Genomic DNA, 64,729 nt, shown 5'->3' with positions numbered 1-64,729 from the left:
AGATTTTAGTTTTTCTTGAACATGACGAGTAAGGCATTATTGCTAAAATTTCGTGGTTTTACTTGCTTTTATGTTTCTTGTATTTTTTCCTTTATTTTTTTTCGCTTTTAATGAAAATTATGTTTGTATATGCGCATACATAACCTTTATATTTTTTAATCTGATTAGATAATTTGTTAATTCAAAATTATAAATGTAATACAATACATTTTTTTAACAATTTTTGCGATTATGTCAATATTAGCAAAATATTTTTTAGAGTTTTTTTTTTTAGAGTGAGAGAGAGAGAGAAAGAGAGAGAGAGAGAGAGAGAGAGAGAGAGAGAGAGAGAGAGAGAAAGAGAGAGAGAGAGAAAAAGAGAGAGAGCGCAGAATTCGTTATTTAAAATAATGTGCACGACGTACACATACGCTGCTTTTATAACTTGAATAAAAACAAGATCTACTTTGCTGGTTGATCGCGTTCGATGCATAAATGCAAAAGTAGACCTATTTGACCTACAGCTGGTTGCTTTATCAGCGCTGATATCAGTCTTTCCGGCACACATCTAAAATCTGCAAAGGACTATTTGTGTCCTCTGACATTCTGGAACTTTGTTCGCCAGACACTGTAACTTTTTAAACTTATATTCCTGATTTACAACAGATAACATAAAATAGCATGGTTTTTACCATGTAATTTTACTTCAGACTTGCTTTACAAATGTCCAAAATTAGATTGAAAAATAGTTAATGTTATCTCTCCTTGAAAACACAAATTCTTAAACTACACAAACTACACAAATTCTTAAATCAATGTGTAAATATGTATTATAAAATCGATTAACACCTTGTTTTACTTTATCCGATTATGTAATAAGTAAGTTCGAGTTTTTACAATAAATCTATTTTATTTGTCCAGTAAAAGTTGCATTAATATATAAATTAAATATTTGTTTGTCCAAGATATAATCAAATTTTGCCCGTATCACAATTTTTAAACATGCTGCATAGAAAATACAATAACATCATCTAGAACAAAATTTGAAATTACTTATTACACGATTCAACACGTTTTATAGATTTTACGATGAATCCGAGATTTATCGGAGCTTATTTTATCGCCAAGTTGCGTATCGGGTCGACAAGAATTTAAATCAGACACGCACTTGTATCACATTAAAAATTACAAAATTAATGGTATCAGAATTGACACCTGTATTATAGTCGCACGGTGGCCATTTAATTTCGCTGCAATATAGCGAAATTAAATGGCCACCGCATGCGCAATCACAGGATGCGCCGAAATAACGGGCGTGCGACCTATATTTATCCTGAATCGGGATCAGGCCAAGAATTACACCGGTATTACGTAAATTTCCGTGCGCAGACTAACGTCGGTGCGATGCAACGAGACGACATTCGAACGCCTCGATCGAAGGATCGAGATCTTCGCGATGGTTCATGAATTCACGAGTCGCATAAGAGAAGAGGCGCTGTCGGAAGGTAAAGGAGGATGGAACAAAACCATTTCGAGTGGCATAATTTTTCCATTTAGCCGCTGCTCGATCCGGTACATGAGTCCGATCGTGAGATTGTTGATTTCTGTCGGATTCGGTCGACATACGTATATAAACAAACGTGTACTAATGCGAACTAATGTGCCACCGGTTGTAAACTAATGACCCGCATAAAACGTCGCCGTTAGTTTTCTTCTGTAGATCACGTCAACGATCTGTCAGTCCGCAACATTCTTACAGCCCTAGACATCGACCATGATATTGTCGATATCACGAACGGTTTGTTTCATCTTGAACACCAGGGCTTATTAATATCCTCAGATCAATGAATCTCCTTCACATTATGTACATGCAAAGATCATCTGCAGATAATAATTTATCCGTTGATCAAGGGTAAAACATTTAAAATAATAGGTGTGGCACCGTGATTTTAGAAAACACTTTTTTATGTTTCAACAGTAGCGGAATATTAATGGAAGTAATATAACTCTCTGTCGTGCACGTATTTGAAAAACGTATATCATTATTTTGATCTATCCTATATCGCACGATAAAAACATAGAAAAATATGTAAACCCCTAAAATTAAAATTATAATTTATTTTTTCTACCTTTTCTTTACTTTTTATTATTTGACTATTAACTTGAAAAAAATAATATTTCTCTATTTTATCATATTGCCTTTAGATAAAAAAATAAACATTTTTATGTGAAATAGCTAAAAAGTTTACCTTTATTGATAAATTTTTGCAGAGTTGATGTATTAAATTAGTACGATGTACAGAAGAAAGTTTCAAGCTCTCTCAAATCATGCAAGCGTTACCGTCTCCGTCTAATCGATACGTCTCATCAACACGTGTATCTCCGAAAAACCAAATTGTATGTAACGATAAGATCGATTTAGCGATCGAGAGAACTTATCTCACTAGCATACCTGTCTACGATTCATCGATCGTACGAGCCCGCGTTGGACGACGTTGACGATTTTACATATCTTTCGAACCACATCAATATCGTTGATCGTTACCCGTCGGAGAAATGTCGGTGGAACCGATTTCAGATATTGCGCGAGCTATTTCTCACCGTTTTTATTAATACCCCGAACGCGTTCCCGTGCCCCGAAGAAGAACGCTGACCCGGCAAATTAGGGGCGAGACGTCGCTCCACTCGTGAATCTCCTCGACCCTTTGTGAAAGAGGAGATGACTATCGTTTTGTTCTCGAAGGACTACCGTTGCTACCGGTGTGTTCTACCGACGTAAACTCATGAATTCACTGCTAATTTATCGTCGAGCACCGGCACTTCCCGCTTTTCCTCCAGTCAGCGCACCCATGCATCCGGGATGACTCTTCTTTTCAATCTCAAAGTCACGTCGACACTCGTTTACCAAATTTGCGTCGACTGTGTTTCTAAGTAGCACCAATATTTCCGAATTATAATAACGATCGTATAAATAATCAATTGTGCACAAATGTGTACGCCTGATGCATCGCGTTGTATCTACTTAACATTCTTCATTAATTCCGCGCTCCACTCCGGAAACTGTCATTCACGGCGGATTTTAAATGGCAGATGATTCTCACACAGGCAAGACCAGAGAGAGAGAGAGAGAGAGAGAGAGAGAGAGAGAGAGAGAGAGAGAGAGAGAGCAAGAAGAAGAGAAACCGAGTGGAAACGAAGGAGAACCGGCGGCGCGGCGCTTCATGACGCGCTCGTGATTTTCTTTAGGCCCAAACTATGGAGCATCCGCGATCCGGCGCAGCATCAGACAAACACATAGACGCGCGCGCGCGCACACACACACACATACACGTAGAAGGATAATAACCAATTATTTTCGAGTATATAATTAGAAAATTACGGAGTCAGCTCCGACACAACGCAAGAGACCTGATCGGACCGCGTCGCTCTCTCCGCCTCGTCCTTTTCCTTTCTTTTCTTTCCCCTAGCTTCCTCTCTCGGCCTCCCTCATTCTGTCTCTCTTCGTCCTGCGCTCGCCGTCTTCGTATGTCGTTAGAATTGAGATACAGATACCACGACGCAAAGTATAGACCGTGTAAGCTCGAGTCGCATGTGGACGATCCCTTCGTTTTTTTCCTTCTCTCTTTCTTCCACGCTTACTTCGCTGTTTCCTCTCCGTCTTCTTCTTCGGCTGCTACTACTTCTTATTCTTCCTTCTCCTCCTTCACCTCCTGAGCGCGTGTAGGTGAGGCAGTAGAGGAGGGCCGACCTTATGGCCCTGGGCTACTGGGCTTCGTATCTACGCTGGTCCACGTATACGGGGTGTCCTGTATTGAAAAATGTGATTGCACGCACAGATAATTTCTCCAGAACATTTAATCAATATCATGATAATTGCTCCCATGGATTTTCGTTATCTAATCTCGACAGTTTCATGCAATTAATTTTCTGAAATAACATCGCCGATTCAAAATTAAATTAAGGTACTAATTAATTGTAGCATGTTGTATATAATTTTTATTTTAAAAATTTTCATATTTAATTCGATAATTTATTTGATTTGACACGACTTTGTTTGACGAATAAGTTCATATAATTAGAGCGGGATAATTTTGAAGAGATAGTTTTTATTACATTCTGTCGACAATTTTTAACGTTAAAGATATAACGTTGAAGATGGTCTAAAAAACAGCGATAATTTTTAACGCCCTGTATATACGCAAGCATCCAGCCACTTACCCTGCACCTCGCGACTAAATTATTAATCCTAAATTCTTCAGCCACCATAACTCTCGCCGAGCGATTCGTTTTGAATTAGTTCCTATTAGGCAGTCGATCAGATTAATTTTCGGATGGTCTTACGTGCTCGCCGATGCACCTGTAATTTAGAATCGAGTTGTTGTCGCTGTTGTCGTCGCAAGTGGTCTCAGCACGACCAGTCGTGAGTAACAAAACAGGTTATTAGACGCGTTTTGTAACGAAGAATCATCGCTGCGATACGATTAGAGAAGAGAAGTGGCTTGTTATCGACAGATAATCGACTGATGCTTGATTACGTCCTACCGTCTTACTTCCGATTTCTCAGACACAAATTGTGTTGACCTCTTGTAATCCATGATCTGTGTTTGATATAAATTGTACAATGATCGTCCGTAAAACTCTGGTAACGCAGTTGTATTGTAGATTTATCGCGATATCTTGTAATATGATTTAAAACGATTCCACAAACGTAATTTGTGCTAGTAATAATGAAAATGGGCTAAATAAAAATCTAGAAAAATTAAATATATCACTTATTTTATGTTATATCGAGCTACATTATAATAATGTGGAGTAATTTTTGAAAAATAATTGAAAATTGAACCGCTTAATGATGTTGGTAATTGTGTCGTTAAACAGAACAGTGTCGTTCATGTTTATTTTGACAGTAGTTAAATCAATTGTTCTTTGATAAACTTCTATTTATAACTTTTGCTTCATAAACAGGAAAATACTTATTCTTCTTTTATGTTATCAAATAGCAATTTAGATAAATGAATTTTATATAATATAATAAAATGATATATATTACGAATATATTTTTTAAAGCTCTCGAGACTTCAGAATTTGGAAATTCTACTATAGGAAAAGGAAAAGAAAACTAAAATATTGATTAAAACGAATTAAAAAATTTTATAATTATACAGTGTAAACGAATATACTTGTTTTTTTACTTATTTTTTAATAAACTTCAATATTTTATCTTGTTATTTTTTTGTTTTTTTATTTTTAAGATTTATCATTATCAAAAAACATATTTTCTTATAAACTAGTCATAAAATTTTACAAGAAAATTTCAATTACAATTTTACAGAAAGAATTTATATTATAAAAGTGTTTCTCGAAACAAAAATACATAACGAATAGTTTCAGTATGAAAATAAATTATTCACACAATAACCGCGATGGCTCGATAGCCATTATTTTATTATATTCAATATTGTTACAAGCCTCTTTCTCTCAGAGAAATTTATTTATTATTTAGAAATACATGACTTATTGTTAGTTTATTTTTATAATTAGCGACTCAAATCCTGGTAGATTCAAAGTGAAGTGAATTTAACAATGTGTTTGTTAAGAAAGTAAAAAAAGTAAAATTTGTATTTCTTATAAATAATTTTTTATAGATAACCCGATATTCAACGTACTTCTCGACATTTCTCACGAGTCATTGAAAGAAGAATGAGTTTGACGAATCTTTTAATATTTCTCATGCACAATATTTTACGAAAGTATACGGCACGATTTATTCCACGATGGGTTACACACCCGGTACAGGAGCTTCGCCACCCACTCGGCCAGCAGGACCAGCCCCGACGGATCGTGATACCCCGCGGACTAATGCCGATAATTGCATTTTGCAGTTCGTGAATTTCTGCTTTCCTTTCTCGTCTGTTCCGCTCCTGCCCTCCCCCCCCCCGGCTTTGCTGATTCTCGGGTCCTTCGGAGAGAAACTGGCTACCGACTGCCATCGCGTTACTTTTTCAAGACACAATAAAAGAACATACATCCAATCCCTTTCACTCTTACATCCAATCCGTACACTCTTGCATATCCGTTAATTATAATTGAAGTCCATTTTATTTACCGGCGACTTTATTAAAACAACTTTTGTGCGTGAAAGAGAACTTGGAGCTGCTTTCAGCATAGTTTGAATATTAGTCAGTTTATCTCCACCTTGGTTCGGTTAGTATGTTCCTTTTGATAATTCCCGCTTGCATGCCTTTTATAATCGCGTAATTTCCATATCAAAGCCAGCGATCTCGGCTAATCCCCGATGACTTACTCTGCGCGAACACGGACGGCACAGTTCCACGATCATACTTCCCTGTCGCCGACTATCGATTCGTTTCTATGTCATTATTAATCTCTTACGCGGAAGGCGCTATAAATAAATTGTGTACAAACGAGTGCAAGACGTTGCGCAAGAACGATTCCATGTTAACGAACCGCGTTAACGTTGATGGCACGGTGCCTAGATTAAAATCTTGTGATCCTCGAGATTGCTCTCAAATTATCGGGACGTAATGTACTTTAACTTGTGAATATGATAAGCGCCGCGCTGTGCTCATATGAATAATTACTTCCTTCCTGCGTATCGATTGCATAAAATATTATCTTCCAATTCTAGTTTCCTTTATTTTACATTTATCAGAGAATAATAATTTATCATAGAATCTACAAGTGCATATTTGTAAATGCAAAATAATTCTATCATTGTTACACTTTAATGACAGATTTTTATTTGCAAGTATATACATAGATACAATTAGCAATAGTTTATACATTCGCTACAAAAGTTAAATACACTGCTGAAAAGCATACGTCCGATTACTTCAAAATCTTATCATTTCTTATCAAATGATTGATCAGATCTGCGTGATGATCGGACCTTCGTAAAACAAATCATATCGTCGTTATTCCTGGGGGGCAAACCAAACGACGAAAAGAATCGGCGTCTTCAAGTCGTCGAGGAATCCGAATTGTAATAACCCGCTTTCGTTCGCTGGAATTTATCGGGGTCCGCTCGCCGATTAATTATCACGGTCGAGGCGAGCATTTTATTGGCGCGCTACCGACGACGACAGGAATAATCGCGAATAATGATAACTAGCGATAACGACACGCAGGACCGAAAGAATGAAGAGATGTAACTTACAATTATGTTGAGAAATAGATCATAACTAGAAAATTTGAAGACATTACAAGCCGAGAATTTAATGACTTTTCATATTGCTTGGATATTTTTAAATTTAAATTTATAATCTACATAACATACTTTACGACAAAAAATTAACAGAAGACTATGAAAACCGAAACGTTGATATCAGGACGCAACAAAATTTTTACTATCAATTAGTACAAATATTTTATTCAATTAATATAATACTGAATAAAGATAGACATAATTTTATAAGAAAGAAAGAAATATGATTTTTCTTTCGGAGACGTTAAAATAAAAAAATGAAGAAATATGTATAAATAAAAGATTATATTTTTGCGGAATGTCTAAGCGGGAGCTTAAATTTCATTATTTTGGACCCGCCCCTGGCTGGGTCCGGCGGGAGCTTTGGGGCCAACTCGCGGTTTCGTAGAGTACGTAGCATTCAAGGGGATGAAGACGAAAGAGACGAGGGCAAAATAGAGGGCGGATAAGAGGAGGGAACGATGGAGAGAAAGAAAGAAAGTATTCCCGTTCGTGTATGTGCGTGACGTCAATATGTCGAGAGTAATAAGATGGCCGGCGATAAAGTGGTGGGTGTAGATACAAGATAACAATCAGCTGCAGTAGCTCCTGGCAATCTCGTGATTACAGGCTTAGCCTCCAGTCCCTCTTTTTCCCTCGCTCTCTCGCGCTCTCTTCCGCTCGTTTTGTCTTGAAGCTACTACCTTCCTGACCGTGCTCCCTCGAAATCGCGTCTCTCTACCCACTTTTTCTCCCTCTTCCACCCCTCCCCCATCACTCTCACAAAGCTTTACGATATATTTCATAAGCGGTATAGATCGCCTGCCCACGAGGGCACACCAATATTCTCCTTTCCTCCTCCTCTTTCCTTTCCGCAGGACGATCCTCGAGTTCTATTCGTTCCTCTTTCCTTCCATCCTCTCTCTCTCTCTCTCTCTCTCTCTCTCTCTCTCTCTCTCTCTCTCTCTCTCTCTCTCTCTCTCTCTCTCTCTCTCTCTCTCTCTCTCTCTCTCTCTCTCTCTCTCTCTCTCTCTCTCTCTCTCTCTCTCTCTCTCTCTCTCTCTCTCTCTCTCTCTCTCTCTCTCTCTCTCTCTCTCTCTCTCTCTCTCTCTCTCTCTCTCTCTCTCTCTCTCTCTCTCTCTCTCTCTCTCTCTCTCTCTCTCTCTCTCTCTCTCTCTCTCTCTCTCTCTCTCTCTCTCTCTCTCTCTCTCTCTCTCTCTCTCTCTCTCTCTCTCTCTCTCTCTCTCTCTCTCTCTCTCTCTCTCTCTCTCTCTCTCTCTCTCTCTCTCTCTCTCTCTCTCTCTCTCTCTCTCTCTCTCTCTCTCTCTCTCTCTCTCTCTCTCTCTCTCTCTCTCTCTCTCTCTCTCTCTCTCTCTCTCTCTCTCTCTCTCTCTCTCTCTCTCTCTCTCTCTCTCTCTCTCTCTCTCTCTCTCTCTCTCTCTCTCTCTCTCTCTCTCTCTCTCTCTCTCTCTCTCTCTCTCTCTCTCTCTCTCTCTCTCTCTCTCTCTCTCTCTCTCTCTCTCTCTCTCTCTCTCTCTCTCTCTCTCTCTCTCTCTCTCTCTCTCTCTCTCTCTCTCCCTCTCTCTCTCTCTCTCTCCCCCTCTCCCTCTCCCTCTCCCTCTCCCTCTCTCTCTCTCTCTCTCTTTCTCTCTCTCTCTCTCTCTCCCTCTCTCCCTCTCCCTCTCCCTCTCCCCCTCTCTCTCTCTCTCTCTCTCCACTTCCATCCTTCTTCCTCTCTTCTGACTTTCCGATTTTCGCACATCGAATATTATAGGCTGATGGTGCAAAAGGAGCAGGAGCCAGGTTTCTGTACGTCGACAGCGGCGCAGGGGTACCGAGGGGCCCGAGTACCCGGGACTCCATTCCTCGGGCTTCCTCGGCTACAGGTACCTCTTAATAATAATTTCGATCGGTAAATTGGCGTGGTGCATATTTCAGTCTTCGATCGTTATCTCTCGCGAGAATGTCGGCTGCCTGAGCTCTCGCCGCGGTTCCGTTTTTCGTGGGAGATAGAAGGACGACGCGCAGCCTCGGGGCTGCGCACGGACGAAGGACGAATCGTTCTCGCAATTCCTACCGCGCTTAGAGCCGAGAAATCCGCTATTATGTTTTGGTAACTTTCCGTGCGCTGCAAACACGATAAAAGGCATCTCTTGTTACATTTACGCATTTATTTTTTTTCTATAAAAAATTTTTATTCTGAAATTGAGAATTGATGGAATCAACGTATTCTTATTATAGTTTTTACTGTTTTTTATTATTATTTTATCAAATAATAATATCTTTACTACCTAAACATTTTACTAATCATTATAATATAATTTTTAAGATTGTCTATATATTTGGTGCAGATTTTCGATGTAAATTTGTATCAAGATCTTGTATTTGTTCTCTAATTTTTTCGCCGAGTTAGTGGAATTAAGCATAAAAGATGGTCGTAGCAAATTGTCTCGTATCATTGTTACATCGTTTGATCAAGGAAACAGTAGCGACGAACGAACACGCGCTAACTTTCAGCGGTAACATTGCACTGCTAGCTCGCTGCATTAAGCAAGAGCTTGAGCGCGGCGCTTATCGTCTTCTTAATCAACTATACCCAGAGCGTCGAAGTTTCCGCCGCAGTTAGCGAGTCCTTAGAGTGCAAGGATCAAATAGTCCACGTCTGAGAGAGCGTTGAGTGTCGAGCGACAAAAGCCCCTTTCCTCCTTCCCATCGTTCTCGATTTCAAACGCAAATTCACGTACAGCGTGAGGTCTGCCAGACCGGCGAATCCCGCGCGAGTTTCGTTCGCTCCTGCCAAGGATCCGCGGTCGACGAAGTTAGCCGAGAAGGATTCGCCGGCGATTATAATCGAATCCAAGACGCCTAATCTATTCCACGGTTCCTCTCCTCTTCCACCCCGGGCACTTCGACCCCTCATGACGCTTTAACGAACAGTTCGCATCTTCCTGCTGTCCGTAGGGAATTTCCATCCGTTTGCTTGGCTGGACACTGGCGGTGCAGTTGAGCATTCGCTTATGGCGGTCATCCGCGAATTATTTGTTAATTCGAAATGTCTCGTTATAAATTACGATTGTTGCAAATGTTTGATGCGTACGCAAACGTGAAATCGCTTGTTAAACGGGCTATAAAATTTATGGAATTAAATGATATTTTTAATAATCCCATTAAGACAATGCTTCGATTTTTTTAACAAGAGATGAACATTACTTTGTACTAGAAAACTTATTGAACAGGAATGTTGATTTCTATTCAAAGCTTTGTAATATTCTGCAAATATTTATGAATTAATAATCGTAGTATTTTGCAAATGGCCATCGATTCTACTCCAGATTTCCATTTTGTACTTATGTACAAGACCAGTGATCCGGAATAAACGCAGTTACCCGTGTGTCACACTGTGTGTCAGACCCACCACGATGACGTCACCACCGGAATGAATCGCATCCTGGGTTCGACGCTCGCGATCGTAAAAATTCAGATCACGGACCGGCAGCAGTAAATAAAACCATCGCTATCCTCCCTTCTCCATCGGCTAACATATTTCTTCGCGCTCCTTACATCCTTCCACGCGCGAGCGATCGATTCTCTTTCCGAGCAGTCTAACGGTTGCGCTATACGGCAGATCAAACTTTTCAAAGTGGAAATTCACGACGGGGGGAGGATGCTTACAGTTCCTTGCCACGAATGAGATCGTGACGTGCGGCTTGAAAAATCGTTTTAATCATGTAGTGATAACTTACTGTGAAAAGTTAAGAATCTCCTGAAGAAAAAAAATAGAAATAAATGAGATAGAAAAAATTAGAAATACAAACATGCGCACGCGATTTGAACTATTCTTCAAAAAATATTAAACTTATCAATGCGATTTATATCATTTGCATTATTCTTTAATCATTTTATATTTTTCTATTATAATTTTCGACAATATAAAAATTCGTTATGTTTTGTCCATTTTATCGCTCAAATTGAAGAAAAAGAATTGAATTCACAGAATATTTTTGCAAATGCACTTGCAATTAAAATTATCAATAAAAGCGCGTATTACCCTCAAAGCTTTCGCTCTTTTTTTCCATGAAATTCTTAGGTTATTCCATAGATGTCACCGCGTTTATGAACGTGTCCCTTTCTCCTGCATCCCCTCGAAGGGGTGTCCCGTGAAGCTTCCCTCTCCGCGACGGCATTGCTGCGTGCTGCTGCCACCTCGTTGCAGTTCCATTCACTATGCACCGGTCTCCTTTTCCCCGCGGCACTCTCTTCTTCTGTTCCCAAGAGTCCATTGAGCTATATAACATACTGAAGTGAGCCTTTCCCATAAGAATCAATGTGTAGTTTGCGGCCCAAGGATAGCAATAGCAGGCGGGGGGACGTTTGTCTTTCTTCCATATTTACCACCGTGTATGGTGAGGAATATTAAAAACGAAGACAGACATGAGACACATGTCCCCGTCCAATATAGCTCTCTCTCTTTCTCTCTCTCTCTCTCTCTTTCTCTCTCTCTCTGTTACGGTAGACCACCCCCACTCCTTCAAGACTCACTCCAGTATGTTATAGCTCATTGCTCGAGTCCTGTCCCCACTGTTCGTATCGTCGCCTCCCTTCTCTCCAAGCGCGTCGAAACTCGCTGCCTCCTTTTTCCGTGTTGCCTTTTTTCCCCTCTTCTTACTTCCGCGGGAGCAGATACCCACAATAGGGAAAAGCTATAGCGCACCATAAAATCCCTCATAGCGTATTTCGTATTAAAATATTAAAATATTCATTTCGGTTATAAAGGCGGCCAAATTACACCGGTTAACGTCCTCCATTCACGTACGGGTGATGTGGCATTCCCTCCGCGTCTTTTTTTTTCTTTTTTTTTTTATGATCACCGCGACCTACGACACGTTCTAAATATTCGCTTTTACAGGCTCCTCGATAAGCAACCGCGCGCTGATTCGCGGATCGTTGCGCATTTTATTTCGACGGTCGTCAAAGCGCAAATACTGCACGGATGCGTATATGTATAGACACGTGTGATCGAATTTACAGCGATGGACCATATTGTCATGCTGCACTCTGTTTTAACAGATGATCAAACTCGTGCGAATTTTGTGTGTGCTCTCGCGCAGCATTTTCGGCCTGCGCATATTTTGGAAAATGGATGCAACGAAATTTTGGCAGGTTTTTGGACCATCGGTGGAAATTGGAAAAAAAATTTACGCATCATGCTCTACGCTTCCAATGACTGATGAAATATATTTCACTAACAAAGATCTCGCGTATGATGTAATGCTAGCTTGTCTGTAAATGTGGCTCTTTTTTTTATGACAATGTTTTATGATGACTTACTACACGCATTAAATATATAAATTAAACGCTTTCGGATAATTGATCGTTACAGATGATTAAAACGTCGTTGATTATCTTATTTAGGAATTTTCTTTGGATCGTTGTTGCACAGCGCGTCTTGTTGACACGTTAACGAGGCCTATGATCGTAATTTTAAATGTGCTTAAAAAAGAGAGAGCTCAGATAGGATAGGTTTTGTATGCACGCTCTATTATCGTGGCTTTCCTTTATAAGCGACAATTATAAGTGTGCGTAAGAGTGCGTTCGACGTGTATCTCTCTCTTCGAGTTTACAGGCGGATTTCGTATGTAAATATGTATTCTTAGCTACCGTTGCAAACGTACGGCACACCACGGCGACTGACTGGATGATTATTTGGAACTTGAATGCTTGCAAAGCGTCGCAGCTAATTTCGACGCTCGTTCGATGCAACGTAGTCAACGAATGAATGTATTGGTATTAAAATTAAGAGGCGAAAGGTCAGGGATATGTTTCAGTATCTTGCACAATGTATAAAACTTTTTCGTCCGTGTAGATCTTTTCGAAATATTTTTTTCTTAATTAAATCTAGTAAATTGTTTAATTTAAATTTACACGATAATTGCTATTTAATTACGTTAATTTGTATTATTAAGATTATGTGACGTAAACGTTTATAAAACCACGGGCTAAAGTCGGCAAACGAAAAACGAAAAGGAAAAGCAGGCGAAGGAAATTGGGCGTTTAATGCCAATCGAACAGAATTGGTTTTGTGCTAGTATTTCGTACGAATGTTTTCGCGCTCTCGTGAATCCTCGATCGCAGAACAAAGTGCAAGTGGGTCGTGGCCCTCTCAGGATTGAACCCCGAAAGGTGCGCCTAAATTATGCAAGCAGAGGTAGTAAAATGTTTCTACATAGGCAAGACTAGGCCGTTGCCTGTCTGTTTTCTGCACTTTCTCGTATCCGTTTCTTTCTCTTACTTCCTCTCTCGCCCCCGTCATCCTTCGTCGCCCTTCCTTCCCTTCCCCTAAGTTTGTTCTGTGTACCGTGCGCGACGTGGAAACCAGCTAGCTACCTGCCAAATCCTAAGCAAATATTTCACGGCGGCATTCAATCCAATTTGACACAATGGGGGTATACGAAATCGAATTAAGGGTGCATTATGATGGCACGATCCATTCGATCGATCGAGACGATCTAATACGGAAATTTCGCGAGGGCAATTGTCTATAAAATCGAAGGGACAAGAGCGACAGGATTCCGTGTATCGCGGATATATCGCAACTATAATTAAAAATAAGTGAATCAACTTGAAAAGAAACTTTTCCTCTTATTTGGAGTTTCTTAACTCATTATTTTTTATAATCAATATAATGTTACAAACAATTGTTATACTTACGATATTATTACGATCTTAATGGAAAAAGAAAAACGTTAAATTTAAAGAACTGTCTTTTCTCGTGCGAGTAACGAGTCAGGGCTTGTGTCCTTTTCTGCTCGTCGTTCCAGTTTTTTTTCTGAACCCTCGTCCACTCTTGGTTGATATTATACACTCAGTTGAGGAGAATGTGTTCGCACGCGCACGTCGCGTTAAACTGTATGTGCATTATATGCGTCATATCACCTCGGTCGAACGAACGCTCGACGAGATCCGTCTTCGGCATTTTAAGCAGCGCAATTCATAATATGTCAGTCCAGCGATACATATGTAAAGACTATTCTATTATTTCCTTCCTAGCCCCCCCTCTTTCCCCCCCCCCTCTCTCTCTCTCTCTCTCTCTCTCTCTCTCTCTCTCTCTCTCTCTCTCTCTCTCTCTCTCTCTCTCTCTCTCTCTCTCTCTCTCTCTCTCTCTCTCTCTCTCTCTCTCTCTCTCTCTCTCTCTCTCTCTCTCTCTCTCTCTCTCTCTCTCTCTCTCTCTCTCTCTCTCTCTCTCTCTCTCTCTCTCTCTCTCTCTCTCTCTCTCTCTCTCTCTCTCTCTCTCTCTCTCTCTCTCTCTCTCTCTCTCTCTCTCTCTCTCTCTCTCTCTCTCTCTCTCTCTCTCTCTCTCTCTCTCTCTCTCTCTCTCTCTCTCTCTCTCTCTCTCTCTCTCTCTCTCTCTCTCTCTCTCTCTCTCTCTCTCTCTCTCTCCCTCCCACCCCCTCCCCCTCGCTCTCTCTCTCTCTTTCTCTCTCCCTCCCACCCCCTCCCCCTCGCTCTCTCTTTCTCTCTCTCTCTCTCTGTTTTTCTTTTTTTTCATCTGCTTACGGTTTTCTACGACAAGCGATAGCACTTATGGCAGCGAGCCACTATAGCACGCGAAACGAACGCAAATTTGTGCACCTTGCGCGAACCTTCTATTAGCCGCCCGCGGTGGATCACCGCGGTGTTAGCTTCGTGAAAAGTCTGCGAGCGGCGAGCAGTAAAAAGTGCGAAAAGGGGCAAAACATGACGAATAACCGATCTTTCGTCATGTTACGTCAATCGGCGAAATTAATTGTACGTTAATACGATACGTGAAAATCTTGTGCTTAAATAGTATAAAAAACTGTTAGAGTAAAAGAACACGTTAAAAAATAATGTTTGAATCAATCCATTTCTTTGTTTTTATATATATTTCAATGTTTTTATATATTTCATAATTTATTTAATAATTAATAATAACACGTTTGCTCTAAAAGGTCGAGAGGCTAGCACTATCTACATATTCGAGTACTTACGGCAAGGGAACGGTGAAAGGGGACAGGGTGAGTGAAATTCCATAGGCCGTTCGCGGGCAACGTACACCCACGTACACGCGGAATGCATAATTTCTCTTTCAACGACAGAGCTTTGCGGCCGCTCGAGCGTGCTGCGTGGCGATAAAAAAGACGACGGTAAAAACCATTGAAGTGAAATTTCGCCGATTCTACGGTAACCAATCATTCGTTAATGGACACGAGGAGTCGCGATATTTTGAACATAATAGGTATCTGTCAACACTCCTCTGGCGCGCTAAGAGAACCTCAATTTTATCATATCGACCTAGAAACGCCGCGGCCAACTGTTGCACTTTACAGAAAATTATTTGAAGAATGCTTCGTAAGAATTCTCCCGATAATACTTACGGCAAGGGAACGGATACTTCCAGCTTACGAAACCGTGAAATGTTTAAATACAATTTTTAACGCGATGTCTTCTTTACGATCGATCTGAGAGTTGCCATAAATGTCAATCGAATAGCTGAATTCTTGACGAATGAATTTCGTAGATTGCGGTGATTCTCTAGACATAAAATGATATACTTTTAAATTGTAAATTTGATGTTAATTACGCAGCGATAAAATAATTGGAATATTTATAAATCTAATATTGACTTTTTAAAATAATCATATAATTACGGAAAACATGATTTAATGGTAAATATTATTATTTTAATATTTTAATAGTTTTAATAGTTTCTTATTACGATACGTAATCACAAGGCAAAAAGATGGTAAATAAGAGTATATGTTGTTTTTTTTTATACTATTTTTTATCGCAACACTCGAAGCGCAAAAGAACTCGCGTACATCTCGTACGAGCGATAATTAGCCGCGCTTCCTCGCACGCGCGGGCAATAAAAGAGAGGAAAAAAGAGGAAGTTAGCGGCAACAATAACGCGAGTGAGTGCTGCCACAGGTGCGAAGGCGTGCAAAGCCAGTCGGGTAGTTGAAATAGACTACGACACATGAGGATACCGCGGCACACGATGATCTAACTCACCCCTCCTGAGGGGTGGCTGGCATGTACTGCATAATGCTACTACCTGTGGCTCTCATTTAAATGTACTAAACCTCACTCATTCGCACGTTCGTTCTCTCTCGACCACTCTTCCTCTTTCTTTCTCTCGTTTCAATGCACTTATTTTCACGCCCTTACTTGCTTTTTGTATTTGACTCGTTGTTACTGATATCATTTTCTTGCTCTGAAGGGGATTGAGCACTCTTCTCCATAATTAATCATGTAAAATCTGTTGTCGTTGTAAAACTGGCAATCTCTGTTTTTCTCACAAACTTTTCATATCCACAAATTGGAGTAGATTGTTGCAAAAGAGAAGATAATTTTTGAAAACATTTAATAAAATATTGATCATATTTGTAAAATATGTATTCGCGCAATTATAGTTGACTTTCTAGACTTAACAGTTGTAATCTTTTTCGTATTTTATTCTCGGGGAAAAACGCCATTAGTAAATCGGAGTTTTACGGCGCAGCGGATTATATCATTTTCGGTTTATCTTTTCCTTTCTCGCTACGAGACGGCGATGGTGCGGGGTGCGGAATATCGATAACGAAGGCGCGCGTAATCAGCGGACGAGTCGAAACCAACGGTTACCCGTGCACCTGTTGCACCGCGAACTACGCGAAAAGGAAATGAAACTGTCGACGGGCAGGATTGTACCGCGACGGTGCTTGAAAAATTGATCTTTCGCTCGTGTACGTGACGGGTGTACCATCGTGGAAGAATCGCAACGCAACGGAGTTAACTTGCGTGTTCAGACTAGCTCGACGAAAATGTGGGAATATGTGATTGCCCATTTTATGTTGTATATAAAACCTCTCTTTTTCTTTACCTTGGTGGAAGGTTGCTTTGTGTCATTACTTTATACATTTACTTTATACTTTATACATTATCATTGCACGAATTAATGTGATATCTGCATATAATTTTCGTATTTCCTTCGTGTATTTCCACAAGAAATAATGTATCTCCAAAATGCGGATATTGTGCATCGTGATATCTATCGTGTCTCTCACCGCGCATACAATTATTCGTTGAAATTAATACCTGTTGCTTGTGTGAGCGTGCTGCTACAGGTCGCCGAATGACGATTGCTGAGCGTAATTATAAAAAATTTTCAAAAGCATTTGTCGTTGAGAGAAACGAGATATTCGGCGGAATGTACAAGAAATGCGAAAGAGAGAATTGCAGAGGAGAGAAATTGCGCGTACACCTGAGAAGTTACGGAGAGCTACGTCACGGCAGAAACGGAACGGCGCGACGACGGCAGCACGACGTAACGACAACGACGGTGGTGCGATACGGTTCGGTGCAGTGCGTTGCGGAGCGGTGCGGTGCGGTGCGGTGCGGTGTGGTGCGGCGCGGCGCGGCGCGACTCGGCGGCAGTGGCAGCGACGGCGGCGGCGGCGGCGGCGGCGGCGGCGGCGGCGGCGGCGGCGGCGGTGGCGGCGGTGGCGGCGGCGGCGGCGGCGGCGTCAGCGGCGACGTCAGCGAACGAACGTCGTTAGCCAGGCGAGAGCGTAACCGAGCGACGACGAGAGGGGGTCGAGAAGGACTGGAGCCTGGGGTACCTCGCCTGCCTTTGTAGGCGCGGTCACAGCGGGTTCCGCCTGATGCTGACGTACGCCGACGGCCACCTTGCGAGCCCAGCCAATTGTGTACGGCATCGCCGACGTTGGTGGGGATGTGCACGACGCTGACGCGCATGACGAGCCTCCACCACGAGCGGCTCCGGGAGCCTCGGGAACCTCGGGCGAGCTGCGAGGCGAGGCAGTCAGTCGCTCTCAGCTACGACATGCATAACGCATGAGAGCCCGAGCGAGATCTTTCTAACCCGTCTCTTCTCCGCCACCACACACACATACACACCTCACATACATACACACTCTCTCTCTCTCTCGCTCTCTCACTCTTTCTCTCTCCGTGCTCTCTCACAGCTACACACACCGCTCTCTCGCGTTCCACACACTGTATACCGTATGTATACGCACACGTACACTCGCGTAAAGAGAGGGACATCCACCGCCAGGAGGAACACACACGAACGACATCATATACTCTACTCCCGCCGAGTTGAGTCTCTTCCGTTCCGCGATTACCGTCGTACGTCCCTTTACGTCGAGCCGGTCGGTCGGTCGCTTGCTGCTGCTCGGTCGTCGATCCGCGGTGGCAACCCCCGAGTGCAGTCGCGCCGTGCATCGTCGTTGTCGGTACGCGTCCACCACGTCGGAGCCACGGACACAACGCCAGTGCGGAGTAATCCTCGCATCGCCTTCGTCGTTGTTGTCGTCGTCATCAAAACGAGATAGTGATTACTCGAGTCAAGTTTGAATCCCCACCAAGGGATGAGTGGTGGCTCAGCTAAATCGATAATCCATCGTCGCGAGTGACTTGTCGACTCGACTGTGAGGGTTGCCAGTACACGGGAGCCAAGGAAAGAGGAGTTTACGTTTCGCGTGTGATTCTTGGTGCGGAGCGAGTGGCCGCGACGAGGAGCCGCGCTTCATCTCCGCGGGGACCCACCCCGTCGGAGAGGACGACGAGGAAAAACGAGAGCATATCGTCGCCACGGACTTTGCCACGGCTCAATGTTCCTGTGCCATCGCACGCATGACATTCTCGAGAAACTATGGACGATATCTCGCCGAGAGCGACAGCCAGCTTTGTTTGGTACTCAGTGTATCGTCGCGAATTGTGGATTGTGCTACGAGTGATAAGTGATTACTGAGAGAACTGCTTCTCGAGAATCATTCGATCATCATTGTGAGTCGAAACGTACTAAACGTACAATATCTGAACTGAAAATCTTGCAAAAAGGGTTTTGCCTTGAATTGTGTGTGAACGACATTCTCACGGAAATCTTTGCCGTCGAAGAAAATCACCTTTCGACAGACTCCAGGTGAAAAGGGCGCGTTCGAGAAACGTAGCCCGTGAGGCGCCTCACGGCGGAGAATAATATCGAGAGGGTTTCACGAAGCCTCTCGACGAGCGGGAAGTAGATGGCCGCTACCACGTACATGCCGATTAGTAGCGCAGTGTCTACCGACCTGGATGGTGGTTCGGGTACAACGATCGGGATGAACATCGCCGTGGGTGGCTACTCTTCGGGCTCGCCTCGCAGCGCCGCTGATGCCGGCGAGATGAAGTACATGCCGGCGCCGCAGCATCATCACCACCATCATCATCACCATCAGGTGTCATCCTCGCCGTCGCCGAACGGACTCTCGCATCCGGCAGCGAGCCTTTCGTCGGTGAGTCCCTGGGTGAGCATGCCGCCCGACAATCATCACTGGACGGCCTCGATGGGCATGCACCATACGTCCCATCATGCCCATCACCATCAGCATCAGGCGAACGCGAATCTCGACGTGAAGCCGCTGGCCGCGGCAGCCGCGGCGAACGCGACGGATCAGGGCCTGCATCATCGGGGCCCGCACCAGTCCCCGGGCATAGCTACACCGCACACCTGGCACGCACCGGTGCCGTCGGCGCATTACAACCCGAGCGGTGGCGCGGCCTCGCCCACTCTCCAGTCCTATCACGTGGCGATGAACGGTATCATGCAGCATCCGCATCAGCATCCGCATCAGCTGCACAACCATCAAACACTACCTCATCATTTGAGGGAGGCGCACAATCACAGTCCACCGTCGGGGCACTCGCTGCACCCCCATCCGCTCGACAGGGATCACAGCGCCGGTGAGGAGGACACGCCGACGTCGGATGATCTCGAGGCCTTCGCGAAGCAGTTCAAGCAACGGCGTATCAAGCTCGGCTTCACCCAGGCGGACGTCGGCCTCGCGCTTGGCACTCTGTACGGCAACGTCTTCTCGCAGACGACAATATGCAGGTTCGAAGCTCTACAGCTGAGTTTCAAGAATATGTGCAAGTTGAAGCCGCTGCTGCAGAAGTGGCTCGAGGAGGCAGACTCGACGACCGGCTCGCCGACGAGCATCGACAAAATCGCCGCCCAGGGAAGAAAACGGAAGAAACGCACGTCGATCGAGGTATCGGTGAAGGGTGCGCTCGAGCAACACTTCCACAAGCAACCGAAACCATCGGCACAGGAGATCACCTCGCTCGCGGACTCGCTGCAGTTGGAGAAGGAAGTTGTTCGAGTGTGGTTTTGCAATCGACGACAGAAGGAAAAGAGGATGACACCGCCGAATACACTCGGCGACGGCATTATGGAGGGCATGCCGCCCGGTCATCAGGGCCAGGGCGGTCTGCATCAAGGGTATCATCCGCAGGATCACCTACACGGCTCGCCTATGGGCCACAGCCACAGTCCGCCGATGCTCAGCCCTCAGGCTCTCACGGCCCATTCGCTTGCGGCTCACTAGCGTTCGCCGGGGCCTCCCCCGTTGGGCCTCGCGGTAACCTCGCAGAACTCGGTAAATGTGTCGTCGACGACGGAAACGACGACCTTGCCGCCGTTCTATCATCACTACCTTCAGGCGCGTACCGGCAGTTATACGACTACGTAGCTGACCGACCCACGGCGTCCTTTCTACTTGCCGGACGGCAGCGCTCGTTATCAAGACGAGTGTACAGAATGGTGGCTTGTTCGACGAGGATCAACGGGGTTTAACGAGGCCGAAACCGGTCCACCGGGGAGGCTGAGGAGCTGACGCGCTCGGTCGGCGATCTTTTATCGACCTTGACCGCGCGTCCGGACAAAAGTTGCACTTGAAACTGAGAAAAAGAGGACTAAGGAAGAGAGGACGCGTCGCCGCGAGTATCGCGGCCATCGACGAACATCGCGATCATTCTTCACTCAAGAATCTTCAGGATATTCTTCGCCCAAGTCCATCATCCTCGCCATCATCGTCGTCGTCGTAGTCGTCGTTGCCATCTTGCCGTCGCTCATGCGACTGTTTCCTCTATCGATGAGGTTTTGCGGTGATAAGTGAAATATCCTGATCGTGTCTTTTACGACGCGATACGGGAAGAGACTCACTGTCATTATCTTACGACGAGTACGATTAATGGTCACGGTGATGACGTTCCTCTTTCGCGCGGCCAGGTCGGAGCCCGTTCGTCCGTTCGTCAAGTCCGCTTCGAAACGTACCGCGGACCTTGTTGGCTGTTTGCTGTTGTTGTTGTTATTGTTTCGTCGTCGTCGTCGTCGTCGTCGTCGTCGTCGTCGTCGTCGTCGTCGTCGGTGAACAAAAGTGCTTTTACTCCGACGGGAACCCGAAGAAGGATGGTTTAATAACAGCGTGCCGCGAACGCGAGGTGGACTCAGATGTGCGGGTGCGAAGAAAGAACGGAAGTGTCTTCTCTCTCTCGCTCGCGGATCAAGCGGGCAATCGAACATCAGACATGAAACACGCGTCGTGAGAAGTGTTCTTTCGCGCGCGCAATTTTCCCGATTATCTCGCGAAAAAGAGTCTGAAATTCATGGAACGAATACGAACGGACGAACGGGCGTGAAGAACGTGCGTAAAAGAGTGCTGCGTTCGCACGGGATTTGCTCGGAGTAAACCCGGCGGATGATGTAACATAAGTAAATATGGACTGTAAATAATGTACTAGATAAAGCTAGTAAGTTAAGTGAGAGAGAAAGAACGTGAATCGTCGTCGTCGTTGTCGTTGTCGTCGTCGTCGTCGTCGTCGTCGTCGTCGTCGTCGTCGTTGTCGTCGTCGTCGTCGTCGCCGCCGCCGCCGCCGCCGCTGCCGCCGCTGTCGACGATAGGCGAGTACGTTCGAAAAACAGACGCGGAAGCTGGAATAAATGGAAGAAAGAAAGAAATAAAGGGAAGGAGAGAGACGAAGAATATGCGGCGCGACGAAGTAAAAAAGAGGGACAGATTATACATATATATATATAAAAAAAAGGTACAGGGCGCACACACATCTCGGAGAGGGAATGCGTGTCGGAAAAGCGCGTGCGAAATCCTAGCGAGACAACAAGACAGATCCCCCCACACGCAAAAAATCCCTTCTGTATAAAAAGTAAGTATGCATAAATATATATGTATGTATATATATATACACACACAGGCGCGATCGTGCGAGTTTATGTAGATGAAAATATATTATTATATATAAATAGAAAGAAGGATATATATATATGAGAAAAAACGCGAAATGGCGATACATTTGAAAGCTCTATGTCTATATATAGATCGGAAGATTTTAGCTATGTTCTTATCATTATTGTATTATTATGTTTATTATTATTATTATCATATATTATTATATATATTACTATTATATTATTATTATATTATTGTGACAAATTATTGTCTGGTCTCGAGAAAATGTTGTAACTGTAACAAGCTCGGCGTTAACGCGGTGATCTTATTATTATTGCTATTATAATATTCGCCACCATTATTATTGTCACGTATTATTATTTCTTATTATTGCGATTATGATAATTTTAATTATGATTATTGTCATTGTCAATATTGTCGATGCATGTACTATCCGGGGGTCGAGCGCGGAGCCGTGTCTTCCATCGCTACCGGGCATAATATTCGACAATTCTTCCTCACTCGCTCTCTTGATTTGTCTTCTTCTGACTCCCTGCTTCTCGTTTCGTTCGTCTCCACCTCTGTCTGGATTGTTATTTTTTTTTTTTTTTAAAGAGGTTTTGGCAGATACATAGCTAATGTGCGTGGCTCTCACGGTATCACTGAAAGTATTTTTATTTCGCGTGGTGTAGTTCTAGACGATGATAAACCGTATGTTTTATACATTGAAGTTATGAAGTATCCGATCAGATTATCGTACAATCAGGAAGTCTAATCATTCACTTTTATTTTCTTCTGTTGTTAAATTTGAACGTCTTTTAAACTTCAGTACGACGAAAGATGCAAATATCTTGAATGTACTATTAAAATGTGGAAAGAATTAATATTTTCCAGAAAAGTGGTCCGCGGAATTTTAGATTGTTATCATGTGGACCAGCTGCGTCTACACCAAAATCCTCTTTAGTTTGTTTGCCGATCGTCTCTATACGAATTATTTCGCGCAGAATTTCGATTTCTTTTTCTCGTCGCGCTTACTCTCTCTGGACGCGTAGTTAATTCATTGCCTGTAACACAAAATATGCATTGGTTAAAGGTGATAAAATATAATTCTTGCCGTCGGCAAAATTAAGACCGCGCTTTTGTCTTTAAATTCTAAGTGACTAAAAGTTCATAAGAATAAGCAGAAGAAACTTGTTATACATTCTCTTTTTTTCTAGTAATTTTGAATGATAAAATTGCACATTGTATACTATCGCACATATTAGTATTATAGAAATAATATTTAAAGTTCTGCTGTTGAGAAATGCAATACGTTTTCTTTCTCCACAAAATTTGTCATTTACACAGGAAGATTCGTTCAATCAATTTAATCCACAGCAACATTACCTTTTTTTTACTTTATTATTTTATTTATTCCGTAAGAGATTAGTTCAAAATCAATAAATTTTTTACGAGATAACCAAACGTGACTTTTTACGCCCCATAAAATTTAAATTGTATTTCGAGCAGCAGTCGCTCGAAAATCGGGACGAGATCGATCGATCATATCTTCCGCTTTTTGCTCTCGCGCTTTGTAAAGGTTTCACTTTCCACCCCCTTTTTTTACTGTTTTAAAGTCGTTTGGCTGCGCGTAAGTGATCATGTGTCTCATTAAACACTTATGTGCTGAATATTCACACTTGCTTTTTTGTGCGTTTGCTCTCGCTCGTCTCACGTTGACTAATCAAGCGTATTGACGTTTCCAATATACTCCTCAATATTTATATAATTTTTGTTTTATCAGCGGTATACATTTTGCAAAAACAAGGTCTTTCGTCTTGTCCGGATTGAATGTCGCGGGTTTCCTCAATCGATTCTTCTTCTCTTAAGATGACTTTGTTGCGCCTCTTTTTTTCTTTAATCTATCGAGCTCTGTTTTTTTTGTAATTTTCTCTCTCTCTCTCTCTCTCTCTCTCTCTCTCTCACGGCGTTGTGAAACGCATATTTGGCCTCGCAACTCTATAGCGCCGATACGCACCTTCGTTGTCTTTCCAGCGATTTATTTTCCGTCTCGAACGCCGTGTGGTACTTCGTTGATCGCGCCAGTATACCTACGCGAAACGCGTGGCATCATCTCTTTACCTTTTCATCGGTAGGCTCATTACACGCTGTGTATCGCGCGAATTCATTCACGCCTGATGTCATCAGTGTTGCTGGCGCGTTGTCATTATCGGCGCGTCGGATGCAGGTGCTGTTTTCCGCGGTTGTTTGTCTAGTGTTCGATCAACTTCCTGTGACAGCGACCATTAATGAGTATCCTGAATACGCATCAATTTTAGTTTTATAATCGTCGTTCGATACGCGTTCTTAATTCTCACAAAATCGGATGTCAGTATGATGATAAAATTGCTTTCCAACATTAAACTCTAGAAATACTGTCGATTCAAATGTCAATAACACTCGCGTACAATTTTGTTATGTTTGACGCAATATAATATGACATAAGATCATTTGGAAGATGGTTATTAACTTTTTGCGATCCGCAATTCTCATGCAATGGAGCACGATCAGGTCTGACCTTTTTTGGATAATGTTATGCTACAAAATAAAGTGATTTAAATTCTCGACAAATAATATAACAGTTCATAAAGTATGTTAAAGAAGAAAAGAATGCACAAGCAACAATACTTTTCCTTAAATAACTTCAAACAGTCTCGATGAAAGCGAAATTGTTGCGCGACACGTACTACAAATCAATAAAATCTAAAGACGTATAATCAAAATATAACATTGGCGTAATTCAAATAATTATTAATTATTACTACCAGTGGACTTTTCAGTAACAAAATAACGCTATCTATACTTCACTGATATAATCAGTCATAATAATGACAATTTATTTAGTGATGTGCTTCGTAGACACACTTGGATCGTAAAAAGTTAATTGCAATTATATTCTGCATAATTTTTTATTGTAATCCGAGTTCAACGGTGAAAAATAACAGAGAAATGTTGGTACTAGTAAGATTTGGGGTACAACTTGAATTATTACAAAAAACACACTCCCAACGGACGCGTTCTTATTTCAATAAGACAGTTTAACAAACCCGTCCCCGTCAGTGTCTATTAATGCTCGAAACGTCGCGTTGACACTGCGCATATTTACCGAAATACCGACGATAATTTATATGCGCGGAATCGTGTGCTTGCGTCTGGCAGCCGGGGCCGCGTAACGATGCACTAGGTGTACATAAACCGCGCGGCGTGCGTTAATAGTGGTATCTACTTGGCGGGCTAAAAGAGTCGTTTAGGGGCGCAAACGCGCGCCGGAGCCGTGGCTTGTAATTCACGGCCCAAATTGAGGAAAGAGAGAGAGAGAGAGAGAGAGAGAGAGAGAGAGGGGGGGAGGGAGAGAAAAAGAGAGATTTTTATGGGGACACGAGCGTTCCGTGGAGCGCGCATCACGAGACTAATAAGAAGGGCCCACCGTACAGCTGTTCGCCGGTGCTCGCCATACTGGCGGGATTCTTTAGGCAAACCGGCGTTACATGACCATCGTGCGACTCGCTAATCATCGTAATTCCTGATCGTTATAATGCGCTTAACGCATCGCGGACCATTCATTTCCGTAATTCTTCGACATTTCGGTAATAGCACAGTATTCAGAACCCAAGCCAGCCTTTGGGCCCTCTTAGACTTTGCTTAGAAGTGTCAGCTGTAGATTGCATATATGTATATGACGTGATACGAAATTTTGAGCGCTTGCAAAATGAATCTAGTTCTCATTATTTTGTAATATGATTTTGTGCTTAAGAAACATTTTATAAAATATTTAATATTAGAAATGTGTGCGTTGTAAAAAATTTGTTAGAATTATACAGTTGTTTATTTAAAACACTGATAGTTTTTACTGCATCACAACCTTCAAACTTTAGCCCATTTATTGCGATTAATCGCAGCATGCGTTACCCTTTACACACTGCAGATTAACGTCTCCTACAAATCAGTTAGCCTGTACTTGCTCTTGGTGCGAGCTTCACGGTTTCATCTACGACTATCACAATAGTCCGCTCTCGGTAGACGCATATTTGCTTGCTTCCCGGAATTTTACGAGATCCGATATTAGACCGTTCATCCTACCGCCGAGGATATAGCCGTCGAGTCCTTCCTGCATTAGCGACGCTCGTTAGCTTCACCGTTCGTCGGAGCACAATCGTCCTTCTTTGGCGTCATTGAGAATGACTCAAATCCTTGTTAGGGCCATTTACCGATGCCGACGAGATGCTTAATAGAAGCATTTCCATTCTCGAGATACATTCTCGAGGTCGCTCCAAGAAATTTCTGTCATTACGTCGTCCAACATCGTTAAACTCGCGCTAATGTCTATTGTCAATTTCGTATTACAGTATTTTTCTGTGAACGTTTTCTCTTTTATCCACCTAAACTTTCTCCACAAATGAAAATATGGAAACGGTCTATATTTCGTGAGAAGCGGTGTTCGATTCGGGACTACTATCTGCGTTTTTCAACAAGTTGCAAATTTTACGCAAATTTGTCAAGTTTTACTTGCAAGCCCTCTTTATTTAAATACAATTTGTAATGTAAACATTTCTTTTACGAACAAAAAGGTTCGAATAAATCTATCGTGTAACGGATTGTTTCACAGCACTTTCGGCAAAGGTCAAACTAGAGTCGTAACTCGGAAATTTACTCAAGCGCACGTCATGAACGCAAATATTTGTGAATGTCATATTGATATAACTTTTTTTAACGATGACAGGAAGCTTGCATTTTTCTAACATATTCAGTAATATTCTCTGCTCAAAATAGTGATCCTGCGATGTATTATATGTGATAGTGATTACATGTACTATTGGCAGTCATAGCTTCTGTGATTATTTACTCAATTGGCCACTGATGTTTATTGCCGGGCTCTTTCCACATTTCCTCGAAAACGCGATGTGTTCAATACATTCGAGTCTTCGACTTGATTGAGTTTGTCCGCATTTCGCAAGAATCAAACTTGCCGAAGAATAACGCGGTCTCATGAATTTTATTGTTATGAGTTATCTCCAAATCATAAACAAAGATTATGCCGCAAGTATGTACTTTCCAATGTAAAATCTTTGTTGTGATTTCCGAGCCATTTCTAACTTCAACAAAAAGTGCAATCTCGATCGTTTTAATTGTCAAGTGATTACTGTTACGACGAAAAGTGACGTAAATTGCAAACGCAAAAAGCGCGTTTATGAATGCTGTAGGTGCAAATTGACACGCGACGCCCATTATTAAAATGATACAAAAGATTTCACTCCCGTTATTTGCATATACATGTGTATATTTTTTTATACGCTGTTCCGTATAATTCAATTGACGCTCGTGAATTATGAATTCTGCGTTGCGGAGATTGCACTGCGTGTTGATTTTACGATGATGTGATTTTTTTTATTGTCGTATAACAGGCTGATAGCGAAATAAATATTATTAGGAGAAATCTTTTGAGAGACGTATCGGCTACAAACTTTTCGCATTAATTAATTAATCGCGTATTATGATAATAATTGTGTTACATTAACGAGTTGTCTATAGAACATACACGTTAAACGGAGTATTATATGTGATACACGCGTTTAATTTCAACCTGTCGCTTGTTATTGCATGTTAGTTTATATTATTTTTTTTTTTTTTTTTTTTTATAAAAATAGTAGAGGAAAACAGAAGAAGGTGAGAGGTGAGGAAGGAAGAAGGAAGTAGACGCGTAATGTATAGGATTTGTTGAGCCAATGAAATCATCTTTTATCGCGTTTTCAAATTTGTCGTGTAGAGCGAAACGCGAGAACAACACAATTCTTCCCCTATAAAATCCGGCAACACTTTCTTACGATATGCTTCTTTTTACTCAGGTATTAAGGTATTACTCAGGTATATTACTCAGGTATAATTTGGTTGTGAGAAGGAGTGGTACCGGGACGCGGCCGGCAAAGTGATTTTGTTGTGTCGACCTTACCATCGATGTCGGCCCGAGACGTGCGATTGTGAATCGTTGCCGAGACTGACGGAACGACTTATAATTTAGTTTTCGCGCAAAAAGAATAGGCGTCCCCGGGATCGAAATTAATGGTGATCGATAGTGCTGGGTGATTTTATTGGCTGAACAAATCGGATTGTTTGTTTTTTTTGAAAGAAAGAGAGAGAGAGAGAGAGAGAGAGAGAGAGAGAGAGAGAGGAAAGAAGAAAAGAGGGAGAGGAGGGAAGGGTGGGAGAGAGAGAGTGAGAGTAAGTGAATGAGCGAGCGAGCGAGCGAGCAAGTGAGTGAGTGAGTGAGCGCGAGAGAGAGAGAGAGAAAGAGAGAGAGAGAGAGAGAGAGAGAGAGAGAGACGCAAAATTGCGAAACGATGAAGGAGACACAAAATTCAATATTTTTTGTTTTATAAATGTCGAAGAGAAAAGGAAGGAAAAAACAGTTAAAGGCGTGCGATGGAAAAAAATGAAAGTGCGACCACGTACATGTGTGATTGACGGAAAACCGATGTCGAATTATTGCGATCGTCGTGCCGTGTGATTGCTGGCAAACGTATTCGGACACATGAAGGTCGAGGAGCGCAGTTACTCATTAAAGAAATTAAGGAAATCCTTTTTCCGGGCGGATCGGCGCACAAACGTGAAATTGGACAATTGCTAATTGAATCATTCCTTCAAATGCGTTTCTTATTTTTCCTTTTTATGAAGTCAACGATATAATTACGATTTCGCAAAAACAACCGCGCTCTTCGATTCATGCGCGATCCCGCACTCACAGTGAAATCGGTATAATTTCGTAAATTTAACTTTATGCACATATCAAAATACATATATCGAGCAGTGTTTTAAATAATTAATATAAATACTTATAATATAAATAAACTTGTTTATGTTTTAAATTTTTATTTTGGATTTAAAACATATTTTTTAGAATTTTTAATTTATATTTTATATTTTATATTGGAACTGCTTACGTTTTGATCTAGGAATGATTTTTTTTTATTTATCTATGAAATCGAAATGTTAACTTATAAAAAATGCATCGATTTCAAATGGGTATCAATCCCCGCGATCTCTCATTTTTTTGAAATATTATCGAGTACGAATGTTGCGTATTATGAGCCATGTGCATGTAAGAAAGAGACGTACGTATATGTTTAACAAAATTGTTAAACGACACGCATCTGTAAACAAATCCTCCTCCCCCTCGCCCCTATCGTACTGTATATTATTAATATAATTAAATCTTAATTATTATTGACGTAAAAATAAAGATTTGGCGAGTGATGGTGAACACGTTTTGTTAGAGTGGCGGAAGCTAAATTACTACTGAATTTCGATTAAAATAAACGACATGAAAGTAATACAACAAACATCTTGACGTTTTGCTTTATTTGCCGTATCATTATCACCTATGGTCGAGAAATTCTCACTTCTCTCCACCTCGTCGATATTATATGTGCGTCAGTGTCGTGAGAATAGAGTCGTCCCCTACGGATTTCCCTTGTAAATTACTTCTTGTATCATAATGTTGATTGTTCAAATAAATGCGAAAGTGCGATATTTCTATTTGGTCTTGATCATTACTAACAATCTGCGTAATAACTGGCTCGATCGACAAGCGTTCCATGCATGAGATAAACAGGAAAATAAATCGGATGAACTTTCGAACGATTCGATGAGATTTTACAGAAAAGATTATTCACGCGTCACTGACCAATCAATCATTCATTGTTTCGTAAGACATACTTTTTTCTTATCTCATAATAAATATACATTTTTTCTTCTTTTTTTTCTTCGTGGGCGAACACTTTTACTTTCGCGTTTTATTCCCGTCCGTGATATATCCATGAATAATTACAAAGTTTATTCGCGACTTAACCGCAGCGTAGCATTCAAGTCTTTCATTGCATTAATTAAGTGCTTAATGAGTAAAGTGAACACAACGCGAGGAAACGGCGCAAAATTCGTATTCGCGCATAATCGATCGAGGCCTGAATAACTCTCTTCATCTCTCCGAGACCTTTTCTTCGCGATTGTCTCCACACAAATCCGGGTCTGTTTGTCGATCGACGGTAAGAGACTCCTCACCTGATCGCGCTCGATTATTCCATCTCGTGATACACCGCATCATGTATAATTATATACATGATATGATAAAATTGCCGTGACGGCCAAGTGACAAGCGGAATAATCGCGCGTCGCGGAAAAACGCTTGAGATAGTGGCGTGCTAGAGAAATCGATTAGACGCCTTTTATAATATTTCAGAACGAGTATGTCCCAATATACGTCTACATCGCTATGCTTGAATAATGGTATTGTTCGATTATCGTTCGCGCTGAAGCATAATCGAGAAGCGAAAACGCGCGTGCGGGGTTGGGAATTATTATGTATTATATTCTCAAATTAGTTAATAGTCAATTAGAACGATGCGTGTGATTCGATATATGCACATATCTAAAAAAACGAGACGGTTGATTTGCACATTGTCGGTGATTCAATAACCACTTGAGATAATTAATGTTTTTTATAATTTTTTCTTACATATAATATTAACACTCGAATATATATGTGTATTTTTTAAGCGCGCATTATGACGTTTATGTCGTTTAAATTGTTTTATTATTCAAAAGCAGTGCATTATGCAAAAAGTGTTGGAAAGCATCGTTCTAACATTCGTAAGTGCAATTGTACAGCAAAGTATAGTGGTGTTTGCTCATCATCGAAACTCGCATATAATATATCGGACTGACTCTAAAGGTGTTTCTCTCTACGCCTACAGTTACGCATCGAAGGCTTCGTGTCGTTGTTGCTTATCGCGAAATCGAATATCGTGGCACGTTTTACCTTGAAGAAACGAGTCGCCTCCTTCCGATGACTTATTGTTCGAGTCGAGTGACGCAATCCGAAAGAAAAAAGCTCTAACATTAGCTTTATTTGATAACAGTCAACTCTCTTTTTACTCAAGTACTACAGTTTCGATTTTAGATTCGCGTAACTGTCATTTAATTGTTGTTCGCCAGTGGTGGAATCTCGCGATCTCGTTTTCGCTGCTCGTAAGTTCATCACGAGGAAAATGGTTGAGATCTCGCACATTTATTATTGCTTATTCCGGCCGTCTCTCTCTTTATTCTGTAAATTGTATCACGTAATTAGATCGATTAATAAATCGGAATTGACGTAAATCGTGCAAAAAACTGCGCTAAAAAATAGTAACTTTAAACAGAAGACAAAAATAATAGACTTGTTTGTATATACGGAAGGATAACGTGACCCAGAGATAAAAATATAAAGAAAAAAGAAAACAAGATGAAGAGATTAATGTTTCCTCAGTAATTAGCACGTTGGAAATATTTACCGATTTTCTGTAATGTTTTTATTGGAAACACTATTTCAGAATAATTTCCACGTATTCACGATAAAGTTTCTGCAACCAATGCTCAATTGCAAATTTTTCCACTGGATTTTTCTCACTCGACACTTCTGTGAGGGAAATCATCAAGAACCTGATGAAACTAACCGCCACTATTCGGAGTGCACATAGTAAATTATTATCGCAGCCGAAATTGTCCTCGATTTAGCGTAACAAGATTTCTGCTATCGTAACCAGTATGTCGATATTCATTATGTCGCAGATGGTCTCACGCTGACGCTTTTCGCTGATATTATTGATTGTCCCGTCACGATGAATCCGGGATGCAAAATATTTGGATCGACGAGCGCCGTCCGATCCCTATAGTTTGTCCACGCTATTTCTACACGCTATTTCTACACGACTATTCTACATGCCCGTGAATTAATTGGAGGTATATCACGTTTGGTCCAATTTTTCCACGTGGAATTGGATGCAGTTCTCTTTGCGTGGCAAAAATATCAAAATATTACGCAAAAATACAACGTGAAGAACCTTTATGCGGTATTCCGCCATATATTTTTATTGATTTACCAACGAACAACGCACAGCTGATTCGAGCACTAATTAAAAAATAATAATCTATAAAATGCGAATTATTCAAATAGCTAAGCAGCTTTGCTTAGAATTCGGCGCGCAGTTAAATTGATTCTGACAATAAAAACATTTTAATGCAAATTTAGAAAGTAATAAATATACAGAATACGTTTTTCAGTGAGATCCTTGGATCAATTTCAGTTCAATTATTTTCCAACAAACTATCAATACAAATTTTCTGATTTTATTAATTTTGTATATTTCTTACTATTTTTTATCTAAAATACTGTGTCACTTTTTTGTTTTATCTTTTGCCTCTTTCGATCGATTGGTTCGTCGTTGCGGCGATTTTGCCACCGCAAAATTAGCAGGTGCACGATGAATCGATAAAGGCGTCGTCTTTATTGTATCGGTAGGACAACCACGTAACAGCTCGTTTCTTCCAGCCGAACGCGGTGTCCAATTGTGTAACGGGCTCAAACCACTTTAATCACTTCTCGCGCCACGCCAAACGACACGGACTACAACTGACCGTTATATTCCGAACGCGTTCGTTTGTCTCGTAAATCTCGACCGAGTAAGCCGCGGCGTCGTCCTTTTTACAACTCACCACATTTATTCGAGGGGATAATATTTTTCTGCTCGCGCTTTTCACGCTGATGAGAAAGGCGCGCGGAACATGCCAGTCCTTCCCGCGCGCAAGCGCGTGAAAGTATTTTTACAGTCGGTTTTTACATGCATTGTTTGAGGTTTATGTCGCGCTTATTTTTACGGCTGTTAAAGGCGAAAGAATATGATCGCGCGGTCGGGAAACAACCCGTTGATTTCATTGTCTGCGTTCGCTTCCTACTGTAACTTTCCCGCGCACAAATTAACCTTTCGATGCATTATTTAGTCCTCACCTCTTAGCTGAAAATTAAATCATCAAATGTTCGAAACAATAATTAAATTTCATTGAGGAATAATAAAGAGGATCTGAAAATTTTATATTGACCACACTTTGTAAATTTAGTCAACTAGAAAAAATTACGCAATCCTGTGGTGAATTTTAAGTTTTTAATTTAAAGCTGTAGCAAACCTTGCAAAATCTTGATTATAAATTTTTATAGGTAAATGTATAATTTCCGAATTAATTTTGAAAAGTTTGATCTTCCGTGACAATAATATAACATGAAAAATCTTCAAGACATTAATATGCAAATTTGATAGCGACGATTATGCTAGTGGCGAAGATCGTGACTTTCTGACGGTGCGACAATCTCCGCCAATCAAGGCGAATGGGCGTCACAGCAAAGGTATCGCGTTACGATCTACTCACTTCGGAAGCGCGCAGCGTGCTCCGGGTAATCTCTACTGAGGGAGTAAAAGACAGACGAGGATAACGCCGATAATCATAATCGCGGTCGTCGATAGCCGCGGTGAGCAGCGCGATCAGCCGCCATTTCTTGTCGTCGCTCGTTTTGGCGCTTATCAAGATATACTGGGTGTGTGTCGACTACTATCGCATCACAGTCTCGAACAGCACATTTTTTATGAATTTTGACTTTTCCATGGCGAAAGTATCAGAGTCATGAAAGTATCAATCGATCTTTGCCAAATTGTGAGCCATTGAAAATGAGTAACGAAAGCTTTAGGATTAAAAATGATGATTAAAATATTATTCTTCAGTCTAATTCGTCTAATTGACTTATTTTAATAGTTATAATATTTACTAATGTACATAAAAAATAACAAAGAAATGTCTGTTAAGAAAGGGATCTGTTCCGGATTAAAAAGCATGTCATTAAAGATCGATACGGCGATATGAGCAGTCCTATTCTGCTGACGCACGCGGTCGCAGCCGGTCGCGTAGTTCACATCAGAGATGACGATCAAATGACTGACACGTGCTTCCGGTTCCTCGTTTCTGCCAACGAAAGAACGAGCATTCCCCGATGCGCGACGTTTAAGTGCACGGTGCGCCATCCGGGCGCATCCACGCGGAGCAGATTGTTATGTTAATGTGTGAATCGGCTTTAATTATGTGTGGAAATGTACGTCCGATTAAGATGTATCACGCAAAGGGCTGAAAGGGCGAGATTCCCCGCGGAATGTAAGCATTTTTCTCACCGCATTCCCTTTTTTCACGGAGAATAAACGAAACGCGACACATTGCGTGATCAAGCTTTAAATGTGCGGTATTTAAATGAATCATTGAGCACAGGAATTCAAGAAAATTATTTTCAAATGTGTCCAAGTTATTATCTCGGCAGATTATGCGCTACTAATTCTTTTCTTTTTTAAACTTTTTACGCACTTAAAAGATCGTTAAATATCGATTTAATAAAATCTACTGAAGAATAATGCTTATGAATTACGCAAAGTATTGTAACACATTTGCTTTTGGTGATCTTAATATACACATATTTGCATCATTGATAAACCAACATCATCAATAATACAATCTTATATAAGAATAAATCACAAAAAAATCTGTTTTTATAATGTGCCTGTGTCGTTAGTATTAATCAGTATTAATTATTATATCAAGTGCTACAACCTGACGATTCATTGATATTGCATAATATATCAGATTTACGATAATATATTCCGATGTAAAGCATTTAAATCCCACCTTAAGCGTTTGCAAAAAATGCGGCACCCTTTAAACGACGCTATTATAAAACCGCTAAGCATCTTCCCCGTTCTTCACCGATTTCACCCCCAACGACGCAACTCGCCCCCCAGCTGGGATCACAAGCATACTAATTTGACGCTACACCTGTCACACCCTCGTTAGCCTTGCTCTCCCGCCGTTGACAGTGACATCGGTCACTTCGGAAGTTGTCCGCCCCTTCCGTCGTCTCGTCACGACCTGCCGATCGTGTGTCCTCCGACTGGTCATTGGTAACAACGCTTTTTGCGATGAAAGCAGACGAGAGAGAGAGAGAGAGAGAGAGAGAGGGCGATAGAGAGAAAAAAAACCAATGCGCGAAACCAGGTGCCAGCCAGGAAATCGTCGGATGGTTTCACCTCGGCGATGCGTGACACGCGCGAACAATGAGCGGCGTATCGAAAGGGGGTGAAACTGACCGACAGGAGAGAAGGAGAGGGAAAGCGAAGACGGAGACGCTCGGTGAGGGGAAATGCAAAGGTGGGCGAGGGGGAAGGAGTCCTCCGAGATAGAAGAGAGGGAAAGTTGAGAGAAGAGAAAGGGAAATGCGCGAACGAGGGACGGAGAGAAACGCGAGAGGACGGGAAAAACAATGACGGAAGGGGTGAAAGCGGTGAGGAGAAACGGTGGTGGCTGGCGAGAGGAGGGGATGACGGCTGGTTGGGATGACTGATAAGAGAGGGGCGAGTTTCTGAAGGAGGAAGGAAAGGGAGGGCACAGGAGGGACAAGGCGGCGCAGGCGCTAATCAACCCTCGTCAATCCCTTCGGATTGCGGCGGGCATGCGCTTTGCGGCTCGCATTCGCGTTTCCTCCCCTGTTCTTCCACCATCCCTACTTCCGACAGTTCCGTTCACACCTACCGAAATTATTGTTATAGGCGTAGCACGCCGTCTGCATGGACTCATGCGTGCACGTTGCAATTTGCGCCGCGACGCTGCGTTTTTCGGGATCTGTGTCGTTTCTTTTGGTCATCGTGTCGATTCAAAAATCGTTTCTCTTCAATTTCTCAAACTCTTATATCCGTCAGTATACTTCTGTTTTATGATCGATTCAGTATTTTCACTGAAACTTTACATTCTCATTTTCTACAATTCTGTAACATATTGCAGTAGTGATAATTTGTATCTTGCGCGGTAATATTTCGATTAATTTAATATTTCTTGCATAAATGTCTAATTGAAGTATATAAAAAAAACCGTAAATAGATAAAGGAGAGTAAAGTAGTAAACTCTAGGAAGAAATAATAAATTCATACTTTAGCCGATCCCTATTTTAATGCTAAAATAGCAGATGACGTGAGAGGGTGGTTCGATGTAGTCGTTGTACGGGCACGCAGTCCGGTTCTCTCGAGATCGCACTATCACTGCCACCAATCCCGATCGCCTTCCTGACATTCTTCGGATCGCGCATTAACGAGGCGTGTACGCTGTCGCGCGATCGACCAGCATTGCGCTGATTTAATAGCCGATTGATAAAAGTAACCGCTCATACAAGAGACCGGTAGCCATTCATAGTCGGTTGCTACATGTTGCCTCGACCTTATCTGGAACACTATAATTATACTTAGCGACACCTCTCACGCGGCTCTACTGGATCTTCATCACTTAGATCACTGCCGTTCGTGCTTTGTTCGCTGGCATTCCTCGCGAATACATGCAAGATGCGAACAAACCTCGACATCTTACTATCAGAGTTGCTCGAAAGAGAACGTTCGATGCTTTCGAAAGCGATAGCATTGAATATTGCGAACATAAATATTTTCTTCCTCTTTTTGATATTTACAATGCTTATATATTTTTATAACTTTAAATCATATTGTATTTTCTTCAAGTTATTCGGAATTTTTCTCCTCGCGATGAAACACTCTATATAATGACGAAAGGCGAATGGAAGTAGTGTGTACGTGCGACAAGATAGCGCCGGCTGTAATTACGGAATATGTATACGCGTAGAGTTTCTCGTTCGCCTGTCGAGCGTGTTGTTCGAGCCCGCGAATTGTCGTTACTTCTGTTAATTAGTTATTGACGAACATTTCGTCGCTCCCTTAATAGTTGTCTCTCTCATTCTCGTGGGACGTGAAGCGTAACGAACGCACAGACGTGGTCGTTCTCGCTCGCACGTATGCATGTAGATGCTTTGAAGAAGAAGGAAATGGAAATACGATTGTTGTAAGAATAATACGCATCCAAACCACAACGTGGTGTCCAATCTCGATTAAATATGCCATTCCTCCGAATACAATCGCGCGACTTACTCACGTTTCCTACAAACGACTTGAGCAATCAAGGAAATATTCCAAAACACGTGCAATTATTTCTTCCATTTATCGTGTAAAATAAAATAATTAAAAATAGAATTTTTCCTTGCTCGCCAGCTTGTCATTCTATTCATTGGAATCGAACTGATCTCGTCATTAGTGGTTTTATTAGTCCAAAATCAAACATATTTCGAGCTAATTGAAACATTTCTCCATAAATTTTACAACGATCAAGTTTCATTCTCTTTTCACGACAAATGTTCCTTCATATACCACTTGCATGTCATTTTGATGGCATTTTCGCAGCATTTTGTGGTAAAAATGCTGACTCGCCGAAGAACTCGCGGGTACAACCGTCTTATCCCTCGTGCTTAACAATTCGCAAGATTTCCCATATCGCAGCGGCCAGCCTTCTCCTCTCAAGGTAGTCGCCTCGTTGACATTCCACAGGCGTATTAGCGAGGCGTGAACAGATCCTGACACCAGCGCATTGATTTAATAGTCGATGCCCACACTAGGATCTCCGCAGCGCGCAGCGTCGTCGTTTCTCGTCGTCTTCTATATACGAACGGACGTAGGTATGTACCTACGTGCATACGCGGCACGCGTGTGCGGAGGAAACAATTGAACGCCATCCTTCCCTCTCTCCGCTCATTTTCTCTCTAGACCTCTTTCTCTCCCTCTCGCCGCCTGTTTCATCGCGCTCTTCCTCTCTCATTCTCTTTTCGTCTCTCTCTCCTTCTCTCTATCCCTCCCCCGTACTCTAAAGCTTAATAAGCACCGCTACCTACATTCCATTTCCGGTGACGCTGACGTCATTCAACAATCCGGCTACGGAGAGCAAGCACGAGCCGCATACGCGAGATCTCATCCATCGTTTACGTATCTCTGCACCAAATCTCCGTTTTTCGTCGAGGTTTTTTATTCGGCTCTATCTCTCCTAGAGAGAACGCCGCTGCTCCGCAATTGAATCCGCGAGAGAACATAATCTTCTTGACCGAATTAAGTCGCAGCGAAGATTTTTTTATACAAATAATTAATAAAGTTTATAAACAAAGCTGCAAACAAATGTAAGCTCGAAATATCACTCTGTGCTTCGTCGTCTGTAAATCTCTCGCAGACGCAGGTCGATTTCGTAAATCCAACACGTCCTCCACTTATCGTGATCGAAAACACGTCGGCGCGAATCGACGTCATCGTCTGACGATCGTTCTTGGTCGCACTCGAGACCATCGAGACGCGCGAACTCGTCGATGTTAAGTGCTGGATCCACTTCGCGGGAGATTCCTCGAGATTGTTCTCTTATGCCAATCTCGCACTGTCTCTCGGCTATTTTTTTCGCCGATTTTCTGGATTCTTTTATTTTTTATTTTATTTTATTTTTTTTTTTTTTTTTTGGAGATACTTAATGGTTCCAGCAGAGTGGATCAAGAAAGGGAAAGAGGGGTAAAGAGACGAGAAAAAAGAAACGAGGAGGAGACCGAAGTGACGGAGACAAACGCAGAGATCGCGACGTAGAGAACGTAAGAAAGAAACGGGAGAACCGATCGCGCATCCGACAGCAACATAACCAGGTAGGCCTTGAACAACTCGTGGGACCCACGCGCGCACGGCTCTCTAGGAGTGTTGGCTCGTATATAGAGGCATTCTCGGTTGGCGCTGCCGGGCAAAAGCAGATAAATAACTCAGGTATGGCATTGGCTAAGTAAACGAGCCTACGCATGCGCCTGTGCAACGTACACCTGTACCTCCACGTGTCGCGTAACGTGTGTGTAACATGTGTGTAACGTCACACAGAGCGCAGTGCGCCTCTTGTGCGGTATACGCTCGGCGTAGGCGGACTCGGTTTATCCGTGTACGTCGCGATTTTTTTTCTTCTTCCTTATTTTGCGTACACATATACGCACGTAGATAGGTACGTTTGTGTGCTTACGCGAGTATTTTCGAGAGTGTTGGTACGTGCATACGCGACCGACCGATGCGGTACAAAAAAGATTGAACGAGCATCGAGATAGATAGATAGATAGATAGATAGATAGATAGATAGATAGATAGATAGATAGAGAGAGAGAGAGAGAAAAAACTCTTTTTTTAAGTAGTCGAGATTCCGTCAGGATTCGCCAACACTTGACTTATGTTCGCGTTGTCTTGCACTACCCGCGGAAATGCGCTTAATCGCAAAAACAACAGACATCGATGCTGAATTGAATCATAAGAGCGTAGGAGACGATCACTTGGTAAATTGCCATATGATTGGAGAAATATTGCTTCACTAAGATTTTTTAATGTCTAGGTTATTTTGGACGATTATTTCGATTCAAAGCGAAGATTTATCCAGTTGATATTTAGAATTAACCTTTGATCTTTCTGAGACTTCTGTTACGTGTATGTATCACTGAACATTCCGAGAAGAGATGATAATTGAAAAGAAGATATTGAAAATTAGTGACTGTCAATCATATGAGTTGACATGTGCGATTACCGGTAAATTCCTTGTAAATATATTTTCTCGTGCAATATTAATTATTTGATATAATTTATTTATTATCTTACATCACATATTATTATATTATAAATCGCTTATTTATTGATCTGCAACAATTTGTAATGTATCTGTTTCAACATTATCTGAAAAACAATGCGCGATAAGCGTGTCTTTATCTTGCAAACGAAATAATCTTGGCGCGATGGGTTTTCCGCTCTTCCGTGATTCTATTAAACATCGATATAAGTGCCCAACACCCGGTAGTGAGATTTGGCACTTGTACAATGAACATCGCATGCAATAGAGATACGAACAAACTGACGGACGATCGGGCGCACGCCTCCTTACTCACTTATAAAGTTAATTGAGGGCAAACGTCCACCGCAGTCTATACTAACTAACCCAAAAACATTCGTCAGAAAAAGCTCTGTGAATTATGCTATTGAAATTTGTTTTTGTTTCAAGTTAAAGAAATTTATTTTTTCTTCAAGTTAGAGAAAAGAGATGCTTGTTTCCTCGAAATAAAATATTTTCATAAATGTTGACTGACATTCGTCAACTCTTTCGCATTTTTATACAATTTTTTTATACATCAAAGATAATTGGTTTCATTTGCAAAGCTTATACTTGCCGTGCTTGACTCCTATTTGTATGTTCATGAAATCTTTTTAACTCACTGCAGAGTAAAGTGCGGTACTCGTGAGCGTTATGCATCACAAATGCATCTCGACTTCGCGAAATGCACTCTCTGTACGCGAAACGCGTAATGACAAGCTGACACGCTGTGACATAAACCGCGACCCATTTCGTCAGCCGCGAGACAACCGGAATTACCGGCTGGTGTGTAAAAATAATAATAGAAGCTTTTATGATAATTTGCGACACGGATTGACACGCCGTAATCGAGAGTCAGAAGTTATAAAGTCACGAGCGACAAACTCGCGCGCGAACAATCGCACAGCACGACAAATCTATCAATGCTTCTCTCGGAATACTCGGTTTGCTCTTCCTGTTCATGCAAATTAGTCAGAAAAGAAAAGAGGCCTCCGTCATCTCGTACTCGGTGAATTTATTTACTGTTTATTTTCGTCTAACCGCGATGGTTTTGTTGGTTTATCATTTAGTTGGAAATACTCGCGTTCCACCATTGTTGACCTTCGCGAAACTACTCTCGGAGAGTACACGTTTACGCGGAAAAGCATTCGCGCGATAAGTTATTACCTTATGGTGGCCTTCGGCAAAGCTAGGGTCGAAACACAGGTATCGTCGAGGCCTATTCCTGCATTTTTCTCGCGCGCAAAGTTTGTTCTGAATTATTTATGAGAAAGATGTGTCGTGGCGTTATGATTACAGATTTATGGCGGGTGGATCGGCGCTTAATAGTGCGCAGTAAGTGTGAAAACTTTATTAAGCGACATACATATAATTGCTCGCGTGTGACTCGATAGATATTGATATTTTTTGTTAAATAATTACAATTTAAACCTGATAAATATCGTAATTTTAAATAAGCTTATTAAGGCTTGACGAATAATCGTTGTCAGAGCCCTGATGTCGGCAGAGCCGTACATAATAACAGAAATTAATCATAATTAATTCAGATCGCTCTTCGATGTTTAAGAAATTAATTCGCATGTCACGTTTTTGTGGCCGTCCGAAACTCGTTTCTATTAAGCTGGCGTGTGCAGTCGCGTACCTCGATACAAGGGTTATGTGACTCCGTCGAAAAAGTATTAGAATTTGCGGTGAGAAATGAATGGGAGATTATCGTGCTAATTTCGTCGTAGTGTGGAACCGCGCTACATATTAATCATACATTTTTCACTTGTGGGACGAGATCGAGCTGACAAATCGCTGGTCAGACGCGTGGTCGCCCTGATGAATTATAGTAACTGCATGACAAGCTACAAATATTGAATCTAATTATGGTAATGCGCCAGTAATCTATTTGCATTGCTGAATAATAAAGACACACAGGTGGTACGGAAAGAGATCTCATCCTGATGGTCGCGCGAATGGCTCCAAGGGAGCGGGACGAGCCTGGCGGAGATCAGAAATGCGGACAAAGACGGGGATATAAATAATAATATGATTACCGGATCGACCGTAAATAAGATGAAGAAGAAACGAATGTCTTTGAGGTCTCGCGTTATTACGATATCAGTGATCGCCAGATAATTTCTCTATCGCATTGATAAATTTGTAAACAATATTTTTATAGCTTAATATACTGTGTATGCAGTCGCAACATAGTCTTTTATTTTTTTTTAATTACATAAGATTTGCATTAAAATATGATTGTCCATGCAAACTTTGTTTTAAAGAAAGAAGGAGATTATTCAAATTAATTAATAAAAAAATAGAAAATAGTTATTTGGGCCTTATTAATCAACTAATTATCAATTTAAATATGATAGCTATGCAAGCCCAAAGCCAGGTGTTAGGTGCTCTTATATTAATAAAACGAATTATAATCGCAGACGTTTTGCAGACATTTATTGTGGCCATCCTCAGTGAAAACATACAAACGGCGAGCAATGCCTTGACAACAGAATTAAAATAATACATAAATAAATATAAACCGCAAGATTAAACGCAATTCAGTTAAAGATTTTAACCGTTTAAAATCCCTGTTCATGTGTTACGGATGAATCTCGAAGATTTTAAATATAAAATTCTTACTTGACGAGTCAGTGGTATAAAATAGTTAAAAAAGCTATGTATTATGGTACTAAATTATTCAAATTATACGTTATAGAAAGATAATCCTTTTTGTTTATTTTTCTGGAAAGAAAAAAGGATATCAGAATAATTCGTAAAAAATATTTAAATTATCATATATATATATATATATTTTTTTAAAAATTATTATCACTGCTCGTGTCCTCGTTTTCCCATTCCTTTTACTGCGCCATAGCACGGCTCGTTGCGTGATTGATCGTGTGTGCATTTGGGTCCTTTCGCTCGTTTTTCCCCCTTGAATTACTCGCGCGCGCAGTCGTCACCGGGCATGCGAGTCATTAATTAAATTATGTGCCGCACGGATTCGTGTCGTCACGCTTCAAATTGCGAACGAAACCGCCGCAGGCCGCCTTTTTTCCACATTTTGCAACAGACGGAGGCGTTCCTTAGAAATCTTCACGCAGTGACACGCACTCGTGTGCCGGAACGCGGCATTCTCGCGTGTTTTATACGCGACACGACCCGCGGGACCGATAAAGCGCATTCAGATTAGAGCTTTTTGCTAGGAAACTTTTCGTAAATCTTGCCGTGCTTCTTCCCGTCTAATCGAAAATCTCCCATAAAGTTTTTGCCTTCGGGAGGTATCGTTCAGCGTCGGGACGATGATAAAGTGTCTCCGAGTGACCAATTCTGAATATAATATCGCGTAGCCCGGAGAATTCTCCTCTACGAGGGCTCTTTCCGGGGCGAATTCGCCTGCTTCGTGCCTCCCGAGAGCGATCATCTTGATTTATGTATTTTTAATACGTCGAGTGAGAAACTTACAAAAATAAGGGCGCCGCTTTGCATTTAATAAATTTAGTGTAATCCAGTTGGTGAGAATTTTAATGCGAAAATTACATTTATCGATAGTTTTATAGCATTGTAAATATAGATGAAAGTGCTAGGCTTTTCCCGAGTCTTTGCTAAAGAAAAATGGTTTATGCACAGGGCAATTTCTATGAATTTTTCTGTGGGATATTCCGCTATTGCGTCGAAATCGCCGTCGAAGGGACCGCCCCGGAAGAAATTCCGCTTCGGGCTCGCTTGGTGGACGTTTAAAAGAGCCAAAACGACGGGCGCGTGTCTGCCGTGAAACGCGTGCCTCGTGCCGGCGGTGCATTCCGTATGCCCGCGGGAGGGCGATAAAACGTATGCAGATTAAAACATTTTATTTGAATGATAATATAACACTTGTTGATGCAAGCGCGTTGGCCTAGGTTAGCATAATAAACATTATGTAGATCTCCGCGCGGTCGCCGCCGCCGCCGCCGCCGCCGCTATCCGTTCCGGCTACGTCCCGGCATTACACAACGTTAAACTCCAGCAGCGTGTATGCGTCCATGTGTATATACGCTTATACGCAAGTATATTCGCCCCCTCCGCCGTTTCTTGCCGTTCTTCATCGCCATACCGCTCATCACCCCCCGAGCTCGAAGGGGCCCTCCTTACTCCCCCTTGCTATATTCACGAGACGTTCATTCATTAAAAGCGGCAGACCGCGTGTGCATTCTCAATTTTATCGATGCTCCGATCGATTTACCGTCACGTTTCCCTTTCACTTCACGTTTGATTCGCGGATCCGGGCAGCGGCGCGAAACTCGTTTTTTCCCGCCGAGTCTTTTCGCCGTAACTAGCTTCTAAGCCTTTTTTCCGCGAAGGTGTTGACGTTTCGCTCATATTCGAGAACTTTGTGTTGAAAGTATCGTGCAGCACGTTGCGTGCACAAAGATCGGCCTCAAACATCCACAGCTTCTTGCGTAGCAGATTTTGCCTTTATGTTATTACGTCTGATGCGTCAGGCACGTTTTATAACCGCCATGTTATACTCGCGGCTAGATTTCTTCGGTGACGCAGGGAGAGGAGGAGGAATACATATGAGGTGAGAAAATATTTTACTACGATGCGGTCTGTCAGTGTACAATATGTTGGATTTCATCTGCGACTGAACTTGTTTTGAGAAAATGCACGCCACGTAAAGATTATATACATTTTAAATATTTATTTGCAACATTTTTTCTACCGTGTCGTATCTTTCAACCTTTTTTTAATTATAAATTTGTTTAATATTTCCCGCGACAAATTATTCAAATAACGATGAATATTGTATCACGTTAAAAAAATAATACGGTGCGAAGTTTCTTAAAGTGCGATTGAAGTGACGTCATAAAATAGCGACTTTATATTTGTGAGAGATTGAAATGGATCGTTTGAAATGAATCGAGCCGTATTCTATTGTATTTCCCCTCTCTCTCTCTCTCGTAGTACATACGAACTTTAACAGCGGGCAGACTGGTATCATCATTCCGGCACCAAGTGGCCGCGATAATAGGACCTATGACACGCACATATATGCACACGCGCGCGCATGCCTAAGTTAAGTGGCCGGTACTCGCTGAAAATAATGTTCAATTCCGACGTAACTGCACCTATGACCCTGACCCCGCGATGTTACCTTGAGCGCTCATTCGGATATCCCGAGGACTGTTTGTCACTGTGTGCATATGTATTGTTGCATTTTTTCAAATTGTGCTTCTAGAAATGTATACTGTTGTCTTTATTAGATTCCTTTTTTCTAAAAATATACATAATTTTTTTTAAATCTACAAAAAAATGACACAGAAAATTATATTGCCAATATTTTAACTGATATTGTATTATATCTTTATCGCGAGAAATTCTTTCGATATTTAATTATTTTTAAATTTAACACATTCAAAATTCCACAAATAAATTCCACCAGTTTCTCGGAAGTTGAGAATAGAATTACAATGAAATTTGTTTCAAATTTGATTCAAGATGAGTAAGTATTATTGCGTGACGTTCAATTTTTAAAAGAATGGAACAATTCTTTTCGCGCGCGAGGAATGTCCGAGAATTTCTCTCAAACCTTGTGTGATGTACACGGGCGAAAAATAATTGCGTAAGATGCAGACACGTGTATACGCTTAATGAATTTATCGATATCGTTACGTAGCTTGAGATCTCGTAGAATCCGGTGGCAGAAAATTACGACCATCTGTCAGCACCTGTCAAGTTCGCCCACAAGGCAATGTTCTTCATTAAACAGTGGTGATACCCCGGCGTGTGTGTGTGTGTGTGTGTGTGTGTGTGTGTGTGTGTGTGTGTGTATGTGTGTAATCTTCTTTTTATCTGATATATATATCTTCTTATGAATAATAAGTATAATACATATTTATATATTTTTTTCTAGCCACATGCAATCATAAAATTATAAAATATCTTTTCGAAGGAATATTTTAATTTTTACACAATCATAAAATCTGGAAAAGTTTAATCATAAAGTAAAATATAGTGAAAAAAATTTTATTATTAACTATTCACATGAGTTCTGTTAGTTTTTCTTTTTGTTCTTCAAGTAATATTATAGTTTAAACCCCCCCCCCCTCCGCTTACTGCGCCGTGTATAAATATCCATCGAATAAAAAATTCAGATCGTTTATCGAATAAATGATCCTTTTCCCAGTCGAACAACAAGACAGAAGCTCCCCTCGCTTTAACTTGTCCGTCTCGTAAACAGCACTTAGCCGGGCGCGAAATACAGCTCATTGGACGGAAGGAGTCGCTGAAACGCAGCCGGTGCACGCGTCGGAGTTAAGTGGCAAAATAATGCCTAATTCCAACGTAAGTGCACCTACGCATCCCTGACCCTCCGCCGGGACTAGTCAACCCTCTCTTGCTCGTCCCCCTCTTCGCCTTTCACCCCACACCGTTCCTTTTTTTTCCATCCCGCCACAAGCACGACCGGTGCTCGCCGCTTTCAGCCTGCGTTGCGCCGCAATCGGATGTAAATGCCATGCAAATTTCCAACAGCGGAGAGATAGAGATAGAGAAGGCCTCCGAGCACTCGGATGCAGGTACACTATCGGCGTACCCGGCTACCGAATGTACCGGGTGGCGCGATAAACGGGCCCGCCGCACCGGTCGGCTGACCACGGGGGGTGATCCCCCCCCCTCTTCTCCGCAAGAGGGGTATCGTGCACGAATTCCGGGCGCGGAACCTGCTGACAAATTTAATGGCCGTCCATTAAATCGTCTAAACCGCGATAGCGACGAAATATTTACCTGCGGAAAAAAAGGCGCGTTCTTCTCGTTCCGCTTCTCTCTTTCGATCTTCATTCTTCGTTTCTCTTTACGAGCAATCGGACCGGAGCGCGATTATCGCTTAATGCGCGCAATTTAACGTGGATTGGCGCTGTTCTTTTGTCTCACCAGCTATTCAACATGTTGTTGAATTAAAACGTATAGCATCATTAACGATAAACGATTATGAATATCAATTTTTTTGTATACAAAGATGCCTTACTATATGTGTTTTGTAAAAGTCTCGTCCTGTAACGGTCGACCTTGTGTTGCAGGAAGAGTGATATCGGGGAATGCTCAAGTTCCTCTCGCCGGAACTCAATTTCTAACACTTGCTAACCTCGCCCCCCCCCCTCTCTCTTCTCTCTCTCTCCCTCCTCTCCTCTCGTCTCCTCTCCTCTTCCCTGTCTCTTTCTGTCTCTCTCGCACTCATCCTCAAGAGGATTTGCTCGTAGGATTTGCATTTTTATCGCATCGATAGGAGCTCTCGTAAGCACATCAGCCTTCCATGAATGTTCCATACTTTGTGGACGCCTGCTTTTCGCTGCTTTCGCACTTCATTTTTCATCAACGATATTATTTCTCGATAATGTAGAATGATTTCGTCTTTAGAAAAGCATACGACGAATATTCACACGAAAACATAAACTTCATGGTGAATTTAGAGCAAATTCCGCTTTCAAAGTATTTAATTATAACTTTTAGCTTACAGAAGAGTTGAATAAACGCTCATGATATCAAAGATTCTCGACACTGTCCTCTCTTTGTATTTTTAATTACACATATATGTTCATATCGTGTGTTGCGAAACGTGAGACACGGAAGCATGCGAGACAGATGGAGGGGGCGGACCGCTCGCAAAAACTCGCAGCGGCTTCCTGAAATCCAATTCCAGATTCGGGCAGTATAGTGAGATCTCGTTCGAGAGTGGAAGCGTAGGGTGAGGGGGCTGATGCGCATCGGACTAGGAGGGGTGAGAGAAAACGCGAGGAATTAGCGGTCGGACGCGTGCAATGTGGATGCGGTCGCATTGTTGTCTGGTGGCATTAGCGACGGCAGCAATATGCTAGGCGAAAAGCTCTGTCTCTGTCGAGTAGAGCGAAACATGGGAAGAAAGGGAATGCATCCCCGTGTGCAGCGTATCGGCTCTTTGTCACCTTTGTTTGCGTTATAAATAGAGGGAGGCAAAATGTGGGGCCCGCGTCGTCATGCCGCGCTATCGAGAATTTTTCTAAGCGCACTCCAGCGATTTTTATACATCGAGAGTCACTCTCGGATAATGGAGATTCCTGTTTATTCGATATTTTTTTAGCATCAGTACTGTTTTGTTTGTTTTTTTTTTTTTTTTTTTTTTTTTGAGAAATTTGCTCTCTGCGATCAGTTTCAATAGAGGAGTCGAACAATGCTCTGTTATTATTTACCGCTCTTCTTCATCTTTCGGTTTTCTGACTAAAGTAGAGTTGTAGTCGACTTACGATCAAGACGATCGCTCTCAGTAGCATTCTCGACACTCTCATGCAGCCTTATGCAGCCTTATGCACTCCACAGCAAGCTTTGAGATACCCTTCCTCGATCTCTAGCGGTTTCCCCGGGCGATCTTCCGTGACTAAGGATCGTACAGTCAGACTCATTGCGGATTCGTGACTCGTGCAATAGCGTGCGACGAAGATCGTCGTGAGTCACAACACTGGCGATAAAGTTGCAAGCGGAGGTATCGCCGCATTCGTCCTTAGATTAATCGACTGCGGTCTCGCGCGGTAGTTTCGCGCTAGTGATTTTCCTATCGTTGCTTCGCAATTTTATGTTATCGAGGCTGTTTCTTATTGATGTTTCGTCATTTGCGTTGCGTCAAAATGCATAATTTTCATTAATATTTTACAATGTTCATAATTAATTTAATTTTTAGCTAATAATAGATAATAATTCTGCGAAAAATTTTTCAATTATTATTAAAGTTAATATATAATACAGTTAATTATTATTAAAATTAATTAATACAATTCATATAATATTTGCAGAATCGAGTACGCTATTCTCAGAATGTTTGTACAGATTTGCAAGATAGAATCTTAAAAGTCTACAAAATAATTCCATGGTATTATTGCGCTATCGAGCCACATGTAAGCTCGGAGTATTCCGTGAAATGTAATTGCGAGAGTGCAGGCGACATTTCCTTCTATACACTAGATTTTCCTGATTAGGCGCCAGCATGTTTCACATTCCGCTTATTTCCGCAAATTATTTTTTTCTCTCGTCTCTCTCGATCGTTGTCGGTGTGCCTGCTCCGCCAAAGAGCATTCTACCGGCATGTCATTAAATAGAAATTAATTCATGTTCGCGATAACATTTAATATTCTCACCGTTAACCTCTGCAATATGTATTTTTCGAAAGAGTCCGAGATTATCACCGCCACCACAATTAACTTGTCGCGTTTTTCAACGCGTTTCTCATTATTTAATCATTAATCACTCTGTGTACCCGTGTACCTTGACTGGTTATATTTTATCTGTCGCTGTGTGCGATGTGAAACGAATGATCTTATCAATCTCGATTACGCAAATGCGTGATTAAAAAATGGGAGTTGGTTGACTCTCTTTTTCTTTCCCTTATATATCCTTAACAGATAGCGAAAAGAGATACGTATTTGTTATATAAATGTGCATAATTGCTAAGGAGAGAAGAGTCGGTGTGTCATCGAGCTACCAGGTGTCCCTTTACTACGTCGCTCTGACATGGAATGATGGAGCACGTTTCGTCGACCCGATCGGTTTGCCGATCCGATTTTTGGCACTGAACCGCGCTATTGGCTCTTCTCGATTCTATCGACGCCTTTTGTGGATACACGCGTCACAATGTGGCTATTGTGCACGATCCATAGTTTTTATTCGCACACATTTCTGCGCTCTCTCGATAATACACGTCGCCGTAGTTTCATCCGCGCCGCGCACACGCTGTAGGGACCGACGCTTATGGGGGTCCATGATGCAGCTGTCCACGCCTAGCATTGCACGTCGGAAAACCGTCCAGGTTGCTCAACTTTGAAGCCGAAAGATTCTGTTCTTCCTTGACACACAATCACTCACCGTTTGTCTATCATGGAGTAGGCTTTTCTGAAACATCGGAAAAGCAAATTCTATACTATAATGTTTTTTTATTATGCAAATTGTCAGAAGTTAAATGTGTCAACTATCAGAACGATACGTTGCACCAAATGAAACAAGAATCAATATTTATTTTCAGCGATAAATGATTTAAATAGAATCGATTTGAAAACTAATCATCAAACAACTATTATTTTTCTTGCTAGAATGGACTGTTGTGTTCTGTACGTTCTAAGTGAGTAATATCTTATTATATGACCTGGCTTATTATATGACAATGCGTTACAGTTAGGCGCAAATGATTCGAACGGCTACCGTGCAGTCGCGACCGCGAATTTAGGCACACGAAGAACGCGCCGTTCAATTATCGCGGTAGCCGATCACGCGGCTTCGATGATTCATTCCTTTTTTCTGTATTACGAGAACGAGCATAAATTTGCTTGTATCCGTGGGCACGATTTCAATCTCGGTCTTTCCATAAAAGAAGAACCCGCGCCCGTAAGCGTGCAATAATTCTCCCTATTCTACATGGTGTTCATTAATTACGGATGGTACGCGCAAGAGGGAAAAGAGAAAGAGGAATTATGGATCCAGCTTTATCCATGCATCGCCCCGGTACGGTCCAAGGCAAAAAGGATATACGCGTTCACAATATTCCTTTTTTTCCGCTGGTACACGTCGCGATAAAGCTCGCACCGAAGGATATTTATTGCCAAAAAAATTCTTATGGCCGTTCATAACGCTCCTATGTACGTCTCGGCATGCGAAAGTCAACCGTTTATAAAATGTTGCTCGAACGATAGCAGATATTGCTCACAATTTAAGACATTATTCTTTAAAAAATTATCGTATTATATTGATTATAAAACACGCGGCCATTTTAGAAGCAAGGAATTGACGAACTTTCTTATTGACATCGGATTGAAAACTGCAATTTTTCTTGTTTAAATCGCACGCCTGTATGAGAATTTATTCTCTTGGGGTGAAATTTGTGCAAATATTTTAAATTGAAAATCTCTTTCTCGTCGACATCTCTATTGGCGACGGTGCAACCGGCGTTTCATCGGGTTTATGGAACAAAAACGGAGGTCTCGCTCGCGCAGCAGGGGACGCGAGTTTGTGCGAGAGAAATAGATAAAGTAGCGAGCAAAACACTAATACCAAATAAGGAACAGTTTATAATCCGGAGAAGTTAAGATCGGCCACAATAGAACCCGCGGAGCGTACTATGGAGCGCTTACAGGATTACATGGCTGGCAGGTAAACACATTTGGTGCATTACCGACCAGCAGTCCTTCATAGGAAGGAAAAAAGAAAATGTCGGATAATATATCGTTTTTGTCAGGGAAACAAGTCACCGGAGATAACTCCATCTGCTTCAAGCGGAATTGAGTTTGTCTCGTCAAACGCGAAAGAATGAGAAATAATTTATAAAATAAAAATTAAACATATATATATATGCCGTACAGGCATTTTTACCGCGCGAATTATTCATTTGACTATCATGCTTCTGAGTAAATTAAAAATCTGTCGACAATAGATACAAACCGTCTCGAATATTGATTTTAATATCGACTGACGTAATCGTAACAATAACCGTAACGAGTCGCGGAATACGAGCGACCGTTACATGAGATTCCGCGGAAAATGTAATAACAATAAAAAGAACAACGCGGAGGCGCAACGTAACACGGGGCGCATGGAACACGATCGATCAATAGAGCTTCTCCTCTCGCGATTAGCAGACGAGCGGCGTTTACCCGTTAAATACGACGTTCGGCAGAACGTAATAGCGGTAATTACTGTGTCGGTGGCTATACTCGTTGGCATCAATGGTCGCTTCGTACCTTTCGCCGCTTAATTATGTCTCGTTAAGATGTCGGGCATCTAATCCGACTCGTAAACGGCAATTCTGCTCAGAAACACCGCTAAGTTTCTTAAACTGCGTACAATAGAAGAGAAAGAGCGCGCGCGCGCGCGCGCGAGAGAGAGAGAGAGAGAGAGAGAGAGAGAGAGAGAGAGAGAGAGAGAGAGAGGGAAAGAAAGTGCAAAATGTTTCTTTTAACACTTTATATTCTTCGATTATATGCTTCGGCTGGAAATCTTGGCTGCTGAAGAAAGATTACCACGGTACAAATTGCTACCGGCGCGCGCGACAAACTTTATGGACATCGCGCGCGCGCGCGACAAAGTGTAACGTAACAAACAAGGCGAATCTGATTGATAATGGACGTCACGATGGCGCGTCAATGAGCTGCCGGCATTGTACTCTCAGCTTTCTCTGAGAACCTCTGGCTCCGATCTCTCGGATGGCGTGAGTAAATGCGCAAGGGCCAGAACTCCAGGAAGGTTCAAAAGGAGCGACCGCTCCGGGTCTTGGTCGGGCCAGGTCATCCGCGCCGTTTTACAGCGACAGCGAGAGAAAGAAGGAAGGCTCCCGTCGTGAAGCAAGGGGTACATCTCTCACGCAGGCGAGCTTTCGTGTAAAAGTCCCACGTACGTGCCGATTGCTTGGTCGTGGTCGTGACGAGGTCGGAGGAAGAGCGGCCCGGTGGGACGGGAGGTGAGACGAAGGCCGAGGCCAGAATGCGCAGGGCGAGGGGAGTTGCGGGGGATGCAAGGGATAATCTTGCGAGCATGTCCGTTCGGCACGATCTTTTTTGAACGCTGCGAGAACTCGAATGTATATCGCCAAGGTGTCTATCGGCAGGATCCGATGAATTGTCTAGGGGACCCAGTTCTCCTTCTCCTCCAGTGGCTTCCGGTGTTCCTCCGTTTGCTTCTTCAAACGGTACGATCAGGTCTCGGCGCTGACGTTTCGTTTCCGTACTTTCTAAAAATGTACGTGCTTCTCCGACCAATTTTCACCGGACCGAAACATAAATCTACGTCAAGGCTAATAAATCTATGAAACAAATGGATTTTCAGACAAATCTCTTATAAATAGTATTTGTTAGTTAGTCTCATATATTTACGCTTTATGAAAAAATTGTCTACAAAACAATTTTGGGATCTTTTGTGGGACGTAGCCAAATGAGTCAAGCAAAGAAAAAAATTTTTAAACAAATACGTCAACAAAACGATGAGACACAAAACTAAATAAACTCATAGAGAAAAGAACCTAAGCTAGAATAAAAGACAAAGAGATTTCGATGTCAAAAGAGGCGTAATTGGGAGAATAGGCTTACTTACTTACGTATAGATGTCTATATGTGACAGAAAAAAAGATTTACGTGATCGCAAACAATATGACAGCGATTGAAAATCGCCTTAATAATCAGGGTAGCATATTATATACTTATTTTACTCGCTTTTATAACAAACGATCTGCCGATGACGTTGCAGTATCTGTGAAAGAGATCGTTACTGTAAACTACAGGCATAACGATCGTTACGTTCGGACGGAGATCAGAGAGAGAGAAACAGAGCCGGAAAGAGAGAAAAGTTTTACCGCTCTCTTGTCTTCTGTTTTATCGCAAAACTATTCGTACGCGATATCCGCCATTCCGGCGAATGCGAAAGAGAAAACAATCCGGTGTAAGGTTTCCAGACGCGAGTCCGCGTGAGTTGCACGCGGCGAGATACGGCCGATCGGCCGATTAAAGATGAAAAAGTTCGGCGAGAGTCGCGCAACCGATAAATTTCCGGACTTAACGGTACGCGCGCAGCTCGTCAGTTCGTTTTTATCGTCGCTTTATCGTAGCTCGTCGATGTCTTTATATCCCTTCGTTAAGCGATTTTGATTCTCCCATTTGACGATCATCTCGAATCGTTTCCTATATGAGCGGCCGGCCTGGTTGCCAGCGAAAAGTATGGAATTCGACTACATTTCTCGCCGTATCGTCATTCGCCTCTAATTTACGCAAACTTGAGCTAATATCCTCGGCAGCGTATTGAGCGCGCAAATCGCCAACTACCTACGCACGATCGCTTTAGAAGCAGCCTGTTGCAATATTCCATATTGCGTTGACGACATTCATTGATATATTTAGACTCGCTTACGTGAAATCGTTGCAAAGGTTGGCCAAACTAGGATACTCTTAAATAATTAAAATATTGACATTTGTGTTTCTAATTTGAGACAAAATGTTAGCATATGACAAAACCGGAAAGCTGCTCTCTGATTTTTCGCAATAACATTTTATGGAATTTTCTCCACTTTGGAATCTAATGATGACAGATTGATCATACGATCGATTGCAACGACGTCTTCGGAGAGTCACGCGGGTCGCCCATGTACACTGGTGACTTTTTTGTCGTTTTTTTGGCAAAACCTCGGAAGAGCCTTGAAAACAATGGAGAGGAAGACAGGGTGCGCTATTGTTCTTCGCGCCGGGTGTTCTGTTCTTACCAGGGCGATTTCTCACGGGCGTGAGCTAACGATGACGACGTTCTATCTCAATCACGTGTCAACGATGTGCGCGATTTTTTTCCCATATCGAGATACCGATCTTGCGATGTTGTCGCCGCATCGTCCGCGGAAGCCTTAGACAGCTCGCTACTGAACGCTATCGGATCGATTATGCTGATGCGAGCGATACGGTACGATAAAATTTCTTAGTCGAAAATTCAAGCTACATCGAAGGATACGTAGTCTTTTTTAGGTAATAAGCATGATATACGTAAGGTGAAAAAAGTCTTCACTTTTAGAAGAAGAGGATGCAGTCTTCATCGAATATGATTCAAGTTAACGCGGATATTTGCGCGATGAAATTCCATTGACTCACCTGGGAGATTTATGAAGCGTGCGGACGGAATTTATCGCGTGTTTGAAAAAAGAATGCAGCCTCGCGGAAACGTCACGAGCGAAAAATATATCGCGCCGGCGACGACGGCGACGACGGAGTGAAAGGAAGAGTTCAGCGCTAGTCAGTTCGAGCCGCATTTGTCATACCGTTGGTATTTTGAAACACTCCCCGTGCACTACAAAGATCGTCTTTCTCTCTCGGCAAATGTTTTTCCGTTACGTAAGAGCGCGATGCTTATACGGCGACAATGAGAATTTGTCTCACTCTTTCGATTCCGAGAGAGAGGACGAGAAAGGCGGGGGGGGGGGGGGAGAGAAGTAACGATGACGACGAAGGCTGCGGCAAATTTCCTCTAGCGCACCGTGCGAATAATTGCACGAAATATCGATTTTCAACAGGCGGCAGAGCGTGTTCGGGTCTTTCTCCACCTTGTCCGCCGTGCTTAAAAGAGGCCGGTGAAGATACGCGGTTGAGAAAGCGAGGTGCTTCGGAGAAAAAGGGAGCGAGAGCGAGACAGAGAGAGAGACAGAGAGAGAGAGAGAGAGAGAGAAGGAAAAAGAGAGAGAGAGAAGAAGAGGAAGATCAGGTAGAGGATAGTCAGCAGCCCGGACTGACCAGCGGGTGCTCCGGATCTGACTGGACCGGTTTTGCTTGGATTCCCTAGGAATTCTAGCCTTCGGGACTCTGCAAGACTGGCTCTCGTTCTCCAGGATTCTCCCTCTCGCCGAACGTCGCCGGTTACCGGTCGCTACGACGCAGAACACCGGGACAGAGGCTCGTCTTGGACTTCTCTTCTTCTCTTTGACTTCTTTTTTTCCTCCCGCCCCTGCCGCGGCCCCGGGGAGGAAGTTTCACCGCATCACCCGGCGCGGCTTCAGTCGCAGCTACCAGCTAGATTTCAGCGTATTATTTATCATTGGACGAAGTCGGCGGCGGCTGCGCGCGCTCTTTCGCCGCTTTGACGACTTTATAGCGAAAGGCGATAGTCTCTGGACGTGACACCGATTCACTTCCATCTCCGTCCGTAGACCCTGCTGATTCTAAATCTAAATAGACACTTGCCGTATAGAATGCGATTGAGATTTGTCGAGGAGTCGTGTTTCGACTTGCAACAATTTTTTTTTTTTTTTAATTTTGCTGTCAATCTGATCGTTAGTGAACGGTTTCCGTCAGAGTTAGGGATCGATGGCTGGCGAACATTTCCCACCGGAAGATCGCGATTGTGCGTCAGTCAGAGCTGGCGCTCTTTATCCTCGTTAGAGATGTTTCGTCAAAGTTGTTGTCCGAAATCCAGTTTAGGAATCGAGTTCAGTCTCCTGAAGCGGTCCGATGTGACCGTTATAATGAGGACGGCGAAGAGGTCTTCGTTCTTCGGAAAGGTGGACTGGCTAGTTGCGAGTCGCGGTTTTGTCTACTCGGCGATACGCGTGAAAAGAGGTACTCGTCAAGAAAAAGGGTTGCACGCAGGCTTTGCTCGCAGAGAGGCAGGAGGTCTCCTGCCTCATTGTGAGAACGTCCCGATGATGGATTCGGTCATTAATTAAGTCGGCTAAGTGGGCACCTCCCGGCTCATTTTTTAGCCGCGTTCGGGGAACCAACTACTTGATACGCGACGTTCATCTTCATTCTTCGCCGTTTATTTACTATTTCGCTGCGTGACGATTAAATCCGGGACTTGTTGTTTGTTTTCTTAAATCTTAATATGTCGGATCAATTAATATTTAACATCACGTGAATTATACCGCTTACCGGCAATAACATAAGAAAATTATGCATATCTAATTCTTTCTCGCGCGACCACGCGCGGCAAGTCACGCAAATTTATGCGCTATTGAACGTGTTAAATTATATAATTATTCCTGCGTAATAAATTCTCTATACGTGTAATATTTTATAACTGCCAGTTTATTCGCATTAACTTTAAGGGGCTATAACCCAGCTGGCTGCTTCGTGCGTTAACAACTTTATTTACCTCGTAATCTGCACGAGATCTCGCACCTGGTATTAAAGTACAGAAAATTAGAGAGAAAGGTAGAAATTGAAGATTGACGTGTTTAAAACTCGAAACAGCTCGTGAAACTTGATTTTCAAAGCGACTAGCAACTTTGTTAAAACATTTAAAAAAAATTTTGTTAAATGAATTTAAACAGAAGAAAGTATATTAATATTTTATTATTCGAGCATGTTTTTTGCACCAATAGTTGAAAAAGTTATTTGAAAGCCATAAACTTGGCTCATATTCCCTATTCGAGAGAGGATCGAGTTGTAAACGAAACCTCGTCATCGGAAATTATGCTACCTGCATGCTAACACATTTTTTTGCGCTTGCGTGCCCGCGTGTGACAGGTGACACGCGTGACGCCCGTACGAGATTTCGGGAAATCGTGTACAGATGGAAGGGTGTCCACGTAGTGGAACGTCGGGATTATCGTCGTTGTCCGGCGCTTTGAAGGTGCCATTAGCCACGGCACGTCATGCCGGTGGTAAAAGAGCGCGGCTGATGAATAGCACGACATGATCGTCGTCGCGCCACGTCGGCTTTGCAGGGTAAAGTCTACTCGACCGCGCTACCATTCATTATGCTTTTCTTTTACGAAATAAACCGGAGGCACGCATGACGCTTCGGTAATGGCATTTGCGTAACTGCCGTAGCTGTTATTCGAAGGAACATCTGTACAATGCTGTTCGATCTATCATTGAGACCGATACGCTCGAGTTGTAGAGATTCGGCAATTCTGACGTATATTCTGACACGTGAAAGAATTTTTAAGTAACATTGGTGATGATTCACATTATACGATATTCACTTTGATAAAGTTTGCACGATAAGGTTATGTGAGCAACGACAAAGCTCTTCGGAAGCTTCGAGACTTACTTAAAGCGAAAGTTACAAATCAGGCGTATTCATTTATTTAAACGACATTGGCTCGCAAACAGTGTGCCCGGCACGACACTTTGGTCGTTAAACGTACGATGCACGACCATCAAAATGATGAATAAACAAGGGGACCGAATTAGAAATCGATACAACGCACGAGAAACGACACGAACGACATCGGACGGATCGTGATTAATAGTAAACTGTGCTTTTTTTTCCTCCTCTGATTTATTCGCCCAGGAAGATCACATTTTTCCGCGTGTACGCCTTAATAACCGTTTAATGCTGTGCTAATGACGGCTCTTTGCCGAGGCTAATGATTTTGATCGTCCTGCGCTAACGACGGCGTCATCGGCATTCAACGGTAACAGGGGCGCCGTGCAACCGCACACGTCGATTGCGTTGAAGATGAAGATTTATGTAAAAATATTCTACCGCTGAATCGCGCTAATAATACAGACTCACTGTTTTATTACAAAAACAATAACTGATTATCTCTATTTCTCTCAGGTCAATCTCATCTAATTCATTGTCCGTGCGATTACACTTGGTAATAATATAATTAATATAATCCTAATGATTATGCGCTACTTAAACGGTTAGATAATATATATAATCTGTTACGGCATATATTGGTTGAGTCAGTCGGCAATCATTAAGGCAAATGTGTAGCAATAACGCGCGTTACGCATGTTTAACATCGCATTTGTACGTGTCGTTTCGGTGAGAAATCGTCGCTCCTGAATTCGTTATTTGCACGCGTGATTCCGCAAACCCAAGAGAGAAAGTATCGCCATTCGCTCGAGACTATAATTTTTAATAATATGAATAATGAACTTGGACAATATGATTTTAATAATATTTTCAATGACAATGTATTAGCGAGTTGAGCGCGTGTAATCTCTCGCTGTTGTGGGCAAATGCTGCTTCTCGTGGCGCGTTCGAATGACCGTTTAAATTTTTACCGATTGTACCGGGCGCTTTTAACGCACGTTGAAATCGCGCGTACCACGATATGCACGATTTGCGTGTCGCGAAAACACGTGACGAGACGATCGCGGACAACGGGTCTTGTTTTCTCAAAACGCAAAAATTAGCATTGCCCGTGGGCAGAGAAGGAGAGCAATGTCAAAGTACAAAATAAAAAGGATACCGTTTGATGCAAACGGTGCACGTAACAGTGATAATTGCCAGTTGTTCCTTCCGTGGCACCGTGCGCGAGATCACCCGAAAATAAGTGCTTGTAATAGCATGCTTTCCTTCTTTTTCTCCATGGTTTGTTATTCGGCGAGTCTTTCTTCGGCTTGCTCTCTGCTTCTCTTCCGCTTTTCGTCCTTCGGGCATCGGACAAGGAGCCGCGGTTATCTCAACGATCGCGCGAAGCCCGCTGCATATTTCAATATAGCACGCTCCAAAAATCGTATTTATTTCATCCAAGCTTTTGCAACGAAAACGGTGGACGTTTATTGACATTTCTCAGTGCTGAAAATATAATTTCTCATTTTCCTATTCTTAATTGTTCAAAATATAAAATCTAAATATAAAATATAAAATCAATTTATCTTAATAGAAGATCGAAGCTATGAAATTTATGGAAAACAATTATTTTTGTAAAAAGAGCACAATCTAATAGCAATAAATATTTATTGCAAAGAGAATTTTGACTCGGCATCGCCCAACAGTACATTACGTTGAATTACGAAGGAGTTTTGGAGCCGCCTATATACTCGCGGTTTTCATCTCGTGGGCCCCACGGTGTAACAAGCAAGAGCGCATAATGATATTAATCAGGGCGGTGTGTTCGGCTTCCTTAAAATTGCCGGCAGGCTCAATTTCTCACTTAAAATCTAATTAGAGCTTGCCGGAGCCTGAGCTGCCGTAGGCCGACCGACGGGATTTCAGAAGACGTGCAGGGGGGGGGAGGGACTAAGAGAGGGCGTCCTCCCTCTCTCCTCCCACCCCTCCTCTTCTCCGACGCAAACGGGCCGCGAATTTGACCTCGGAATAAAGACGGATCCCAACCTAAGGCCCTACTTTGCGAAATTGCAGTTTCCTGCCCTCGGATTGCCGATCGTCCCGCGGACCCATTTTCGGACCTACCGAACTCGACGATGGACTCACCAGCCCGGCTGCCGCTGCCGCTGCCGCTTCTGCTGGACTCGATCGGAGCCCTCGAAGAGGCATCTAGCCGTCAAAAGTCGGTCGTCAGGACTTCTGGGACGTCCGGGACGAATCGTTCGCCGATCGCGCGCAGTCAGGAGACTCGGGCGGGTCTAGATACCGTCGGATTTGAGGTGAATATTTTTTCCCATTATTGCGAGAGAGTTAATTCTCTCTCTCTCTCTCTCTCTCTCTCTCTCTCTCTCTCTCTCTCTCTCTCTCTCTCTCTCTCTCTCTTACTGACTTGATTCCTTCAGCTAAGCTTGTCCAAGTTTTCGATTTGGAAAGAAAAAAAAAACGAAAAATAAAAAGTGACAGGATGTTACAAGTTATATATACTGCGATTGTAAACTAAAATTTTTGGATGCTACTATAAAAAATGAAAAGGGAGCAAATCTTATATATTTTTTCTTATTGTATTCTTCTTGAGCGTTTAAAAATTATTAAATTCAGAAACGTCGCGATACCTGATTGATATACGCTTTATGAATACTTGATAATTTGCATTTCGGTGATGTTGATAAAATACGGCTTGATTTCCGCGATCGATAGGTTGTCACGCGTTTTCAATGCTTCATGCACAATTATATGCATCGAGCGCTAAATCGCAAAATACGTATCGGGGATGCGCACCGACGGCCCAAAAAGTAGGACAAAAAGAGGGGAGATGAAACAAAAGAGAACAAAAGAGAACCAATCGTTAGCAAGGTACAAATTTCGCCATTTGCCGCAATAAACTTTCAAAGCCGCTTGTAACTTCTTCTTATGGGAGGCATGAGTAATCGCCTTGTTAGCCCTTATGGCCTATAGCTCTCATGCTCTCACTCCCTCATCCGCAAAAGGGACAACAACAGTAACAACAACGACGGACGGATGCATGCATGCCGATACAGCAAAAAGAAAAAAGTGAAGGAGATAGCGAGAGAAAGAGAAAAAAAGAGAGAGAGAGAGAGAGAGAGAGAGAGAGAGAGAGAAATAGCAAAATAGAAGAGGAAAGGAGGAAAAGCGATAGGGATACGAAACGCATGCGATATGTGTACCCCATCGACACCGGGTATACGTGTGTAACGAGCGCGGCGAAGAAACTATTGGTATAAAAGAAAGAGCGGGATAGAATGATGCCGCGAAAAGAAATGAAAAGAGAGAGAGAAGAAGAGAAGAAGAAGACGAGAGAAAAAGACCGGCGTTATAAGCAGGAAATGAGAAAAAAATCAATAGGGACGACAGATAGAGAAAAAGAGACTGTAAGGGGCGGGAAGATACAGCAGATAAGAGAACGGCGGATCTCTGAAGATATTCCCCTGGTGCCTCCGCGCAATATCCTTCCATTTTCCACGTTAAAATTGAACTAGACCGTGCACATCGCCACTCGTATCGCCAGTATCCTGGCGCGTCTCGCATCGTTCGCTTTCGACACGACCCTTAATTAATGGCACATTAATAAAAGGAATAGCTTTGATAGATGAGATGCGGAAGATGGTCGGAAAATGCAAAACGCGCGCACGCAATCTGCGAGGTACGCGTCGATAGCGTGTAATAAGCAGCTTAATAAGACTACATATTTACAGAACACTTTCTCACTTTTCTCTTAATGGCAAATTCTTCTTTACATATTCAAGTTGCTGCTTAAAAATAATATGATGTACGTTAACGTCAACGTAAAATTTATAACACTGTATATTGCGACACGTGAAAAAAATATGAAATTAATTACTGTGTAAGGATTGTGGAGTTAATTAATTCCGTAACGTCACGCGACTTCAATTAACGTCAGATATTGATAAAAATTTGGTATAAAAATTAGAAGATTTAAATCTAACTTTATTGCTTTTTCTTTACCATACAATATAATATAAAGACTGAAAATAAATAGAACACGGATAAAAGTTTGCTCCAGCCTTAAGCGAGCATTGATGTTTTGATGAAGGAATGAAAACTGGGAAACGAGCGATAAAAAAAGAACGGTAAACTCTTTATCCTTGGTTGTATAATCCTTGTTCTCCTGCCGTCGTCTATCTCGAAGTAGCGCGAAACTCTTATCGTCGCATCGCATCTAAATTAGATTGGTATTTTTTATGTTTAAAACGACTCGTGCCAACCGCTCTTAATTATACGTATGTAACATTAATTACAAATATGTGCGCGTATAAATTGCGATACGCACCAGTTTCCGCCTGATAATTGTCATAATGATTCGTCGATGCTACCTACTACTTTACAGCGATCTCGTTGTGCGCAATATGATTCGAATATAACGACCAGTTATAATGATTTAAATAGTATTAATAAAAAGTTAATTTTTATTCGCTAGGAATATTTCACACTTGCTTTTTCCGCGAGTTAAAATTTTCCACTATTTTGCAATGATATTTATGCAAAATACTTTTTTCTAGCAAAGACCTTCATAGCTTCGATGAGAGATAAATTTTACGATTAAGATTCGTTGATATCCAATCAAGTTTAGAAATTTGTATAAATTTGTACAGATTGTAGTATGCAAATCAATTCGCAGGATCAATATTTTTCTCGAAAGAAGTAAAAAGATCGTCTCGTGTTTCTCGCGGCGTGGGGAATTTCGCCGGAAACGAGTTGTTCGCATTCGGCACCCTCAGGAGATACCTCTTTCCTCGTAATTCTCACGGGGACCTCCAGCTTCGCGATACACGCATGCACGTATACGCGCGCGCGAGGAAGTCGCGTGGCCCCATATTTTAAGAGGAAGCCAGGGGGGGTCCGGCCGAAGGACAGCGAATGGGAACTAACACTGTTTTATCGTGTAGCCAATTAATAACATTTCTCCAGGGTTCCTCCACCTCCTCTCTTCTCGGACGCCAGCCAACCTCCTCCGCGAAGAAGAGATCTCGCTTTAGATATCCTTCGGCTCGCTTGGCGGGCCCCCCGAAGACGACATCCCGAGCCCCGTAACTACTCGATCTCGCGCACTTTTATTCGCGTGTCCTTCCGCGCGTGTTCTGTCCTGGGACAGAGTAATGAGTTGAAGCGTTAGCGACGCACAAATATTATAGATTCTCGAATTGATGCGCTACGCGCGATTGGTTGCAAAAATAATCGAGCGCATCGAACCGTCCGAGGAGCCCCAATAAGAAGATTTACCTTTGTGTTTTAGCTTACAGAGTTGTCTCGCATCGTCCTCCTGCAAGCAATCGTTCCAGAATCCAGTCGCAGCCAGGCATCATGTCAGTGTGGAAATACATAATTACATAGAATTACGGTATAAATTGTGTTAAATCAATGTTAATCGCTGTAGCGACGTGGGGTATTATAATAAATACATTATTTTATGTATATTTTTGCCGCCTCGCTTTCTTCGCAGAAACCACTCCGTCTCCCAAGTGTTTCAAAATACTCCGAAGATAAGTTTGAACGATTGAAAGGCACGCTGATTATCGGACGGATCAAATCTGGCTAAATCTTGGACATTAATCGAGATAAGCGGGATCTACGATACATGCGAGAAATATGTTTCGCTGCTACGGAGAGTCTCATTCGCATTTAAACACAATCTTCCAAAGTCACTTGGAATTTGGCAACGTCCTAGCGAAGTTTGTCGAACGCATCTGATTTCTCTTTTTTTTCCGCACGGCAAACGAATTGTGTTACAATTGCGACGCACAGGTCGTAATAGCTTTTAAAGGCACTTTCGGAACTTACGACGCGTTCGGAACTTCTCTCCCCGGGACAAAGAAGCTCAGCTTTTTTTTCCTTCGCCGTGCACCGAGGGAAAGAGCGGCTCGTAAAGAGCGCCTGCAACGGCCCGGCATCTGCGATGAGCAATTAACAAAAGGGTTTTCGCCTCCACGGCCACCATCATCCCTCCCTCCCCCCCTCCCCCCATTTTCCAGCGTAAAGACCAGCCGCCACACCCGCTGACAAGCGTTTGATTTATAACGAGCCTTTACTTTTTAATTCCGACGCAAGTGTCACCGCGTTTTTTCTTCGCTACCTCGAGCTGCCGGGAACTCGTTGCGTCGCGCAAACGCGTTGCGAGGCAGCCTATAATTTATGCACGGTCTTATTTAACTTCTTCAAGTTCATGTAATAGTGCTGGACGTCAGCTTTAAGATTAATCGTAAATCAAAATCTCAACTGCACTATTTATACACTCGACATGTAAAGTTAATGCGTCATTACATGCAGATGGAAAATATATGTATATTTGAAGAATTAATATTTTATTATTGTATCGCTTATCATAACGAAAACATACGACTCAAAGTTGCTATTAAAAACTAGTCCCTAATACAACTTTCACAACTTATATTATCTGCACGAGAATTTAAATTTTGTGACGTGTTTGAGCAATACAGAAATGTACGTACTTATTTCAAGATAATAACTGAAAAGAGCTTATTAGAATATTGCTGCTCGCCGCAAGTCGCCGAAATATTCGACCGCGCCGTGTCTCGCACAACTTTTCGTGCGAATATCATTTCTGCAGTTTTAATTGTCGAAAAGATAAGAACGAGAAAAGCGAAAGATGAGTACCAGGAGGAAGGAAAGAGAGGCCAGAAGATCATGTCGTGAAAGTTTCATGCCCTCGGTGGGTTTGTGCTTAACTCGGGATTTGGGACTCGAGGGGTACTTAACCCTCGGGATGGGTTATGAAATGACTTTATGGCAGATCAGAGGCTTGCTTTAGATTGCATAAGGGGGGTCCAGGAGTGCGCGCGTAAGGGGTACCGCCAGCATGTCCGAGATGGGAGAATGACCTCTACGGTATGACAACGAGGAGCCAGGCCCGGGAGAATTTCGCAAAAGGAATCCTAATTATGAATGACGTCGTGCTGCGACCTTTTCAAGCCTCGATTTGTGTCGTCATTCATGGATCGGCAGTCCTAGGCAGTCTGTGTGAGTACTGTTGAAATTTTTTATTATTTAACAGTAAAACTGTTTCAATGTAAGAGCAGTCTTTTGTACGAACAATTAAAATTTATCGGTTGCATGTGAAATACAATATTATTGTAGTGATAAGATGTAATGTATTATGCGCAGCAAGGGTTATCCGATTTGAGCACCTTTTTTATGGTTTTAAGCGAGCTGACTAAAGCTGACGTAGTCGAATTCGTAATCGCAGTACATTTAACATTAAAAATTCCTGACTTTGCACGATTTTACGTGATACGTTGCTCGTTTATCGCATCTCGCTACTGCGCGGATCAATTTGACAGCGGATAAAATAATTATTATAATTTCATATGCTCAAGTTTCCGAATCACTAAAACTATGCGAATATTTAACTGCATATCTCTATTATGCATAAGTAAAAAACATTTATGTAAAATCCGTGAAATGGGCAAGCTATATGAGCACCACTATGTAATTTCGTATTTAACAGGAAATGACTAAAGTTGATGCAGTGAGGCAGGTAGTTCTAGTATGCACAATGCTTGGTTCAATTTAGATCGTAGCTCAAATATTAATCCAGTCCAAATCCTGT

The 64,729-nt window shown here is 42.2% G+C and overlaps 1 protein-coding gene across 2 annotated transcripts; it reads left to right on the top strand.

Moving 5' to 3' along the window:
• The first annotated feature begins 17,765 nt into the window (after positions 1-17,765).
• Positions 17,766-62,579, top strand: vvl (ventral veins lacking). Of its 2 annotated transcripts, XM_067359529.1 has the most exons (3): positions 17,766-22,189; positions 59,161-59,405; positions 62,399-62,579. In XM_067359529.1, the coding sequence occupies exon 1, from the start codon at positions 19,231-19,233 to the stop codon at positions 20,572-20,574; it is 1,344 nt and encodes a 447-aa protein (XP_067215630.1). In that variant the 5' UTR covers positions 17,766-19,230; the 3' UTR covers positions 20,575-22,189; positions 59,161-59,405; positions 62,399-62,579. The 2 variants fall into 2 exon arrangements, with proteins under 2 accessions (XP_067215630.1, XP_067215631.1); XM_067359530.1 differs by lacking the exon at positions 59,161-59,405.
• Positions 62,580-64,729: the final 2,150 nt, after the last annotated feature.

The sequence above is a fragment of the Linepithema humile genome, chromosome 7 (genome assembly GCF_040581485.1).
Source record: "Linepithema humile isolate Giens D197 chromosome 7, Lhum_UNIL_v1.0, whole genome shotgun sequence".
NCBI lineage: Eukaryota > Metazoa > Arthropoda > Insecta > Hymenoptera > Formicidae > Linepithema > Linepithema humile.
The sequence above is the reverse complement of the archived record's forward strand: the minus strand, read 5'-3'. Positions and strand labels throughout refer to the sequence as shown.

Coding starts and splice junctions, on each gene's coding strand:
- vvl (XM_067359530.1), top strand. CDS start 19,231: ATGGCCGCTACCACGTACATGCCGATTAGTAGCGCAGTGTCTACCGAC.